This window comes from Coptis chinensis, chromosome 2 (genome assembly GCF_015680905.1).
Source record: "Coptis chinensis isolate HL-2020 chromosome 2, ASM1568090v1, whole genome shotgun sequence".
NCBI lineage: Eukaryota > Viridiplantae > Streptophyta > Magnoliopsida > Ranunculales > Ranunculaceae > Coptis > Coptis chinensis.
In genome coordinates, this window is record NC_141457.1 from 5,932,508 (window position 1) to 6,004,596 (window position 72,089).

The 72,089-nt window shown below is 35.8% G+C and overlaps 3 protein-coding genes, 1 long non-coding RNA gene and 1 pseudogene across 10 annotated transcripts; 2 read left to right on the forward strand and 3 right to left on the reverse strand.

Annotated features, from left to right (window-relative positions):
- Window positions 1–1,053: 1,053 nt before the first annotated feature.
- LOC147514549 (RING/U-box superfamily protein) lies at window positions 1,054–2,178 on the reverse strand. 2 transcript variants are annotated; one of them, XM_086583766.1, is made up of 2 exons: window positions 2,035–2,178; window positions 1,054–1,879 (listed from the first exon to the last, which is right to left on the reverse strand). In XM_086583766.1, the coding sequence occupies exon 2, from the start codon at window positions 1,858–1,860 to the stop codon at window positions 1,234–1,236; it is 627 nt and encodes a 208-aa protein (XP_086439892.1). In that variant the 5' UTR covers window positions 1,861–1,879; window positions 2,035–2,178; the 3' UTR covers window positions 1,054–1,233. The 2 variants fall into 2 exon arrangements, with proteins under 2 accessions (XP_086439892.1, XP_086439897.1); XM_086583771.1 differs by having other exon boundaries at window positions 1,977–2,119.
- Window positions 2,179–2,267: 89 nt separating this feature from the next.
- Window positions 2,268–2,771, forward strand: LOC147514550 (uncharacterized). The gene is made up of 2 exons (XR_015208583.1): window positions 2,268–2,396; window positions 2,508–2,771. It is a non-coding gene; the product is annotated as an uncharacterized LOC147514550 (long non-coding RNA).
- Window positions 2,772–4,816: 2,045 nt separating this feature from the next.
- Window positions 4,817–5,961, reverse strand: LOC147514551 (transcription termination factor MTEF1, chloroplastic pseudogene; annotated as a pseudogene). Its single transcript, XR_015208598.1, has one exon. The product of XR_015208598.1 is annotated as a transcription termination factor MTEF1, chloroplastic pseudogene (transcript).
- Window positions 5,962–7,688: 1,727 nt separating this feature from the next.
- Window positions 7,689–40,406, reverse strand: LOC147514552 (transducin family protein / WD-40 repeat family protein). 5 transcript variants are annotated; one of them, XM_086583800.1, is made up of 23 exons: window positions 40,249–40,406; window positions 39,830–40,164; window positions 37,633–37,736; window positions 34,762–34,830; window positions 34,025–34,085; window positions 31,608–31,747; window positions 30,670–30,859; window positions 30,485–30,546; window positions 25,152–25,240; window positions 19,616–19,688; window positions 19,462–19,521; window positions 18,598–18,744; window positions 18,466–18,504; window positions 18,212–18,249; window positions 16,099–16,185; window positions 15,739–15,898; window positions 14,515–14,592; window positions 13,348–13,484; window positions 10,246–10,319; window positions 9,828–9,897; window positions 8,658–8,723; window positions 8,251–8,393; window positions 7,689–8,133 (listed from the first exon to the last, which is right to left on the reverse strand). In XM_086583800.1, the coding sequence occupies exons 1-22, from the start codon at window positions 40,312–40,314 to the stop codon at window positions 8,265–8,267; spliced, it is 2,274 nt and encodes a 757-aa protein (XP_086439926.1). In that variant the 5' UTR covers window positions 40,315–40,406; the 3' UTR covers window positions 7,689–8,133; window positions 8,251–8,264. The 5 variants fall into 5 exon arrangements, with proteins under 5 accessions (XP_086439926.1, XP_086439923.1, XP_086439939.1 ...); XM_086583797.1 differs by having other exon boundaries at window positions 7,689–8,136; XM_086583813.1 differs by having other exon boundaries at window positions 8,244–8,393.
- Window positions 40,407–52,199: 11,793 nt separating this feature from the next.
- LOC147514553 (uncharacterized) lies at window positions 52,200–53,620 on the forward strand. Its single transcript, XM_086592619.1, has 3 exons — window positions 52,200–52,730; window positions 52,819–53,047; window positions 53,130–53,620. The coding sequence occupies exons 1-3, from the start codon at window positions 52,200–52,202 to the stop codon at window positions 53,618–53,620; spliced, it is 1,251 nt and encodes a 416-aa protein (XP_086448745.1).
- Window positions 53,621–72,089: the final 18,469 nt, after the last annotated feature.

Genomic DNA, 72,089 nt, shown 5'->3' on the forward strand with positions numbered 1-72,089 from the left:
TACTCACGCCCATGTTGCCATGTGCCACCATTGTTCAAGTGATGAGAGGCCTACATGTGGCTAGAAGGAACTTCTGTTGGGCAAAGCTTTTCAGTTAAACATAATGGCCATATATTAAAAAGATTTCAGCCACTATCTTGATTTAGTGCTGTACCAAGCTTTTCTCAGGACATAAACGAATGTAATAGCACTAAAATATACCCCTCACAAACCTCCCCCACCCCTGTTTCCCAAGACAGAGTAAGAGAAAGCTCCCAGCCCAGAAGAAAATTTGTATTACTCAAAAGCAAAGAACAGCTTTTAGAAGAAAAGAAAGCAGACCAAAAAAAACAAACATCTATTATAAGCTATAACACAATCAGTTCCAGACCAAAAGTTGCAACACATATGGTAAACTGCTGAAAGATCCTGGGAAGAATACTGATTTATTCTTACAATCAAGCACCGACTTTCTACAAATCGTCTCCTAACAGGATGCAGGCTAATCATGTAAGTTCAATCACAACATCCCTTTTGTTCCTAGTCTCCATTGTTCACAACGTAATCACCAATGTATAAGTCAAAGTGATGTAGAACATAGAGTCTATGGTTATGGCTTAATTGTTTTTACTTTTTAGTAAATCAAAATTCACTATAAACAAGTAAATCTCATTTTCATTATTTAAGCACAATTTAGAAGTGTCTAGAAATCTAATTTATGAGTTCTAGTAGTCTCAGAAGGTTGCTATTATCATATAGATATGTTAGGAAAGTGTTTTTTAGTGTTTCAGAAAGTTTCTAAGATGTTTTGAAGGTTGTATATAAAAAGCTTCTATGACGAAAATTGTTATCAATTCTCCAATATTATCAATTGTTTTCTTTAATGTTCTATTGAACTTTTACTATCGCTTCCACTATGTCACAAAGACTACTCAGGGCAGTCAGGCTACAACTTTAAATGAAAAAGATTCAAAGTTCCAATGGAATCCACACAACACGGTAAAGAAGAATTAAAAATTAAAGATAGATATACATGAGAAAATATAACAGAGCAGTGAGCAACTAAGAATAGTAGAGTCCTAAAATATGTTATTTTATAACAGAGCAGTGACAAAGTATTAAAGATACTACAAATTACAGTATGAACAATTTTGTCAATCATAACATACACAATTGACTTATGATCTCACAAACACATCAGAATAAGAAACCTGAAATTCCATTAGACGACTTTGAGATTTTCAAGTAATACATCTATAAATAACACATGGCAATTATGAAAATAATGCCAACCATCAAGAACAACAACTTATAATCTGTTTGTGGACCTTGATTAGCAGGCTGAGGAAAAAAGGGAGCATGAGCTCCATGAAATGAATTGGTAAATCCATAAGGATAACCAGCAGCTCCACCATACATAGTGTCGGGAAATCCATGGACTTGAAGATTAAATATAGAAGGAAACAGACCTCCGAATGCCGCAGAAAGAGTGAAATTCCCAATCCTTGCAGTTGCCATTGGTGCAAGTCCAAACCCGTGGTGAGGAAAATGATTCTGGTCTGGTGGTGGGGCAGTTTCAGGTCTCTGACCCGAAGGACGATTAGGAATATTGACACCGGGAATCGACTTGGACCTTGGATCCGTAGGTGTCTTTCCTCTACCATAAAGAGGTACCAATTTCTCTTCCTGTACAACGGCTTTACAAACAGGGCACTCCTGGGAATGGGAATGAATATGGAGCCACTTATACAAACATGGCCAGCAGAATAGGTGGCCACATAATGTCACGATTGGGTCTTGAGCTAATTCAAAGCATATGTTACACTCAAAACTAGCTGCATCTCCACTCCCTGAACATGACTCCTCAAACCCGCTTCCCATTTTCTACACACTGATCTGCCTGTAACAATAATTCCACACACAATTCAAACTTCAATTATCTAAATCAATCTAAATTAATTACTCCCCCAAGGACAAACCAGTCAAATCCAACCAACCTTGATGATATTTACGACTAGAAAATGAAAAAGAGAGAGAGAGTTGATATCAACTCACCCGAACAGATAAAATTTTGATTGGATACAAGGATCGTGAAATGTCCCGAACAACTAGGGGGGGCCTCGTTTGCGTCTTTTTTGGTTTCGTATAGACTCTTTTTATGATTCGGAGTTATTGTTTCAGTGGTCCCATGTTGGATTTATATTCTTATATAATAATTGGATCACGTAGTAGACATTTGTGTTTGCCTGTTTGGTAATAGTTGGTAAGTAATAAGTTGTGTCTTGTAATGGTTCTGACTTCTAAGTCAAGCAGCCCACAATTTTAAATCCAAGAACACTAGTGGGGAACAGGGGAAGGTCTTGCAAAAATTCTTCCAAAAAGTTGAACTTTCTGGGCGATGGTATTTTCTCATACAAGTAAGTAGAGCATAAGACTAAACTTACGATGCAAAGTAAGAGAAAATGAGCTTCTCAATAGAGTAATAATACAAGTTTGGGAGATTATATTGAGTTGCTCTAATCTTACAGGTTATGTGCAAGAGGTTTTGATCTGGAAGGTGGCAGACTGGTAGTGGATATAGAAATTGTAAATTTGTTGCGTGCTCTACTGTAACAGGTTACGATAATCCTGGCTGATCGAGTACATCATTCATCAATGTCATGCTCTTTAACCATTACTTCTGCAACTTTCACACAACTAGCTTTTTTTTTTTTTTTTTTTGTAAGTATAACTAGCGTTTATTGAGATGGATGTACATAAGCAAATTGAATAGTTATGATCTCTTTATGTTACTCTGTCATTCTTCTATTAAAATTGATAGTGTTGCACTATCTACAGTAGTAGTTTATTTGGAGTTGCGCAGTAAGCTCTATGCAACGGTAAATTGGCAATGCATCTCTTTACACCTTCAAAAAAGTTTGTGCACTAATTTTAATCTTAATTATTTTCAAAATAAAAGTTTAGAGGATGAACTGGTGCATAGTACAGGTTTGAAACTTTGAATACTAATTAAGGATACTCATTCGCACAACGATATAAAAAGTGCTATTGTGCATTGTAAAAAGTATATCCAGGTCAATTTTAAATTACAAGATGGACAGACTGAAATACTCGTAGTACACCTCAATCATACAAATGTTTGTGCGCAAGTATTCCTTTTGTAAACGAAAGGGAGTATCCGGCGTCCCTTATCAACAACATGCACAAGCAGCTGTTATGTTTCGGTGATGCCTTCTAAACCAAGACATAGACTATCAACCCAAAAAAATCCCACACATTCGTCATGATTCTTCTCTGTGCTGATCAATTCCATAAACATATGAAAAATATGATGAGACAAAAGCATAAGAAAAAAAATAATAAAAATTAAAGCGCTGAAGTATTGAATAGATTGAGCAGTTTAAATATGATAGAGGTCCAAACACTGCAACTTCTATCATAGAGTGAGGTAATATTCAGCAAAATCCAACTTTACTGGTGTTCGTTTATGGACTAAAACAACAGATGCAATCGATTGAAAGGGAGACAGTACAAAGACTTGTTAGAACAATGTTCCAAAAATATATATATATATGACTTGTGTAACTCAGCTCGATTCCATCAGCAATTCAGCACTCAGCAGCTTCAAGAAGCAACATCATCCTCATTGCACCTTCGCTTCATGCTTCCTTTAACTTCTTTAACCTCGTCGGGTCCCCCTAAGCGCCTTCGCTTTATGCTCTTCGGATACTGTTCTTTATAAAAGTCTGACCACTCTTGATGTTTTTTATTCAAGCCATTTAATATGACAGGTAATACTCTAGCTGCGTTTTCACTCAGTTCCTCAATCACATTTAACCCATAGGCATCATATAAAGTTTCAATGCATCTCAAATTCAAAGGTTTCAAGTGCTCCTCGATCTTAAGTTTAGTTTTATAGCCGTCTCGATCTATCCTTTTCAACAGTGTCTTTACACTCTCATAAGTCGTTTCTAATCTATTAAGTTCCAAGTCATATTTGAACATAGCATCTTCTTTAGGATCAATTTTTGGTGGCGCCTGCTTATTATTCCTCCCAAAATTTTGTGGAGGTAAGAAACGCCTGAATTCATTCAATAGTTCAGGCTGCTGCGATTCTAGAACTGCGGCAGCCTCTTCGTAGGTCTTCTTCACATTGGAATATTTATCTTTTCCATGCCTATTCAAAACAACATCTAAGAACGAAAGATATACCTCGTCATTAAGTTCCGCTTTTGCTTTTTGCATGAACTTGACAGCTTCCTCATACTCAACAGATTCCATCAACTCGATCTCAGCATCACGTTTCCTTATTTTGTCCAGGAAGCATATTTTGAACCTCCACATAAGGTCTTCATGACCTTTAAACAATACTTGTAACACTGCAATCATATCTCTTGGCCCTATCTCTCTAGATTTGAAAGATCGCATAACTTCAATGAACTCCGAGTATTTATTCATATCATGCTTGAAACGGTTCCTCACAGTCATGCAGTATTCGAACGCAGTCTTTCTGTGATCAGCAACTGGTATAGTCATTACGTACTGTTTTGATGAAGAAAGATTTAAGAGCGAGTAGGGGAGTTATATTTATAAGAGCGTGTAGGGGGAATTAAAGGTGGAGTCGGAGTCCTATATAGAGTCCGATATCAAGGTGGATTATTCTTTTATGTTTTTTATATTTCTATTTTCTAATACTTCAGCCGTTTCTTCCTTCTTCTTTTTTTTTTTTAAGATGTTTCTCAATTTTTGAGTGGTGTAATTATTTTCTCACAAAATTAGAACTGTAAACGTCGAGAAGAATTTGTTTATCCACCGATAAACTCTTTCGCCAACGATATAAAAAGTGCTATTGCATTGTAAAAAATATATCCAGGACAATTTTAAATTACAAGATAACCTATCTATCTCTTAGCTTCGGAAACATATCCCTTGACAAAACTAAAGGGAGTATCCGGTAGCATATCCGTTATCAACAACATGCACAAGCAGCTGTTATGCTGCGGTAATGCCTTCTGAACCAAGACAGAGAGACTCTGTCAACCAAAAAAATTCCACATATTCTTCATGATTCTTCTTTGTGCTGCTTTACCAATTCCATAAACTCCTCATCAGTGCTTTTTAACATCAATGACAAAGGGATCTTAAATCCACTCTGCACAACCTCAATGTGCCTAGGCTTTATTCTCTTCTCTAAACTAAAAGCAAAATACTGAGGGAATTCCCTCAAATCCTCCAGTTTCCCCTTCATTTCTTCCACTAAGTACTCAAACTTGGGCTTAAAGTTATTCTCAATACTAAATGTAAACAACCCTGGACATCTTAGTACCATTCCCACTGCATCTCCTCTTGAAAATCCCAAACTCATCAAGTAATCAAGCTTTGGTATTAAAGTCTCCTCTACACTAGAAACCAACAGTATAGAATCCTTGTAAGCTAAAGTCCCTAAGTCATGAAACCCAAGTCTTTTGAGATAAAGCAAAGCTGGTTTGAGTTGGTCTGGAACACTGCAAGCTAGTAATCTAGGACACTTGTTGATAACTTTTCTATAACTGTATGACGGGACAGAAAGCTCATTATAGAGGAATTTAAACACTGGGATAAGGTCTTGCTTAATGTTGGAAGTGAGGATTTGGGGACACATTCCAAAGATCCTACCCATGTCTTTTTGATGAATTCCCTTAGATTGGAGGTATAAGATTATAGAGTGAATGGAATCAAGTGATACATTTTGAAGTAATGGATTGAGTGAGAGTGCTTTACCTGAGTCTACACCCATTATTTCAAGGCAAAGGACTTTTTCTTTGAATTGGTCCGAGGGGGCAGGGATTTTTTGGAGTATGGTTTTGGATTTTGGGGCTGTGAGATTGTGCCTTGGTTGTGTTTTTTGGATTGGTAATGAAGAGTTGCGAGAGAAACACATTGACTGCATTGCTACTGCTGGTTTGTTGGTTGTGTCAGTTTGACATATCTATTTTATCCGTTTCATTGCTGCCTGCCAAGTGGATATTAACATATCAAAATTGATTGGTTATGAGTGGCTTTCATCGATATCCTCATTTGGTTGTTCCTGTTCTGTCAAATTTTCAACACAAGTCTGAGGAGCTCAACATGGAGATTGGTTCGGATTACGTAATTTAGACTTGGGTTCAGTATCTTGAAACTCAATAGACCTTTGTGAAATTTTTGCGGGGGTCCTCTTTTATTTTAATCAAAACTGTTTAAGGGGATTCAAACCTAATGTTTTCAAATAATAGTCTGTAATCGGTACATATCTGATCCAATTTATGTTCTTGAGTCCGTAAGCATCAACAATATAAAAGTAGTTGTTTGTTGCAAAAAGAGAAAATACCATTATGTATATGTAATGTGGCAAAAAGAGATATACCGTTATGTGTTGCAAAACATTTCTCAAAATGTGGAATATGCATGATTTAAAGGAACTAGCAGACACAAATGAATAACATCCACATGATGTTTCAAGGTTTTTCTTCTTTTTCCTTTTTTTAATGTAATGCAATGCAAATTTGTTGACATTTTTCTTAGGCCTTCGCGTATTTTGCATGATGGACAAAACAAGGCTTGCGAAAGGTATGTGGCCATGCAAAATAGGTGAAGAATAGACATGAAAGTGTGAAACCACTATCTCCTGTCGTTTGATGTTTAGGTGATCATCCATTATCTACTAATCAAAATGTCTCATGTGGTCGTTCGTGGATATCACATGTACGGTCATTCGTTCAAAGAACATTACGTGCAACTGAACAACAGTTTCACGTAGTACAAATGCAGTGCAACAGAAACTCTCGTAAGATTGTCAAGAGCCGAACAAAGTAAACTAATTAAGATGTGAGCCTTAGAGCTAATGAAGTATACGATGAGATACCATGAGATGGTGGAGAATATAACCAACGATTCCATGCTCCGCATCTCATCGTATACTTTATTAAGAGCATCCACACTAGTGTACTAAGAAAGAGTATGCAATATAGGATTATACGGATGTCATGCGTACCAAAAACATGCTCTCACGATTCAGATGACTAGTAAGTACTGACCGTGTGGTGAATAAAATCCAAAGTCTCTCGACGAGCAACAACACCCTGCAAACGGCTATTTCCCACACTGAGAAATTCTCACTGAAGTTCGCACAGCAGAATTTTCATTAAACTCTTCATTGTCTTCCACCCACAATTGTTGATCAGGAAATTTTAGCCTCCTCACGGACTGTCCTTTGATGTTGATGAAATTATAGCAGCTATCCTTATTGTTGCGCCAACAAGGGCTCGAAGCTGCAGCATAAAAGGAGTTTGAACAGGAACCACAAACTACTCAAGAGGGTTCTATACCTTGACGAAACTATGCACTCCATGACTAGTGGCACATAGTTAAAAATTATTATTTTTGCCAGAGTGTAACAGGACATGGTCGACGCAACTGGTTAAGAAGTTGTCCCTCACGGATTCATGTCTCAACTTAGAAACCCAAGCGGCAGGTGGTTTGAACAAGTTGGTAAAAATGGGGTTTAAAACCTAAGTTCTTGGCAGAGTTACCACTCTGGAGAATACCAATTAATAGAAAAGGATTCAAACCGAAGTTCTTGGCAGAGTTCCCACTCTGGAGAAAAGGATTAAAGGAAAGATGTAGGACTGGGAACGTTGATGAGAAAAACTACTACACAAAAGTGACAATAACAATTTTGATTTTCAGGCTTTTTCAGATAACAAATTTCAAATCTCCGGGTTAAAATTTCAAACGTTTCATATACATACATATTGGATAAGTGTTTAGAGATTGAAGTTTGCGAAACCTAAAACTGTCTCACTAACCCAACCCCGTGAGATTACAACGGGAATCGTACACCTTCCTGCTTTTTACAAGTGCTTTATGAGTTCTGGTCAGGAAAGGCAGCTTCTGAACACAGCAATCCGTTTCCAGAATTTTAAATGAAACCATTACAGCATTTTGCTTTTGTTCGAGTACATCTGGTTCGTAAAAGATCATGTGATTCGCGTCCATATTGTCCACCAGAGTTAGTTTCACCGAAACAGTCATCTCTTTAATTTGTAAAAATTGTTTTTCAGGGGACACCCAACAAACGGATCACCATCTGCAGCACGACCCAACCATTTTTCTACTCTTTCTGCTGTCTTCTCACTACTGGGCAGACGAAGATGATGGAAATGACAGTAAATAAGAAAACTCAACACTTCAGATGCCATTAATATACATCTGACAGTAAAAAGAAAACAAACAGTTATCATCACCACAAACCATAGTAGCGACTCCTATCTGGTAAGAAGTTCAATATCAGCTCCAACTTCAGCAATTTTCGCGTCCTTTGATGTCTTTGCAACTCTGGCCACGCTCTGAACATCAAAGTCCATAGCTATTTTTTTCATGAGGCCATCAAGCATCTGCATTCACGAAGAAAGGTATTCCTCAGCTAAACAAATTGTGTAGTGATCTATGGTGTAGTGTGAACTTAGGTGGAAGGAAAGGCTTTTGCTTTGCCTTTCTTTTTCATTTGCCTTTTCACTATTAACAGATGCTAACATTAACCGGAAATACGTCCTTGCATTACCAACATTTTGTTTTCATAGCATGATCAGCATAGAATCACATTTGAAATGTATGAGGGGAAATAATTGGAATATATATATATAGTTTCGGAAGGATACCAATGATCCCACGGCAACAAGAGCCCGAAATTTTGCATCGGCACCCTGACTCTCCTCTTCGGCAATCTGCAATTCGAAGACAAAGTTCAGTGGTCAAAGATGGACTTGTTTTTCTGTTATTGACAGTTGGAACTTTCATTCCTTACACCCTTAAATTTTCCCAGTGATGGTGGCAATCAAACCCAAGACCTGGGGGCCCAACCTACCAACGGTTCACCAGTAGGCAACTGAACACCTTCAAAGATGGATAGGTTCACAGTTTCTGAAATACTTTATATTTATATAGACATGCAGCAATCCATTTCTATATTACAAATGCAAACATGGACCTGTCCTGACGGAAGTGATGCTATGCCAGAAACATGACACTTCACAGGCTTTTCTATCCTTTACAGGGATTTTCCTCGAAGACGATATTACGTTTTCATGGTTGTTGGTAGTCAAATTTATTTAATTATGGAGCAATTATGGTACTCTTGTAATTTTATATGAAATCAAGTGATGATTCATGAGGAATTCCACGATCATCTGGTTCACATGTGAGAGTTTAAATGAAAATTCAGAAATTTTCAGAACCAAAGAGCAGTCCCAGTTTAGTTTACGTAAGTCCAAGAAATTTAATTGAGTTCAGTAGCTATTCAGAGAGAAAAAGATATAATTATAAAGTGTCAAGCTCGACGGCAAAAACCTGACCTGAAGGCATAAAAGAAGTATAAGAACTATGAAGAAGTTGAAGTAAAAATCTCAAGCTCAAACTCAGTCCTTTACTATACAATATAAGTAATGTTTCTTTAGGTTACTAACACTTGATGCCTATTTCCATGAATCATAAGTTCTTTATTTTGTTGAAATGAGCTCCTATAGTCATACACGTGTGCGTGCAACTCAAGTGAGGATAAGATAAATTCGTTTTTATTCATGTTTTATTAAGCTGGGAAAAATACAAATGTAACTGAATCACAAAAATATTCAGCTAAAAAAGAATTATTCTTTCACTCTTTTTTGGAATAAGTTATGGGCTCAAGGCAGACCCCTACCCGTGTCATCAACCAAAGAATAAAGCTAAATAAGACAGTTGATTAAGAACTTAAATGGGAAAATATATATATATACAAGTATAGCTCATAAATACTTCTCTTTGGCAAACAAATAACAAAAAAAAACACATACTTCAAGGGCGGCTGACAGAACTTGTGATTGACCTTCTTCATCCCCATTTTCAATCAACAGCACCGCAAAACTGCAGTACAAATGGCTAACTAATTAACGAATGAGATATACGACTATAATAAACATCAGCTCCCATCTGTTATCGCAACATCAGAAAACAATAATTCATCTCCTTGTCATGAATTAAGAAAAGCATGCCTAAGTAGTAACTTTTGCAGCCATTACAAAGTCCACAAATCCGCAACCAGGAGTCCTCAGTCACAATGAGATGCACATCTCGGCATTTACACAAATTTAAAACACATCCTATAATAAAGCTAGCTACGTAGTAATGAATTGTTAATTTTGTAATCAAGGATAATTTTGCAAATTGCCTTCTCCCAAATTGAAAACAGAAAGACAATATCAAGAGACTTACTTGAGTACCAAAGTAGAATAAGACACCTGTACGTTTTTGTTGGAGGTCGAACAACTTGAGAATGCATCGAGTATCTGCACAATAATAAAAAAAACTGGTAGGTACATATGGAACCATCCAACCAAATATAAACAGATCCAACAATCTCACAAATGCACAAAAACGGAGATTACATTCTCTATTGAAGGATTGCCAGATGTTTGGTTGTGAATTGATCATAATAATAAATCTACACACCCATGCATGGAAACAGATGTAAACGACACATGATCAGACATAAAGGGGCATATATGAGTAAAACGCACTAACAAAAAAGTGAGAATACCTTGAGATAATAGGGATCTAGATAGGAACACCTACCCCCTCCCCCGCCCTATATATATATGTGAAATTTTAGGAGCATTCCAATAATGTGCAGGCACCACTCAAGTAAACCACCTGCAGTCTCTTATAAAATATATGAAGTGAAAACCGTCACTGCATCTGTTACAGGGTTACCGAGAATTTTTTTTTGGGAGGATAAGTTTCCAAAGCGGTGCAGCACAAGGGCTTTTCAAGAGGATACCCATAGTCATGAGTTAGCGTTGTTTTTACGAAGCACTTCTTCAACGGTTCCATTTAAGGCACTAAAATTTACATCATTCCCCATACTCCAAATTGTCCACCAAGTTGCGTGTAAATCCTGTTAGAGCTCTATGTAGATCATTAGATAGGTGAGACACTTAATTGCAATTAGGGTAGGGGAACGAACGAGAATGACTGGATTACTGGGTATCCATTGCTTGGAATTCTAATTTGATCTCCTTCCATACAAAGCAAGCAGCCGCTAGTTCGGGGCACCTCATTCTCAATGCCACAAGCTAGCACTTATCTGACTTGTGGTTAGTGAGGAGGCGCTACACAACAATATAGAGGTGAATAAGGCTTTCGCGCCAATCCAATTCAGTCCTCGTAATCAACGACTTCGATAAAAGGGCCGAAACCTGGCCTAGGGCAAACACAGCAATAACATCGGTTAGAGCAAAGCCTAAAATAGTATTATCTGCCCTATGATTCGGTGGAGGAGAGAGAGTTCAGTTAAAGAAGCAAACAACACCTGAAAATAAACGCGTTGAAAATCTAGACCCTTTTCCTTTACATATACCTCATTAACAAATTATCACCATTCTCCTCCGAATTGCAAAAATATCATCAATTACTTCAAACTCTCTGAAGTGTCCTCAGCTTATGGTACACATGTCCACCAAAGAAGAGAGGAACTTTGAACACCCTGAAAAAAAATTCCCAGAGTCTGACTCCCCACCGCGTGTTTCACCAGATCCAAAGTCCGGCTTGCTTGCTATTAGGAGTATTAGGTCAAGCAATTCGGCCAAGCGCTTCAGATAAGTGAAAGACACCTCACTGTGCTTCCCTATCTTCTAGAGACGATATAATCTTCTTCAAAACTCTTACACTAGACCAACAAAAGAAAGATACAAACTCAAAGATAGTCTTCTTCACTACCCTGGTTAGCAGGGCAGTAGTGGTTCTCAAAGTTAGGGGGAGGGGGACCTAAGCTTCTACCTAAGTAAAGCAAAAGAAACGAGTGTTTCCAACTGAGTAGCCGAGTAGTAGTGCCAGATCTGTTGTACTATCACTACATGTTTCACCTAGACAGAAAGCTGACACTTTTATTGATTAAGTAAACAAAAAAAACTAAAATTCATTAAGAAGAAACCTTGCTGTCCACTCCCTGCTTCTTTTTATTTCGTTAGGAAGGAAAGAGCTTCGGTTCAACTCCTTTGTCTTTGACCACTGTAGGGCCTCTCACATCCAAAATAAACGCTTTGCAAAAAACTTAAACTTAGCAATCTAAAGCGTCAAGTCTCTCAATCCGCAAATTAACGCTTCCAACAAAAAGTCACTTGAAATCCACGCTCTCCAACATTGTGGTCAAAAAGTTAATCTATTATGAATTCGTACGTGCAAATAATTGTCTTATAAACACATGGCAGCTAAAGGTCTCCTTGCACTGCTTTGTGATGAATTGTATTATCAATATATAGCTCCTTATCCAAGAGTCCGAGACAATCATGGTATCTTGCTGTCATGACTTAACAGTTATCAACTATCATATGCTCTCAAGTATGACACACCTAAAAAGTGAATTTTGACTACTTACATTTCAGTGATACCATTCAAAATCTTAAATCTAAATAAATTTCAAATTTTCACAAAATGGGTTTATCATTATCATTTTTAATGTTTTATGATAATACACATTTAAGTACGTATACGTATACGTATATTTTGTAAACAATATTTGTCAAATTTTTGGTGAGTAACGCCTAAATTAGGATTGTTTTCAGATATATATGCGCTCTCAAGGTGTTTTAAAAAATAGGATTTTTAAGATTAGGCGCTCTAGCAATTGCACCATTGCTCTACGCTTTGGTTGCTAAGATAATAACTAGATGATGATGTCCATTTCATTATCCTTGCACAAACGGATTACTCACATATCTTTAAGTAAGTTTATGTATAGGAAAAATAGCAAGGTGTTGTTTCGGCGATATTGTCGATGGCAAGATTGTGACCAAACAGATTGAAAATATTTGAACAGTTTGGAGGGTTCAGAGGAATACCACAAACTTGAATAGTGATCCAAACATATTCAAAGTAAGCATAAAAGTACAAAGGTGTAAAATAGGCACCTTAGCCAAACCATGTCTGATATAGGATGTGAGCTCGCAAGTCGCAAAGCCCACATCCCCATAAACTGCTCTTTTCAAAGTGTTCAAATCATAGAGTTAACGCTTCCTCTAAATGAATAGAAATGCATCCATCACCATACAGCAATATGGCAAAAACAAAAAGTGGCTATAGTATTCATAACAACACAAACTATGGTTGCAATCTCAAGGTTGAGCTTTCAGTCAAAACTCACCTGCATCGCTTAAGAGCAATCTGGACAGAAATTACTAGCAAGTAGCAACTCAAGATCTTCAACGTACCAAAAAAAATTAAGATTCTAGTATTCTACAAAAGAATGGTTCCAACAGTGTACTAAGATACTAAGTGGAAGTAGAGTTCAAAATACATACAGAGGAAGGACATACTAACCTCAATACGATGCCTTCGTAACCATTCATGGAAGAATGAATGCTTGAAAAGATTTGTCACAGCACGGATAGTGGTCAGTAAGTTTGCCACCCCAGCAGGAGCTGTTGTAACTTTTTTGATAGTCTCCATAACTATATCTGGATAGAATACATAAACCAGATAGTAATCAATAAACCTTATCAATCTAGAATTGCGCGTAAAGTCAAAATTATGAGAAATCCACAACTTCTAATCTAGCTTCTAGCTTAGGTTGTTGTGATTTAATAACACGCAATATGTTAACAACCATTTCACTCCAAAAGCTTGGAACGGTGGAAAGGGGCACACCGGTATCTGTCAAAGTGACTTGATGTAGGACAAGAAGCATGGTTTTGGCAAGTAGTATTATTCTATTTCAATAATTCTTAGAGTTTACATTTTAGTAGAATTAGGAAGTTGATTCACTTAGTAGTTTCTATTTGAGTTTAATTGGAGTTAGGAATCCATGTTTCTTGCTTATCAAGTTTGGCTCATCTATATTAGGAGGCCAACATGAGTTGTTTGAAATTCATCCAATTGTTCAATTAATCAATCAATTCAATTATCAAATTATCTTCTACAAACCCAGTTTCCCTTTCTCCAATAATCTTTCATCATCTTCAATCTCAAATCCTTATTCATATAATTCTTAAGCTCCTCTCGTATATTCATCTCTTATTGAGATCTTGGAATCTTGTTCTTCTAGTTCTACACCCTTGTTCCCCATTAGGACTGAATCTATAATGGGGCATGCACAAGCCTAACCAAAACCGGGGATCAACACACACTTCCCAACACCACCCTTAGCTGGTGCTCGAGTGGAGACTAATCATGGTTAGACTTTAGAACCCGTTCCTTCCAAAAGGCTGAGATAATGGAGAGAGGCACAGCAATTCCAACATGGAACAGACACCTAACAACACCCAAGGAGGCGGGGACACACATACTTTGCAATAATAAACTGTGCTACGCCTAAAATGAGTCTTCACACTTCAGAAAAAGTGTAGAGCTTTGCACAGGCAAAAGCAATTAAAATAGGAAACCATATAATCAACATAACTTGGGACGCAGGCATGTCTAGATCAAATTAATATTACTCCGAAAATGAGCAAAACAATAAACAGGATCATGTCTATGCAAGATAAGTACCATTTCCGTCTTTCAAATGCTTGAAAAGTAAACTTGCTCCATTAGGGTGCAGAATAGTCATTCTCAAAACATCAATAACTGCACACATAATATATTATCACATGAGATCAATGGCAGATTGAAAGGAAAATATAATGCACATGAGAACATTAGACGAACAGGTTTCTATGATTAACTCTTGCTAATATTATCACAAAAATGAAACGCCTTAGGGGCCGTTTGGCAACCACTATGATAATCTAATTTATAATCAATAATTTGTTATGATCCTTTGGATACAAAAGATAATAATCTGTTATGATACTTTGGATACAAAAGAACTCATTTGTATCATTTCTTTCATAAAGGTTTATGTCAAAATTACTTTTAAAGACATAATTAGTTCAAACTAAAATGGTTGCCAAGCACCCCTTGGAAAAAATTCCAATCATGCTAGCCCAAGCAACTTACATGTGACCAGTACTTTGAGAAATTTTAAGATATCAACACAAAATGTCCCCACTAAGATAATTCAATTCTGTACTTATCGACTGACGGTTAGCATTTTATTCATGGTAATGAAAGCTTACTTGGCACAAACTAACAACCTCAAAATCTTTGCAAACAACATCCCAGGCCAACCCTAAACTTAAACGGCTCAGCAAAATGAATTTTTCTCAGCCACCGATCTCTAATGGGAGCTATAGTTTCTGTAACTTCACATGTATATAAAACCCTGAAGCGCTGATACCTCAGAAAGGCTCTTTACATCACATTCCTTCCGCCCTTCAGGTGAACTTCAAATAGTTCAAAACTTTTGATTTCCTTACAAGGCGCTAGCTGAGATTCTTACTACTATCGATATCAAAATTATCACGTTTCTTGTGCTCATTCCAAAAACATACAGGATGATGGCCCACAACACCATCCAAGTTAATAAAACCAAGTTGGTGAGGGTTTCAATGACTCTGTTAATCCCAAGATATAATGGAAAAGTGGAAGTGTCCTCCAGCAAAGAACAAGTAGATGTATAAAAATGACAAACTGAAGCTATTAATATAAGAAGCTTCCTTGAGAGAGAGTAATATACAGTATGATGGCCCACAAGAATAAGTAATTTCAGACGTACAATACACCTACAGCAATAGAAATACTGAAGCACAAAAGTACAACAGCAAAACAGGAATGGGCATTAGAAGGAAGGTATTCGAAAATGATTAGGGTCAGACATATAGGCACACAAACCTGGAAAGATCATAGCATCTGGCCAAGAAATTAATAGTTTTAGCAACAAAGCAATGTCAACATCTGCAAATGTACTGATATGATAGTGTGATGTGTCCTTCAATATCTTAACAACAGCTTCCAACCTTGACATTTCAGGCTCCGTCAATGCCGAATCCTTCTGCTTTTGCAATTGGTTTCGACATATTAATACAATTCTCAGGGAAAGTTAAATAAAACAAAAAAACAGATGCAAATAAAGTAACAGAACTGCTATAAGGAAGAAGATAGTACAAAGAAAATGAAACAATTAGCAGCATAATAGACTAAAACAAAGCAAAAAAGAGGATTCTTTAAACTAAAAATATACAAGAGATTTACCGCATCTGCAAGTAAAGCACTATTGAACTCTTTGATCTTTTTGAGAATCCCATCAAACTGAGCCACATCAAATAAAAGCATTCCTTTCTGGAAAAAATGAAACAGAATAAAATGAATAAATAAATAAATAAAAGTAATGTCTAACAAATGGCGGAAGAAACAATTTAATTAAGTCCACACTGTAATTAAAATAATCAAGAACCCCAGCTATTCATAAAACCTAAAAATCACACCTTTATTTCTAATCTCTCAAATAACTCAATAACATCAACTCCCTCCTAAACATAATTACAAGCCCTTATTTATAATAGGGTTTTACTTGGAGACAACAAAGCAAACCAATCAAACTATGCCACGTGCCTACTACTAAAAAAACAAACTAATTAAAAGAGAGGACGCCTACACGTTTGGCTGGATCACGACTTGATGTCCACGTCAGGTAGTTACTATCTGTCAAACGAGTACGTTAAAGAACGGGCACACAATTCCCAAGGCCGGGAAGTAAAACCTCATACAAGGAGAATCGGTACACTTTAAAGGAGAATAAGTCATACAAGGAGAATCATGTTTCCCTCTGCAAGCTCTATTCAAATTTTTGATATTACAGCAACGTTTCAGTTTTTGCCAATATTCTCAACAACTTTGCAGAATATCACCAGAAAATAGTGAACTGACTACCAAATTTCCAAAGATCAACTGAAGCCAGTGTCAATGGCTACAATTAAGTAACGTCCAACACTATTTTTTTTCTCTAATTTGAAGGTACAATTAAGTAATTGACTAAGGAAGTAAAAGCAAAAACGGGTAATATTACAGATAGTTTCACATAAAGTTTACAAGGAATGTGAACTCGGAATTCGATGCCCCCCTCCCAATTATCAGAAATTAGACATAACTCCCAAGCAAACTCCCAAGCATAGTTGTCAACTCGTGAATCATATCGGGTCGTAAATCGTAAGATTCAAAATTAAATAAAAAATTAAAAAATTAAATAAATAATATGCTTATATTTTATTAATTTATATACATAAAGCCCATTTAGAGTAGATTTTATATGTCCATAAGTAGAATTGGACCAGATGTTCTTAAAAACAATAACATGGTTCGTGTTTAAAAGAAGCCTCTTTGCCATATTTAGGTATAGATTTAAAACATAGCCCATTTAAAAGATGCCCAGTAACTTATGTCAATTAAGACTGGCCCAGTTTTTTATGACCCCACATCTCCACCCGTCAAGTTCAAAACTTCAAACCCTAGATCGCGTCCTTTTCAACTTAAACTTAGCCACAACCACCCCAAATAGAAGGAAGCACGAGAGAAATGGCATCAAAGTTTCTCTACTATTTTCCTCTCTTTCTCTGCCTTCTTTCTCTACTGTTCTGTCTGCACTTGATCTTCTTGAACTCAGATTTTCGCATTTCTTTTGATTTTTGAGAATCGTAAAATCGTAATATTGTGCGATTCCACGATCAAAATCGCGATTTTGGAGCAATTTTGAGAAGTCCTGACTCTATGATGCGATTTAACTCTTAAGCCTTCGACTCGATCTGAATCATATGATTTGAGTCGGGAATCATACGATTTTGATAACACAGCTCCCAAGTGGATTTTTTTTTAAATGGGCCTACAATGATAATTAGGGACTGATTTTCGTAGATATTATCTACTCAATAGAGATCATTTTAAATGTAATCAGTCCATTCAAACATTTCTAACATCACCAAAAGTTGTGATCAAGACTGAATGGTCCACATCTTTTCAACTCCTTTGAAAAGGTAAGACATTTCAAATGAGCTGATATTTTTTAAAAGATGATCATGATGTCATGATGGTTGGAAGATCATATCCACCAAAAATCAGAACCAAATTTCTTGTGTAAGCCCATCTCAGATTTCCAATGAGTCTAATATCAAACTATTTCTGGCAGGGTCAATTTCTCAGTTAGTCGTAACCTCGTCGGGTAGCAAGCCTCACTAATTATTCTAGCCATGATACCAAATAGTGATTATAGCCTCAACCTCACACAGCCAGAAGTCCACTTAAATAAATTATAATTGCTAAGCTTATGAAATATGGAAACAGAAGGGGAATATGAGAAGATTTGGGAACATACCTTAGGAATATGCTTGAAAACAGGTTTCGTTGGACCACCTGGTTCAATAAAAACAAAAACAAAGCCTTATTCCCAAATTACTGGGGTACGATAAAACACTTAAATACATAAAACAGAAAACGGACTAAGCTTGGAGTGTATAGTGTTGAGGACACAGTCAAGCAGGATTGTCAGAGAAAGAGGATAGATCATAAATTGAATAACAAGTTCCAATATAGCTGAAAATATGAAAGCTAGTTTAAAAGCAAACATACCAGATGATCTGGAAGGTTCACCAGGTACATAAGCATTAGCTGAAATAACACAGGGACCGTGAACATTAGACAATGAGCATATCAATCTTATTATGCTGACTTTGGTAGGACCACCTAAATATAAATACTTACAGCCAGTGTAAGGATCACGGAAGGATGTATCCAGTGAAAAATTCTTTTGCCCTGAATTTTGTAATATGAACTCTACAACCTGTTCTCTGTATGAAAGAGGAAGATTCTCCTTAAGTAGCCACTTGTCAGCAACATTGTATGGGTTATCTGAAAACAAGGCAATGATTATACAATCAAGTTAAAGACTGAAAGATAAGAGCTTCACGAAGACGATTATACAAAGTTCTGCATGAATGACAGCAACATCTTAGATCAATAAACTATAAAAACCTCAACCAGTCAATGTCATGAATGTCCGCCATTGTACTTCTTAAAAAGTTTCAGTACATATTTGTAACAGCACTCAATGAATTATCTGTTTCTACAACTCTATTCAGAAACTCTTTTCAATTATCTCAATACCAAGACTTTCAATTCTACACTTTCATAGAATTTCCAAGTTCCAATATTGTTTAAATGAGATCTACTTTGAGCCTCATTTGGAGTTCATTATATATTACCTAAAAGTATTGCGGACTGTAGTGATAACTCCAGAATTTGATATTCCACCAGACATTAATACACACATACCATCTATACTACATGTAAGGGTGGTGTGCTGAGTGCTGGCCACTGTCCTTGACATCAACTGGTGCTGATGGGTGTTGAGCCATGTTATGTGCCTATGTGATAATAATTAAAATAATCTTTACCAACCCATACATCCACTAAATACATTTTCCTACGTAAAAAAAAAGTTAGAAAACACATATGGACTGACAAGTTATTGCATCCTCTGAGAGAGAGAGACATACAAAAAGTTTGTGCTTAAAATTAAAGTGTTGAGAAAACATAATGATGCACACTTATGAATAAAAAAGATACCTGATCGATTATAAGGCAACTTACGAACAGGCTCTCCATCTCCAATATCAACATCAAATACTAAAGGGCAAAGATAATAAAGATCAGGGAAATATCAAGAAAGAAGGTGATACAAATGAAGCCACCTAACGATAATGAAGTAAGAATAGGTTACCATAATCATATTGAACCCCATCCAAGACCGGACTTTTCATGTTATCTTCGGGTCCATCAACAACTTCACCAATCTAAAGAATTTAAAAATTATATTTAGACCCAAGTATCATCTTGAGAAATCCAAACAAACGTGCAATAAAAATAGATCACAAGAAAATCGATGAGGAATGAATAACCAAAAACAAGAAAGAAAAAGCTACCTAGAACCCTTCCATATTTGTTGATAGGTAGCCCAAAAACATTAACTAGATAACATAGGAAATATGAATCCATAACAAACCTTCAAAAAAATTAATAAAACAAGAAAATAGGGGAGGGAAGAGTAACCACACACACACACACACACACAAAATGTATGAGCAAAGGTTTCCCAAACTCAATAACTCAAACGAGCAAAAAGTCAATTGTAAGGACACATGCACACTATGATACCCCGTGGGATTTGGTTCCACATCTGCTAGGAAATCTACCAAGATCCTAGCGAAAATAATTGTGCATTTATATGATTGAAGCAAATAATTCTCGACCTTTTGGCGAAATTGAAACCTTATTGATGTAAATGATATGGTAGACCTGTCCAAGTTCAAGCCCAAGTCTTATTTTATTCTTATTATTATTTTGACTTATTTAAATTATGTTGGTCCATGTGTCATTATTATATTGGTTTGCTATGTTGTCAGGCAAACCCTAGGTTATAAATAAAGACTTGTAATAGATTAGAAGGCTGGTTGATTTTGGATTACTGAAAAAGTGTTAAAGCTCAGGCTTTTAGGGTTTATTCCCATTTCCCCTAATTGCTCTATCTATTCTAATGATGTTGGATCAATTAATTGAAGCTTCTGCTGATACCCCTTTGATGTGATCTAATTGGTGGAAGCTTTGATTAATTGATCAAACATCATTAGCATAGATAGAACCCTCAATTACAATTAGGGGAAACGGGAATAAACCTTAAAAGCCTCAGTTTTAACACTTTTTCATTAATCTAAAATCAACCCACCTTCTAAGCTATTACAAGCCCATATTTATAACCTAGGGTTTGCTTGACAACAAAGCAAACTAATAGACCAATGACGGACCAACATAATTAAAATAAGTTAAAATAATAACAACAATAAAATAAGACTTGGGCTTGAAATTGGACAGGTCCACCCATCATTTACATTACTAAATGTGGAGAATCTTATCGTAAAGATTAGAGTTTTCTACTCTCCTCCCAATAGGAGAAAAATGGGGTGCTAAGAGCAATTAAGGAGAGATAGAAATTTGCACCATTAACAATACAACACATTGTTTTGAAACACATCAAAGCTTTCAAAACTTTGACAATGGCCTAATATCAAAGCAAACCAATGAGGCCAAAAAAAATTCTCTTATTCCATACAACATAATTGCCAACTGATTTTGGAATTGTGCAATGTTGTTGGGCCACATGGGGTTCGACTAAAACCCAACAATCTTCCACTTGGCCCGAAAGTACCACACTAAATTTAAGAAATGACTTTCCGATTACTACCATTGAAAAATAGTACTTTTTTAACTTTTCGAAGAATCCTTTTTTCTTGTAGAAATTTAATGAGACTCAACATCTTTTTTATTTCGTAAATACCACCAATGGCTAATCAAAAATATACGTGTGCATATGATAACAGAAATGCAACTTCATTGATGACCTTTAGTACCACTACTGAGTCAAATGCTTGTTTTACAGTGGTGTTTCTGAACTCACTACGTACTTCCAATTAGTATCCTGCTTCACAGATTTAAGCAAATGTCTCCCAGCCCAATAGATTACAGCTAACCACCAAGCGAAAGCTATCCACCAAAATCTGGGAAGGACACTAACATAATTGTTTGTCATGCTCAGTCAAGGAATGAGAGTCTTGAGCATAATCTCAGGCTAAAAAATGACATACTATGGCTATCTACTTGTGATGCAAATCACCCATGTGTCCCTTATGCAGTTATGCATGGGCAAAAACAATCCTACTTAACAACTGAATCAAAGGTCTTAAACACATGGGTGTGAGTAACATGCTCCTTAAAGACACAAGGTGTCAAAGCTTCGGTCAATCTACAACCATGACCTTAGGTGGATATGAGATATTTCCCTGACTGCGTTCTTTATATTCTGCTAAACAAACAGGTGTTCGATCTGTAGATGCTTAATAATATGTCATCTGAGACGTATTCACAAACTAGACAGCCGCTTAATCATCACAAAAAATTTAATAGGGCAGTGGATGGAGTCAACAATCTGTACGTGATGAATTTTTTTAAGTTTCAACTTTAAAGTAAGTTAGCTTTACAACACGTGTATAAGCTGTATATAGTAAGCTTCAATGGTTGAACTACCTATCAAACCCTGATTGGAATTCCTCCAAGAAATAGCACCTCTTGCCATCAAGAAAACATATCCTGATGTAGAATTAGTTCATCACGACATCTTGCAAAATCGGAGCCTAAATAATCCATTACCTCGAGACTCTCGGATCTCTTGTATACCATGAAATCTTTATTCCAGTGCAGATACTTTAGGACTTGCATGACACCTGCATGCGCCTTTCCAAGATTTTGATCGTATCTTCTAGGCACCCCCAACTGCAAAATTGATATCTGATCTGATACAGGACACCGTGTACATACGTCGAGCAACAACTGAAGCATACTCCTTGGTGCCAATCCTTCAATTCTTAAAAGGATTAACAACAAAAATCACCTCTGAACTTGTCCCCGATTGTCACTTACACCCCCAAACTTTTTCTAAGTGAAACAAACCCTGAAGTTGCAACTACCAAACGCAACAGTTAGTTTCATGGATGGCGTTAGAAATATATAATGTCATTTTCATTTTTACATGACTTCATCGATCATTTTCTTTACCTTGTAATTTATTTTCCAATGTGGCAAGAAAGAAATGGATGATGTAGAAGTCAATTAGCGAGTCAACTCCAACGGTCATCTGTAATTGCATGAATTGATCATCTTCTTCTCCTATTCCAACGGTCATAGCCATAAGAAAGAAACCCTAACTACCAAATTGTTTGATTTCTCTTCAATTCTACGAATTCTATCATGAATTCAGGTATGTAATAGGTATTGTTATTAATTTTTGCTTCATTGTTTGCAAATTTTTATCAATTTTGTGACCTAAGGTTTTCAATTTGTGATGTAGGGATTTCCATTTGTGAACTAGGGTTTCAATTTGTGACCTAGGGTTTTCATTTTGGGGATTTAAGTCTTTGGCAATCGATTTCGATTTGGTTCAAGTGTAGAGGCGCGCAAGTTTAGTAAGGAAAATTATCTGAGTTGGCATTGACTTCCACCTCATCCATTAGGCACGTGCCAAAGTAAGGAAAATTATCGATGACGTCATAAGAAAATGAATATGATATCATTTATTGCTAACGCGGTAACGCCATCCATGAAACAAACAACTATGTTTAGTAGTTGCAACTTCAAGATTTTTTCACTTAGAAAAATGTTTTGGGTGTAAGTGACAATCGGGGACAGGTTCAGGGGTTTTTGTCGTTAACACATTCTTAAAATCCTTGAGGAAATTACATATACATAAGACTCTTATGGACCCAATGATCCCCTCCCTAACTAAAGTATCTAGCATAGACTAGTTGATCAACTTATCTAGCCAACCAACTCTATACCAGACATTTCTTCTGGGGTGAGTCGATTGCATGCTCCATGATCTACACATGGTTTGGCGATATCTCAAGTCTTCTCCTAGAATTAGTTTGTTTACCTCTCCACTGACTCGTGATTTAGTTAACTACTTTGATGTTGATTATGCAGGACCCCTTACTGATCTTCAATCCACTTCTGGAATTTGTACCTTCTAAGGTGGCCATCTTGTCTCGTGGAAAAGAAAGCCGCAAAGGTTGTCTCAATATCATCAGTGGAGCCGAATACTGAGCGATAGCAAACGGTGCATATAAGATACTATGGCTCAATTCACTATTGAGTTCTGACTGAATAGGCCTTTCCACATCCAACGGAGTCTAACCTCCATTGTGATGTGGGAACACTTCACTTTTATTTTATTTTTTGATAGTTCGAACTTCATTCCTTAACCCCTTGAATCCCATTCCCCAGGTGAAGGTGGAAACACTTCATATTCAGTTCTGCTTGAGAAAATTAAACATACTGAAGTTCATTTGCCCTTTGTTCATCAGAAAATTCCATCTAGAGTTATTGTGGTTCACATTGTTTATCCCTCATATTAGTTGGCTGACATATTCACCAAATCTTTAGACCTACTGTCCGCCGCTCCAATGTGTCCAAGCTGGGCTTGACAGACATCTTATCTCCATCTTGATGGAATATGAAGAGTATTACGCAATATGGAGCATATAGTAACATGTTATCTAACCTAAAGGCAAATATGTAAATTCAGACTTTCAACTTGATATAAAAAAGATAATAATATCTTATTTCTCTATCACAAGATCCTTTTAAGACTACAAAGGATATAACTACAAACTTTTTTGATCGGATATATAAAAAGTAAAAACTAGAAAGGAGTACATATGCTTAATGTATAAGCACTTCCAATAAGTACTTACAGATAAAAAGAACAATACTTCCAACACGTGGATAAACAATGCTAATAATAAAAAATAACAAAAAAATTGACTGAGATTGTGTGGTCAGGCAGGCATCAAAAACAAGAATGCCAACAGTCGGAAGGTTGAGGTTTACAAATGAGTGAGAGGTGGACAACGATGATAAGAACTGAAGTGGTGACTGATTAACAAAACAACCTATGGCTCTGGACTGAATATAGAGGGAAATGAAAACTCCAAAAACTAAGATCGTATGTGTTGATACACACTATATTTTGTGTTTAATGTAAATATAGAGGCAGTAAACTTCAGGGATAGGAGCACAGGTGTGGAACTAGATCCCAGTAGTAGCATATCGCATAGTGTGGAAATTTGGAAAAGAGAACTAGCGATATCGTCATATTCAAAAATCAGATAGGAGCTGTGGATTAGATATTATTAATCTTATAAGGTAAAGTTAGGGTCTGGTCATCCTCTTATCGAGTAGGAAAAGTTGGAGAAGTCATCAGTTTGAGGAGCATATGCTAATTGGGGGCAACTTGTTACGGAGTAGTCTATTGAGTTTTTCTTGTTGACTCCTTTTCTTGTTCTTCTGTGCACTTTCCTCCACCTTGGTGAATCTCTCCCTCACCACTAATACTTTTGTTATACTAACTGCTTTTGCATTAATATAAGTAATGATCCTAAGAGAAAAATGTAAATAAATTCACTTTGCCCATGCCTATAGCAGTCGCCACTGTGTTCACCATTTGTAAACAAAACTCGGTGGTTGTTCGTGCCTGTGGCCTGTGGGCGGCTGTGAGGGGCAAGCCCCGTGCCTCACGAGCTATTAGCATAAAAAATGTGTATACATTTTCTAAATAGGCATCCTCAAATACATATTACCAAGTGCTTGCAAAAAATTAGCAAAAACTAAATAAACTATTTCAAAAAAACTAATTTCATTTTTCAAGATACCTTATCCCACTTTTGCTCGCTAGAATTCCATGAGTAAGCAACCCCATTATCCCCTTCCCTCACAATTTTTGTCTGCCCGTCAGTGGTACCTGATCACCAAAAGAGTATTGCATTGGAAAATTTAGGACAGTCATTGGACATGTATGGCAATCAACAAACAATCTTTGTTGTAAGATATATGTTAAATTGACATCATAATTGCAATGGTTTGTCAATATTGTAATGACGTGTGAGTTTTGGCCACTTTCCATGTACACCAAAAATCAGTGTTAGTTACTTAGTTAAGCTCACTATTAGAAAATATAGTTTCATAAATGTAGAGATCCGTCCTAGGTTGCAAGAATACTGGTATAGTGTCTATGTCCGATAGAGCTTCAGAATTATGGAATTAACAAACCAACATTCCAAGAATATCAGGGTCATCATACCTCGAATGGTTAAAGAAAAGATCCTACATTAAACTATTTGGAGTATTTTCTACTTGAACTTATGTGTCGGATACATCTTATGACATGCATCAAGTAATTCAAGATTAGAGGACATGTATCTATTGTAAAAAAAAATCTATTTAGATGCCTCAAATTTATAACCAATTACAAAAGCTGCCTCAAATAATGTCGGTTAATCGTGTGCTTTTGTGGTGTCCTTTTTCTTGGATGGTTTGGTCTTTCTTTCATTGCGAGTTTGGGTTGGTTTGGGTCTGTCTTGGTTAGGGCTGGTCACCGAGTCGAGCTGCGCGCGAGTAACTCTAGCTCGGCTCGTCCAAAGCTCGACTCAAACTCGTCCGCACAAAAGTATGAGTCAAGCTTGAGCTTAATTTAGAGCTCGTTCTAAATGGCGAGTAACTCGAGTAGCTCGAGCTACTCGTGAGTTACTCAAGTCGAGCTCGAGTAGCTCATGAGCTACTCGTGTTACAAGCCCATAGTCCCATACCTACTACCTAGTATATAATTCATATCCCAGTATCCCACAACCCATGAAGCTACGGCCCATTAGCCCGTACCCAGTTGCCCACTTGCCCAATGTATTTAAACAACTGAACACTTTAAACCATAACACCCAACACTCCAACAGCCGGCTCCATCTTATTCTCTTTCATCTTCTCTTGAACTCTTATCTCTTTAACTCAAAACAACTTACAATTTAAGGTTAGCAATTTGATTTATTTCAATTTCTACTTGTTCATTTATTATTTTTTGCTCACATTTTCATTTATTATTTTTTGCTCACAATCATCTTAAATGATGGGGTTTTTTTTTCCAGGTTAAGTTTGGTTAAGTTTGTGAAGTGGTTTTGCACAGTTGCACCACCCATCTTATTTATTATTTGGTGCTCACATTCATCTTAACTTCAAGGTATTTCCTTTCCTACTTACTTTGTTATTTGGTTTAAGATCGGTTTGGTTTGCGAATGTTTTCTTCATTTCAGTGGTACTACTTATTGATTTTGCAAGATGGGGTTTTATTTTATTGTTTGGAACTTGTGTTTTCAGGTAAAATAACTATTTTTACTTTAATTTGAAATGGAAACTGTGTATTTTTTTTCTCTGTTGGGTGTTTTGGGTTTGTTATGAAATGTTTCTATATTGGTTTAGGAATTGTATTTTTTTTAGGTTTTGAACTTGGTGCGTTTTTACTGTGGATCTACTCATATATTATAATATAATGGTTATAGGCAGTGGCGATTGTTGAAATGCTAGTATGCTACTTATATAAGCTAATTTTCAGTGGTTGCATTTCACTTACATGTTAGATTTGTCCTTAATTCTATTTTACAGATATGTCACAACAAATGGCTTCCAACTCTACGCAACAACCCACCATAACTTCTTTAACTGATGGTAGTGCAGTTGTGCAAGCTGAAAATAGTGTTGTTCCACCTATAGGTGATCAGCCTCCTAACGAAGCCATGACGACACGAAAGAGGAAGGCACTCGCGAAGACGTCAAAAGCTTGGAAAGATTTTACTGAAGTAATAGTGGGTGGGAATAAGAAAGGGAAATGCAGCCACTGTTTTACAGAACTTGCGATTACTAGGGGGTCTACGAGTAGCCTTCTTAGGCACCGACTTACTTGTATACCTCAAAAGGCTAGCATCTCTGGTAAGGGCCAGCAACATCTATTGCACTGTGGTGCTGATAGTGGTAGTTCTTTAAGTGCTTACAAGTTTGATAAAGACATGATAAAAGAAGTAATTGCTAAGATGATTATGGTGCATGAGTACGCTTTTAGACTGGTTGAACATGAGTACTTTTTGTTGCTTTGTAAAATGCTTAACCCATGATTTGAGGTAGTGAAACGCAAGGCTATTAGGAAGGAATGCATAAGAGTTTATGGTTGTGAAAAAGCTAAGTTGAAGTTAAAGTTAGCTAGTGTTGATAGAGTTAGTCTAACTTCAGACTTGTGGACCTCAAATCAAAGTGGGGTACATGTGCCTCACTGGACACTACATGGACTCTGATTGGAAGTTACAAAAGCATATCTTGAACTTTTGCCGTTTGCCCCCTCCCCATACTAGTGTTGCCATTGCAGATGCAATTCATGAGTGTCTTATTGAGTGGGGACTCGAAACTAAGATTTCAACAATCACCCTAGACAATGCATCTTCAAATGACAAAGCTATAAGTAGTTTGAAAACTATTTTTGCCCAATGGGAACATGTTGTTTGGTGGAAAGATATTTCATGTTCGGTGTTGTGCTCATATTTTGAACTTCATGGTGCAAGATGGGTTGAAGGAGATTGCAGGAGTGATTGTAAACGCGGGAGAGTGTCAAGTATATCACTTTGACTCCTTCACAACTTAACAAGTTTAATGAAATTGTCAAGCAATTGCATCTGCCAATTGCAACCTCTAAAAGCTTGCCTTTGGATGTTTCTACTCGCTGGAATTCTATTTATGCTATGTTAGCAACTGTTATTGAGTTCAAAGATGTGTTTGTGAGGTACCAAGATAGAGAACCCAACTATGTTTGGTTACCATCTGATGAGGATTGGGAGCGAGCTGAAGAGGTGTGCAAGTTCTTACAGATTTTTTATGAAGCCACACTTATTTTTTCTGGAACTTCCTATCCTACTTCAAATCAGTTTCTCCTTGAAATTTGGAAAATAAAGGAATTGTTGAATGACATGATATTTGATGAGAGAGAGTATATTAGGAGCATGACTAAAGAGATGAAGGATAAGTTCGACAAATATTGAGGAGAGTGCAACCTATTAATGGCACTTGCAGCAGTTTTAGATCCTTGGTATAAGATGGTATTGATTAATTTCTGTTTTCCTAAGATTTATCCACCCGCTAAACTTCATATATGTAAGGATGAGGTTAAAGATGCTTTGTACGACTTGTTTAATGATTGTCTTTCAAAAGACGCAGAAAGAAATGCTAGTAGTGTAGCTAGTGGCAGTGGAGTCGGTACTTCAAAGGTGAAAACTAAAAAGTAGGAATGAGTTTGATACGTGGGCGAGGCAATTGGATATGGTTCAACCAAACAAATCTGAGTTGGATATATACCTAGAAGAAGCATTTACCTACCTGGAGAAAAGGATGATGATTTTGATGCTTTAAGTTGGTGGAAAGCAAATACTCTTAAGTTTCGACACTTTTCAAAACTAGCCTGGGACATACTCTCTATTCCGGTTACCACCGTTGCTTCGGAATCAGCTTTTAGTGCTGGTGGTAGGGTTCTTGACCAGTATCGTAGCTCATTAAAGGCTGATGCAGTTGAAGCTTTGCTTTGCAGCGGAGATTGGTTGTGGTGATAGTGGGATTGAAGAGTTGTTCAATGTAAATGCTTAATTGATTTTTCTGCTTAAATTGGTGTGTTATAATGCTTTTAAAATACTTATCTTGTGATATAAAATTGGGTGTTTAATTTACTTTGTAGGTTGAGGAAGAGAATAATGATGATTAACTCTTCCAAGAAGGTTTGGGAATGAATGTAAGTTTTGGGAATGATTGTAAGTGAGCCTCCCTTTGATTTTATAATCTACTCAAGGATGAAAATGGGAGGCTGTTTCTTTGTCAGTTTTACAGTAATATGGTATTGCCGCCACTTGCCATCTCTTTTTAGGCTATATATCATTTACACCTGAGCACCTAACACTTTGTGTACTATTGCAGGTTCTTTTTTGTGTTCAGGTGAGGGAACTTTGTGTACAAAGTACACTTACAGGGTTTTTTTGTGTTCAGGTGATGGAGCCTTGTGTACAGAGTACAATTACAGAATTTTTTTTGCGTTCTAGTGATTGGACTTTTGCTTGCATGCCCACACCTTAGAAGGCAAAGACAAAGATCAATGTGCACATATTCAAAGCAAGATGTTGCAGTTGTCAGACTCAAAGTTGCATCATAGATTGATATAGTCTGACTTTGTTTTTGGTATTAAAAGTCTTTGGATGATAGAGTGATAGATTGGCGTAGTCTGACTTGTTTTTGGTATTAAAAGTCTTTTGGATTTTGGAATGTAACAAGTACTGGATTGTGGATTATAGTATTATATTATACTAATTTGGCACTATAAACTTAAATTGAATTGCAATGGAATGGTGCAGGGTTTTTTTTTTTTTTGTTCCAGAGTAGACTCTTAATTAAATTTGATGTTGAGTCTTGTTTGATGTCTTGGTGACATTATTTTTTGAGTTTAAGCTCAAGTTTGAGTTTAGACCATATAAATGAGCTCGAACTCGAGCTCGTAGTGCAAAACGAGTCAAGGCGAGCTCGAGCTATTAGTACAACTGGACGAGTCAAGCTTGAGCTCCATATTAAGCTCGAAGTCGAGTTCGAGTTGCGCTTGAGCTTGAGCTTGCTTGCTAAAGGTGCGAGTCGAGCTTGAGCATGGCAATACTCGACTCGGGTAGCTTGATGACCAGCCCTAGTCCTGGTTGAGTGGTTGATCTCCTTACTCAGTGGCATACAAGGTCATTTTCATCTAGAGGGCAAAAGATATGGAACATGCTACCGTTTGCGATTATGTGGGATATTTGGTTGGAACGTAATAGTCGCATCTTTGAGGGTAAAGCTATGGTGATCCAAAAAGTCATACTAGTCATCAAAGGGATTCTTTGTTATTGGAGTAAAATTTATGTGAACCTAAGAAACATTCGCTTTGAACAACTTGTTGCTAGATGGAAAGATATTATGTATAGAGAGTCTCGAGTATGGCGGTTGTTTTCATTTTTATTCTATGTAATTGTAGGTTATCTTGACCTACATTTCTTTGATCTAATAAAATTTAACTTTTACCGATCAAAAAAAAAAGTAACTCACACGAGCAACCATTAACCACAAAATAATTGATATAACATTTTACTATAGGTTTTAAGTAATATCAAACCTGGAGTATGCAAAGTTTCCAACCCTGGTAAGTCCTCCAGCTTCAACCCACCGATTCTCTTCCTGTTATACAAACAAAGACCACAGAAATGTAAGTCTACCTTACAGTAATGCGTACATTGACAACATTGTGTTTTATTATTTTCATCAAGTTGAAGAAGAATGATCATCTGCAAACTAATTTACCTACTGCACTTGTACTCTGAAATTCGTGAAGCATAAGACTTTATCGCATCTGGATCAGCAATCCTATCTTTACACGGCGTCCAAATCCGTACAACTCCATCAGAACATGCAGTAACAATATCCCCATTGTCCAAAAATTTGGCATCCCAAACACATCCAGGGTGCTCAATGCTCTGCACACAGACTCCGTCTGCAATAGAAACAAATGTTACCAAGTTTATATAAGTTGACAAGAAAATAGAAGAAAAATGGGAAGTAGTACTGCTTGTACGTATCAAACCTATTACATTATCGTTCCAGAGAAAAAAATAATAATAAATGGATAAATCAAACTGCACTCCATTTCCAGAAACCCTCCTTTTTTATTTCATATCTGTAGCTTGGGACTTCGTAAGATATTCTGATATCAGATGTAATGCGTTCGGATTTCCATGTAAGTATTCCTGCATAGTTAGATATGTTGGATTCCAGAGGGTGTACTCCTATCAAAAGGATGTCATTGTTAGAAGCAGAAAACAACCACTTAATTTATTAACTTTCTATTTTATCATGGCTCTTTATAATATATCTTTGGAATTTTTTTCATTCTAAACTTGAGAAATACTAATAGAAATAAAAATTGGTCGTGAAAGCTCCATTACACTAATGCCCCGCCTAAAGTTTTTTTACTGTAAAAACCAAAAGAGTACAAACAGCTATCTCAGGTTGTTAAGCATAACGAAGGCCTCACTTATATGCCTCAGATTTAGGATCTCTGGTCAGTATGTGATACATATATTATTGCAAGGATCTGCGAGTAAACGTCTTAAAGTAATGGTGTGACAAACGATAAAATTGTTAGAACCAAATAAGAAACAGAGAACAAATCCAAAATGTGTCCTCTAAAAAACGCTAAAAATTTAAATCCACCAAGAATTTCAAAGGCCCAGATAGATAACCTTTCCATATCTTCGCCAAACGATCTTCACTGCCACTAACAATCAATCCAGAAACATGTGCATGCACAGAGTACACAATTGACGTATGACCAACCATCTCCATCAAGACCTGACCAGTTAATGCCCATAACCTGACAGAACTATCATTGCAAAACAGTTGACCAATCAGGAAATATAACCACCGGAATAATCTCACCATCACAGAGACCAAGAGAAAGTGGGCATGAATACAAGCAACACAAGAAAAAGACCACAAATCTGCTTAGGGGCATGCATTATCGTGTGAGGTACATATACAAACATATTTGTATGCAATACCAGACATATTCACTTTTAAGCCTGACCCAACAACTTTCAGGCATAACCAAATATTTATGATAACAATAACTCAAACTTACCTAATTGGTCTTTGTTATTGACATTCTTCCTTTTCTCTCTTTATCTATCTCACGAAGATCATTGTGTTATCTGTCATTCTCTTACCTCACATCATCTGACCCTTATTAAAGAGTATATATTGCAGAAGCATGTTGAGTTGCATTATTTTTCTTCTTTTTTTTTCTTTTGACCGGCAAAAATCAGGATTTATATAAATAATGAAAAAACAAATACACGGAGGATGAGATACCCTACAAATACAAGAAACAAAAAGGAAAAGTATAAAATACCAAGAGGGTTGCTGAATAAGGGCACGCCTCCAAATCCTACTATACACGACACAAATAGGAAATGATATACGGAAATAACATACGCAATCCTACAGCGGAGTTGCACATTGCACTTAGGGCTGATTTTTGGTAGGAGATGACCTCCCTACCATGGATAGCAACTCCACCAAAAATCAGCTCAATTGGATGTGTCTAGTCTTGTCAAAAGAGTGTTAAAATTCTAGACCGTTAGATAAATTTCGAACTTGAACTTAACTTTTGGTAGGGTTAGACATGTTCAAAGGAGCTGATTTTTTTTTTTTGAGGGAGATGATCTCCATGTTGTGGAGATCACATCCCCAGAAAAATCAGCTCTTAGTTCATTGTGTAGGTAGGTAGGATTGTGTATGTCATTTATGTATGTCGACGTAGCCTAAATAAATAAAATTTTTTTAAAATGAAAATGGGTCTGGCCAGAGTTCCAGGCCAAGAACAACAAGAGTATTGAGGTACTAAACCACCATCTTTGAAGAATTGCAAAAACTTATAGGTAAGTACACCATCCCTCACTCCTCATTGTGGCCATGATTTACCTCGTGGATGAGCATGTCTTGAATAAGAATGAAAATCCACTTTGAAGTAAATTGCGCTAATTCCAACCCAATTAGTTGTGAAATTGATTGTAGCTTTGGTTTTGCTTACTGACCAAAAAAAAACTTCGGTTTTGTTCATTAATGGCTTATAATGTATGTCCAAAGTCTGAACAATAGGAATTTAACTCTAAAACTGCTTGTGGGGAAGAGATTACTTTTGTAGTTCGGATGTGGGACGAAATTCCAATTTGGATCGTCAGACTGGTTGGAGAGCATGAAGGTGCTAAATTAAGTGGTTGGAGTGTATTGGATGCTGGAATTTTCTTTATGGGTCCTACACCAAATTACCAATACCTCTTCAACTTGAAAGATGGTGTTCATCAACAACAAAGATGCACTGATAACCCGTTCACTTCACTTGTTGTTCTAGAATCCCGAACAAAATACCAGCATCCAATAACAATGCCACCACTTAAATTCCTATATCCATCATTTTCATCACCATTTGACAATCCAGATTTTGAGTTTGTTCTCCTACCCCAACCACAAACTTAAACTTGTTCTCAGCACTCTAACGTGTGATTCCCAAATTTCTTTTTATTTTGTTTCCTAAATATCTAAACATGTATAAGTGAATACTAACAACACCATATTAACAATAAATTTAAGAACAAATGAGATTTAAACTTGAGGAAATTTGCTTCAAACCGAGCACGCACTAGCTTTCACGACAAACAAATTGTCTCTTAATAGATAACGAAGATTTCCCCGTTAATCGACTTTATATTTGGATTTTGCAATTAAAACATTATTATTCACCATAAATTCATTTACAAACCTAACAAGCATTCCCCATTCAAAATATATGCACACAACTTTCTCATGCATTGAAAAGGTGGACTAGTTCAAAGCTACTTTGGCCAATCAAAGTTACATGCACACTCTCTTAAGTCGTAACGAAGGTAGTATCTGTAGTTGATGACTTGATGTGCACGCTACCAATTTAAAGTCTAGACGCTAAGCATACTCTAATTACAGCATAAATGCATTCCAAGTACTATTATGAGCTGCAATTTATGATTGTTAACTACTAATTATATTCAGTGTTACATAAGTTGCTAAAAAAAGCAAAGATTTTAACCAGAAGAAGCATGCAACAGTGTAAAAGTAAACTCACCCGTCATGTGATGCAGAAAGAACTCCCAAACCAGGCATCGGTGCCAAACCTCGAACAGTATCTATACAAGCATCAAAAATCATGGGAGAAAACATGCTAATCAAATTCACTAATTCAGACACAAAAAAGACAGACCGAGTTGAGAACAGAAACGGACTCTAATACAAAACGGAAAAAAAAAAAACACAACAACAACAAAATACACACTCTATTTTCTAATCTGTTGCATAGCTGGTTATCTCTTTCCAATACCTAACTCTCACTCGGCCTGATATTACTTATTATGCAACCCCGAGTTGCTGAATTTATGAGCAAAATAAAAACACTGGTCATCTCACAGCAGGTAACCGTATCTTACGCTATTCAAAAGGTTGTCAGCCCATGCCTTTTCAAGACAATAAAACTACATTACAGTATTTTGCATGATCTTGGGTCCTAATCTGATCCCTTGGACCACCAAGAACACCCAACTGCATCTCGCTCTAGAGCTGTCACAGTATCACTCTTTTGCTCATGTGTGTGCCATCTAGATTTCTCACATTCTCTTACGGTCTTACCCATTTTAAGGCCCATTATCCTTTATTTTGATAGTTCGAGTACAACTTATTTGGCTCCCAATCCAGTATTTCATGGTTGCACCAAACATATTAAATTGCACCATAAAATCTTAAGGTTAAAAACCCAAATTACAAAATTCAGTTCAAACAGAAGAATGCAGGATTAAATAAAACACAAACCTGTATGCCCGACGAAAGTGTGCACGCAAGTTTTACCCTTCCAAAGCTTTAAAGTTGTATCACTTGAACCTGAATGTCATAATACAGTAAAGGGTGAAGGAATAAGTATCGCACATACCACAGAACATACCCAAAAATGATCTCAGATGGACTCCAAAGAACTCTATAGCACCTAGCAATTAAAAGTGTGGATCTACCCCACAAGGAAGATTTAAATTACACGTTTGGACAATTCATAGAATCAAACTAACTGTTTATAGCAGACCCTCATTAGTTGTTCTTACGATACAGGACACCCTTCGAGGTTGCACTTGTTTCGTCTAACATATATAATGGAAACGTTCCAAATCAGATAAAACTAATAATAAGAACTGCACAAAATATAGTCTAAATGGGAATCATTACAGATAACAAGCAAGATGAGATTTTTAAGTGTGATTCTATTAGGGAGTTAAAATAAGATATAGATCATGTGGAAACGAATGGTTTAGGATATAGAAGTAATCTGAGTAAAAAAGAAACAATTATGCGCGTCACTGTCTGACACGGGTATAAGGTTTCAAGTATGGCGGTATTTCACAAGGTCAGAATGTGGTAAGAGTTAGATATAGAAGAAAGAAAAATCTCTCAATAAAAGTAATCATACATCCAAGAGACCTGCACAACCCCGTAATAATTTTTTTGCTTTATGTCGTTGAATATATATATATATATATATATATATATATATATATATATATATATATATATATATATATACTTCACATTTAAAAATGAAGTCAGTATTTGGGTGATAAATATTCAACGACATATGGGTTATCGAAAATATATATATTTTCGATAACCCATATGTCGTTGAATATTTATCACCCAAATACTGACTTCATTTTTTAAATGTGAAGTAGGTTACGAGGATCCATGACCTGAATAACAACTTCCATACGGATCTATCAAATATTAGATTCCAGCACATGCATATGTATCCATGCATCTTACAAGCCCAACGACATAAGAGTGTCACTGTTCACATGAGAACCTACTAGTAAGGATGTAAGCTAATCAATGGTGAGAGAATAAAAAGACTCAAACCCTTTAATAAGGCTACGGATCAATCATGTTGCAAAAGAACACAGTTCTGCCGATACTTGTTTATGTAGTGTTGTGTCCTCAAGCGTTCACATGGTGTGCCGTCTGGTAGATGTCGACATATATTAAGCCTTCTGTTGTAACAAAGTCGACATCTATAGCCAACATCCAAGCATTTGAATAAGCTTTTTCTTGTTGTCTGTAACACAGTCGTCATTTAGTGGAGGAATGCCATACAAGCTTATCCCAAACCAGGTTGTGCCTTTTTCTTGTGCATTGGGGATTTTAAGAGTTCTGTAGGCAGTTTTAAATTGGCCATTGGAGTCCACACAACTCAATCTCTGCTCAAGTTCCTGCTTATATATCTACCAGGAATGATCCTCTTGAGTTCTTAGGTCTGTTGGTGGATGCATTTATTCTATTAGTTGTTGGTGATAAATTCTCCAGCAAGAGCATTTGATGGTAGTATATGTACTCATGCTTCTCGGGCACCCTGGCTTTAAATAAGAGGCTTGTCAGTGCAACAAGGATCGTGTCAAAATAGTATGTCATTTGCAATTAAGATATTGTATCTCATATGCTTAGCATCTTCAGCCGTCACTATTTAAACATTTCTCCACTTCAAAGGCCAGTCACCCTGGCTTTAAATAAGAGGCTTGTCTGGGCAACAAGGATTGTGTCAAAGTAGTATGTCATTTGCAATTAAGATATTGTATCTCATATGCTTAACATCTTCAGCCGTCACTATTTAAACATTTCTCCACTTCAAAGGCCAGTCTTTGGGTATCGTATCTCCATAGTCCACTGACTTGTGTTCTTAATATGCTGATCCCAGTCCCATCTTTCCCACATTTTGTCCTCTTTAGCAGCAACTTTGAACGCAAGAAAACAACAGGCAGCTCTATTCACCTACATATTCCTTTGAATCTGTGATACCAAGATCACCTTCCTTACTGGACAAGCTTGCTTGATGCATCTCTATACTTTTATTCATTTAAGGACCATTCCACAAGAACTTGGCAGTTGGCATGTATCCTAGCCACTGGTTTGAGCACTGCCTTGGGGGTGTTTCAACAATTCAGCAGTACACATAGAAGGTCACCACGAAACAAGATCCTAGTTATATCTCTATGGGAGGGACATGATAATCCAGAACCATTTTTGGCTCTTTATGGTTGCAGTGTGACTGCATCACACGGATATGCATCACTTGCATTTTTTGTTCAATACAAAAAGGGGAAGACCTTCAGATGGTCTCGCACTGCGAACAATGCACATCCTTCCCTTCATTGGGTCTTTTGGAGAGTCGTTTGCTCTCTTAGAATGACAGCTAACCAGAATTTAAAAAACAACCTCCCAGATCAAAACCTACGCTCAGATATCATAAGATATAAACGATAACTTAGAAAGTGTTGAGCTCCTTCCAGAGTTACAGCACGAACAAGATAACTAGCCCAACAATTGCAAGAGTTGGCTATATTTGAAGATCGCTAACAATCTTAAACAAGCCTTGAACTCAAGATAAGCCAAGCCAAAATAAATTGGATTCCTTTTAGACAAATAAGGCAGAAAACTTAGATCAGCATACTTAGACTAAGTATCAAATAAATGTCGAACCATCTTTTTTGTTGTTTTATGTGTCGAGCATTCACAATTCACCGTAATAATGACATATCATAGTTCCAGACAAACAATGATAACTTTATCAAGAAGATTTGAACCTTTTGAGATATATAACAAGACAATACATTTCAAAGGAAATAACAATCATAATCAAAACAATACCTGTAATAATCTCGTTTGAGGGTAGCTCTAAAACTGCTTGTATTGCCGCCTTATGAGCCTCCCATAAATCAACCTGTTGGCCATTTCTCCACCGCCGTATCGTACTACAAAAGATAGCCCTCAATAATGCATATTAGAAAGTACAAAGGACAAATAAAAAGGCAAAAGTAAAAATGATTTGTACAAGAAACCCCAAATTGACCAAAAATTGACAGTGAATAAGGATGTGTTTACTGACTCCCCGGATCAATAACAAAAAGAAATAAAAATTTTATACAATATTTTCTCTCATGTATGTTGGTAGTAGCCAATGTTTCACCTAAAACCAAACACATGAAAAGAAAACTACTCTTAAAGAGCCATAACACCCAAACTGTATTCAAGGAATCAAGGCTGGTTGAGGTGAGAGAGATCAGGAGGTTGGCTAGGATAAGATCTAACGACGTAGCATACCAAAATCTAAACGTTCAATGGCCGCTGGCCTCATTTTTTATGGTCCCAAACATATTACTCCTGGTGATTGAGCGAAGATGGTAGCTAGGGCAAGGTGCTAGGCTTCCTAACTGATGCCTTGGGAGTGTCATGGAAACGTGTTTGACAACAAGGTATAAAGTTGACCCCTTGAGTACCTGGGCGACACTATTGACAGCATAGGCTGAGACACCTAACCTTTGCAAACAAGGGGGCTAAATCTTCAATCTCTCAACCAGTGAAAGTTTGTCTAAGGTCAACATTCTACCAAACAATTCTGCTTTCCTGCAATAAATATTTTTTCAGAAAAGTTCCTCCTCTCTGAGACTCTTACATGGAATAAAAATATTGTCAAAGTCACACAAGGCTCTCCTCCCACGCCACTCTATTCCTTTCCCAACCATATACGAAATATTCTTTATAGTCCTCAACCTACCTCATGATCACCTTATAAGCACCATTGCCCACACGGAATGAACAAATTGCAACTCCCCAAGTTCAAAAACTCGACCTGTGCCTACAGACAATAATTACGTCCAAAGCCTCTCTCTTTCAGAAGAACATGATGCATAAGATGGGTCTTCTTCATCCCAAGACCCCCCCCCCCCTCTGGATCCTGAAGCATACAAACTCCCAGTAACGAGTTGGTAATGTCTTTCCACCTCCAAATAACCAAAAGATAAAGTCTGCCATTATCTTATCCCATCATTTAGCTATACCAACAGGACGCCAAAACAAGAACACGGAGTAGATAGGAATACTGATTAGTGTATAATTTAATAAGAACCAAGTTGGTAGCTTCTGCTAAAATCTCTCAATCAACATATCCATAAAGCAGTAACCTGTACTCGGCTCCCAAAGGCAAATCAAGGTAGGACGCCAGAAGGTAGGTAGTTGAATACTCCAAAATGCTATCTTATTCAACCAAATTGTGGACAGCGCTTACACCATACACCTTGCACATGGAAAGGTTAATCGTGAGCCGAGATACTGCCTCTAACGCAACCAAAAAACCTTCTAATGTGTCTAGAGTCTAAACTCATTCACATCCACATTCAAATTGTCTTGTGCCATCCTAAACCACATACGACCCCAAACCCATTAGCTCTCTAAACGATCCTACCCAGCACTACCACTACATTGATGGAACTGCAAGGCAGGCAATGGGTCACCATGCCTAGACATCTAGACCAACCTATATAGACTTATTCACCTCAACAAAAATAAAATCGAAGTTCCACCGATCCAACTTCTCCACGCCTTCCTAAAAGCCACACGTACTACACTTATAGGCTTTAGATACGTCCACCAAATTAACACGCTTAAAATCTCATAACTCCATTGCCCCTTGAACTTTACAAACCAGGGCGAGAGAAGTGTTAATTATTTAATGGAAATCTCTCACCATTTCTATATAAAAGAATTTCAAAACTTGCTCAAACAGAATTGCGACATTTATGAGAAATCTCTCGTGTTAATTATTTAATGCTACAGATAACAGTTCAGTTGGAAATCTCTCGCCATCTCTTTATTCAAAACTTCCCCAAAGAATCTAGTAAAACGCAACCAGATTTGTGACAAACATAATTATGTAACGTCTATTATATGAATGTCAATGCAGTGTGGCAATTGTCCAACTAAAATAACACTATACACATCAATAATTCAACAAATAACACATAGTTAGGCATTTAAAAAGTGAACTAATAAAGAATGTAGAAATTACCAGTCAACAGAAGTTGAAATGACATCAGCATTATCCTCAACAACCAAACCAGTAACCTGCAATTTATGTCCTTCCAATTTGTTAACACTCTCACCACTCCTCAAATCCCAAATCAAAACAAGTGTGTCCATTCCACCAGACACAATCCCACCTTCTAGAAACTCATCATTAGGTTTAATCCAACTTAATGGTCCAACAAAACTAGTGTGACCTAATAATATCTTTGACAACTTATAATTATTATTATTATTATTGTCAATTGACCAGAATCTAACTGTTTTGTCTCTTGATGACGTGGCGAATCCGGTGTCGCCACATATACAGATTCCACGGACCTGTGAACAAAAAAAAATTAGGGTTTTAGTCAAATGAGTCAACGAGTTGCGGAGTGAATGAATAGAAAGAAGAATAAAGCTTACGTCATCCTCGTGGCCGTGGAGTTCGGAACTGAGTTGGTATTCTTGGAAGTCGATTTCCATTTCCATTTTTTTTTTTTTGGTTTTTGGAGTTGAGAAGAATGTTGATCGAGGATCCCTTTTATAGGTTTCACTTGCCTTGCTAATCAAGCCCACTGATTCCTTTTTTTAACAATTAAGATAGCTCAGTGTACGTGGCGCATTGGGAGTGGTTTGTTACAGTGACACACTAGGCTGTGTTTGTTTAGTGGCAAACCGGCTGGCAAATCCTATTTTCCCACTTAAATAGTGATTGTTTGCCAAAATAGGAGCTGGCAAACAGAATCTTTATTTGCCCGGAAAAATGTGATTTTCCCGTGAGAAGCCGATAAAATTGGATCCACTCCCCCCCCCCCAAATCTTTGGGAAAATATGGATTATTTTCTCGCTAGGGCAAAAAAATTTGCCAACCCTATTTCCCAAATTATCAACCTCTTCTCTCAGTCTCTCATAGCCGCCACTCATCTCTCTCGAGCTCTTTCTCTCGCAAGTACTCCTTCTCAATCTCTCGATCTTTCTCTCAATCTTTTGGTCTCTCGATCAATCTGTCAGTGTCTCTATCTTTTGGTCTCTCTCTCGATCTATCTCTCTCTCTCTAGCCTATAACATCTAATTTTTTTTTTCTTTTTGTTTATTTGTTCCAGTCAGAAATTGAAGAAGGTTGCTAGTTCTTTGCATCAGGTACAAATTCGGTTTTGGACTATTTTTTGTAATTAATTATGGTATTGTTGCTATATTTGTTTAAAACTCTTTCTATGGTTTGTTTAGAACTATTGGATGATAATTTATAATCATGTTATACATTTGGACTATTAGAGCATTCCCAATGCAAGTCAATATTTTTCCCCTCTTATCACCTCTACGTAGATAGTATTTCCCCCTCTTATCACCATTTTGGTGAAAAACAAGGTGAAGTTGCCCAATGCAAATGTGAAAAATAATCTCGGATGGGATGTTGGATTAGTGGAACGCTATAGTTGAAAAATTAATCTTGGATTAGTGGAACGCTATGTTGGATTAATCTCGGATGGGATGTTGAAAAATAATCCTAATGCAACTGTAACGCCCGTATTTAAAATACATATTTATTTTATTTATTTATTAATTAATTAAATTATCTATTTAAAAATCAGTTGTATTGGATTTGGATATGTGGGCCTGGTTTCTGGGCCCGAGTCTGTGTTGGGCTTGGGTTTCAGACCCAAGTATATAAACACATTGTTCTAGATAATAAGGTTCTTGGAGAATAAAAAATGATAAAAATGGAGGCGGAGATGAAAGCTCGTTGGCTAGAGCATCGGAGTGCGACGGCTTGGACTAGGAGGGATTCGTCGGGTTTTAATACAGATGAGTAAATAGTTTTTTTCTATTTCACGGAATCTAGAATTTTACTGGTATACAGACAAAATTCTACTGTCAACTGTTTCTATTCATTTTCAGTTTGTTAAGCCAGTAGTTATTCGGCGATATTGTCGAATTGATTAAACTAGATAATGTTAGGGTATCTTTTGTTTAAGTTATGGGACTGTTGCGTTTATTGGGCTGTCGAAGCTTCGAAAAACTGTTAATGGCGTAGTTGCGAGCCCAAGATAAGGGAATGGTCCTGTACTGCCTTATTGTTTTTTTTACTTTTTATGTTGCGGTGGGTTTGAATTGGTGGTCGGACTGTTGGGATGGGTTGTAGGTGATGGCGTGCTGGAGAATGGATGCTGGCGAAGCTCGGAGAGGAGGTTAATGGCGGCTAGAGAATCGCCAGTAAAAGTAGGGGAACTGTGATTGTTGTGTTTTTGGTGTTGATTGGAGATTGGGGATGATGTTTGGTGGTTTTGATTGAGGGGATGAGGGTTGTGATTGAAATTCGAGGGAGCTTGGAATAAGCCAATGGCGGTCGGGGGTTGAGTTTCGATATGATTATGGAAGGAATCGGGTTATGATGGTATGGGTATATGGGGGTTTTTATGGGGGTTCAAAACCGAACCGTTTTGGGTTAGGTTGGAGTGCCGGTGGGTGGTAGCGATGGCGGGGACGCGAAGTGCGAAATGAGAGAGAAGCGGGGAAGACGACCTGATCTTTCTCTTGGGCTTGGGCCTAATTGGTTGGGCAAAATGTTATTTTTAGGTTGGGCCGGATTCTATTTTAGTTGGGTTGGGCCATTTTTCTTTTAAGTCTTTGGGGCCAAATTTTCTTTTAAGTCTTTGGGTCGGAACTTAGATTGTTTTGTTGGGCCGGATTAATCCTTCGTTTCAGACCAGTTTAGTTCAAGTTGTGGACCAGTTTTAGTTTAAGTGTTGGGCCGATTTCAGTTAAATTCTCCGGGCCGAACCCATTGGTGTTTTGAGCCAGCTTCAAGTTAGTTTTGGGGCCGGTCCATATAACTTAAGATAAATCTAATTTGGTCTTTAAATGTTTAAATTTTTGGGGCCGGGTTCTAAGATTTGGGTTTGGCTAGTGGGTCCGAACCATGACCTTAGCCATGAGCTCATGAACCATGCATCTTTGACCTTAGCCATGAACCATGACTATGACCCTAAACCAGTCGAACATGGAAATGACAGTTTGACTTCGACCATGATGTGTTGACTTTGACCATGACGTGTTGACTTTGACTTTGACTGTGATCTTTGACCTTTGACCATTGGCTTTGACTTTTGACCATTGACTTTGAATGTGGACCATTGACCGTTGACTTTGACCTTTGACCGTTTAATGTGGAATGTTTTTTTTTTTTTTCAGTTTTTCACATATTTAAGAATATGAACAAATATAATAATAAAATATTGTCGAAAATTATATAACGTTGTTGGTCATTATCTAATTAAGATTTGACGTGAGTAGTGTGTAAAGTATATATATATTGGGCTTTGATCGTGGACTGTTGACTGTTTAATTGTGTTACGTTTTTATATATTAAATTGTATGGACAAATCAAATGCTAAAATGTTGTGGAAGCTTGTATAAATTTGGTTGTCAGTATCTAGGAAAGATTTGACATTGATATTGTGACATTATATAATATGTTGAGTTATATATATTAAATGCAATAGTTTTGGATAAATAAATGTATAAACACTTCATTATTTTATCTGTGAGATGCTAGTAGAGTATTTGTGGATATTTTCCACGGTATTGTGGCTTAGTGCAATAATATATTGGCACGTGATAGAATGAAATAGTTAGGAGATATATTGAGATATTTCTAAATATTTTGGCTTAGTACAATAATATATTTGACCTGCACGTGATCTAGTGGAATTATTATGAGTCATAAATGTATGACACCTGAATAAATTACGTAACGAAAATCCTAGAACCTGACTACCACAACTCATGTGATTTGCCCTGTGTGGGCGTATGTGATGTGATTGGCCCTTATGGCGTTTCAGTGAATCTGAATGGCCTTCGGGCGTAAGTAATGTGATTGGCCCTTCTGGCGTTTCAGTGAATCTGAATGGCCTTCGGGCGTAAATAATGTGATTGGCCCTTCTGGCATTTCAGTGAATCTAAATGGCCCTTCTGGCGTAACCGAATAGTGGCTTGATTATTCCGTTCGCAAATATTGGAATGAGACGCGCGATATTTTATGCCGAATAGTGACAGTACTTACATAATGGCTTTCGTGTGAGGGTTACCTGGTGTGCGGCATCCCGCTCAGGGTAGTTACGCACGGAGTGGTACATTATGTAAGGGAGGCATGTGGATGTACATGTTCGGCGTTAGGTAGCGATTGTGGTAGCCAGGGAAACTAGATAAGACATAGATACGACGTGATTTTAGGGACACGCAAAGAAAACCTTAATTAATATAATTATGGTAATATGTTGGTTATTTCTTTAGTTAGAACCTAAGGCGCCTCGATGGAGGAACTACATGCCTTATTTATTATGCGTATAGTTTGTTGTGTGGTTAGTGGAAAGTTAAGGCGCCTCAGTGGAGGAATTACCTGCCTTAGTTATTGAACTTAAGGATGTTGTATTAGTCGTGGAAAGTTAAGGCGCCTCGGTGGAGGAACTAACTGCCTTATGGATTGTGTATGTACATGTATAAATATATGTTGTATTTTAAAGCTACTCACACCAGCATTTTTATAATGCTGACCCGATTTGCATGTTTGCTTATCGGGTGTGTTCATTAAATGAACATAGTTGATAAGTATTGACAGGTGTAGTGTTGAAGAAGATTGGTTGCTGCTTGTGGTTTGCGTTAGCGTCGTATTTCAAGATAGGCCTTGTTTTCCTTTGAGGTGATATAGATTTTCAGTTGAGATAAGGTTATTTGCATTTTCATTTATAAATTTTTGTAATGGAGATGACTTTTGTTTAAGTTGAAATTTTTATTGGTTTTTAATTATCCGCATTATTTAAACTGTTTATGAGTTTTTGGGAGTTGATAGTGCGTCACACCTCGGAGATCGAAGAGTCGGAAACAAATAATGTTTTTCCGAATTTTGTCGAAATTCGGGGTGTGACAGCAACGCTATAGTTGAATCAGTGGAGGTGGCCATTGATCAGAATTGGTGCTCTCTATAGATTGAATCGGACCCAATGCCTGCGGTGAAGGCCTTTGCCTCGAGCAACATTCCATGGAACTTTATTGCCAGATGGCAACAATGCAAAACTAGACTGAATTATTGCTTGATCTCTCACACTTGGAGAGAAGGGAATTTTGCAGCTAACTTGGCGACAAAATTTGGTGCGAGTCTTGACAAGGATTTTTATATGGTGTATGAAGGGAGACCCCCGTGGTTATATAAATGTGAGGTTCCTGGAATGAAGAACTATAGATTTGAATGATCTAAGGATGGTGTGTATTGCATACAACCATCCCAATCTCCTTGTAACTGTCTTTTCTAGTTTCATTAATACAATTCTTTCTTATCCAGCAAAAAAAAAAAAGGATGTTGGATTTCGTCTGGAGGCTTTTTGATCGAGACGGAATGTAACATCTCGTCTGGTATTTTGTCTGAAGTTAAAAAAAAAACCGAAAAAATCGAAAAAACATGCGAGACGGAATGAAACATTCCGTCCGAAAAAAAAACCGATTTTTTTTTAAGAAAACACACGAGATGGAATCCAACATCCCGTCTGAAGTTCACAAGTCAGCCACTATCTCGGTTGAAGGTTTCACCATGGGAATGACTTAGGAAAATAGTCACCATTTTTTCATCTCTGCATTGGGCACTGGTTTTGAACCAAAAAGAGGTGAAAATTTTCACATCCCCCTTTTTTTCACCTGCATTGGGAATGCTCTTAGTAGGATTATTAAAAATAATAATAATAATAATAATCAGTATTGTAGACAAGCACGTACAACACATGAAACTTTGGATAGTTCACCGCATAAATGCCTCGAATATTAGGTTGTTTTAAGCATGCTATAGAAACTACAATCAAAGGTTAGAGAATTACTTCAAATAAGGGATGGTTAGATTTCTCAGGACTGTTGGATTTCGAGTAACGAAGTCTCTCCATTCCTCCAAGTCAATTTTCCTATCAACTTTTGAATATGCTTCCTCAAATGTCTTCACAAATATGAAGTACTATAATTAAGAATAGTGTGACAAAGAGGTGTATAAAGAATTTAAGATGGTTAAAAGAGAACAATACATACCTTATCAATGATAGCTTGAATTGATTCATTTGAAAGTACCAACTTAAGGAATTTTTTTATGTCCTACTTGAACTTCTATCACCACTTTTCATTTGAGGAGTTGGTAGGGAAATATACCATTAACATGTCACAAGTAATCACCTTAAGTGAAGTTTACATACCCTAGAACAATGTTTACAAAAAAGGCCTTCTGGAAGAGAACCCTTGATTTTCTTTCTAGATTTATTTGGCAACCTCAAGCCACATCCTTCACAAGTATGTGATTTATTCAGAGATATCTCATGTGAGAAAACCTAAATGAAGTATGTTATTTTGTTTATTATTTGTTTCAAACTAGGTATGGCAAGTGGTAGTATTAATCCAATGAATGGTAATTCCCGAGTTAGATGGAATGCCAATATAAAAGCGATCTTGATTAAGGTGTTGTTGGAGGAGGCTTCTAGTGGGGGAAGGAACACTTATATTGCCATTAATGGGTGGAAGGCAGAGAGCTTGAAGCAAATTGCAAATGAAATAAATTGACAACTAAATATGACTCTTGTATCTGACAATGTCCGATCAAAGTTAAAAATAATGAAGAAAGAAGGGAAACTTGACCAAGAAGGGCTGTGAGGCTTTGGTCTATATTGGGGTGGTCATGTTTTGAAAATCAAACTTGTTTGTATTTGGGAGTGCTAATTTATTTTGGATATTACTATGTTGATATTCACTACACCATAACAACATTTTTGTGACGCCGGGTTTTTTTCATTTGTGACAGCAAAATGGCGTCAGTAATGTTGTGACGCCTGTTTGGCGTCACTCATGAGGAAAAACAGTCACCAATAATCAGAAAATTATCGGAAATAATTTGTTTAAATTATATAAAACAAAGTGACGGCTGTCCGGCATCAGGAATTATGCTAAAAGTATTGAAGAACCCAACTCTCTCAGTTAGTGCTCGAACTATCTCTCTCTCTTCTCTACCACCGAAAAGAATCTTTCCCTCAAACTGAACTCTCTCCCCTCTTCTTACTTTATCTGACCTTCTCTCTCCTCTTTCACACTCCTTTAATAGACAAGATAACCTGATGACAAGAATTAGACCAGGTTAGTTGATTTTCTTCTTTTGATTCTTGATTTTTTTTTTCAAATATCATTTTTTTGTGCTTTCGGTTTGATTTCTCTCGTACATCAAATTCATTTTCAATTTGAACTACGGGAGAAAATCAACTAAATTTCTTTTCTAGTCGTAATTATTGATAAATTTTGGTGAACTTGAGGAAGTTTAACTATTCGTTTGGTGACCTAAACTTACATATTTAATGATTGCACAGATGGATGTTTCTGGAATTGGGATTAATTAGATTTCCATTTGAAGTAGTTCTAGGGTTCTTCCCAACTTTATGGAACTTAAGTTACTCAAAGATTCACAATGTTATGTTCAAACAATGAAAGCTTCAATCCTAGATGGGCTAACTAAATTTAATTCAAGACACGTGAATGTATTTGTTTCCTTGACAAGTTGTCATCAAGCTGTATTTTTTAAACACTACCGTGTAAGCTGTGTGACTCTTCACTTGCTAAAGCCTTGGCTTAACTAGTGAAATTTATTTCTTTTAAATTCCAAAGTTTAATATGGAAAGTCCCATCTTTAATCATACACAAGGCAACAAGTTGACCTCTACTCGTCTCTCTTGCAGTTACATAAAATTTTAAATTCATTATATTTATAAGCCTCTCTTTTGTGCAGCTCTTCCCTAAGCTTGAATTTCTTATCGGTTAGTGGGGATTACATAGAGGGTGAGAAATTGACCGCTCCATATGGATATATAGGAGTCATGAATGAAATTGCCTTTACAATTGGTATATTCATAAGGTAATTTACTTATTAACATTTATTTTAATGGATAAAACTTAGGGCTATCATCATGCATATTTGTATGAGGGCGATCGTGCTTCTTGTGTATATATTATGTACATAGAATATCATTATGTTGCATATATATATATATATATATATATATATATATATATATATATATATATATATATATATATATATATAGTGGTGAGGGGGGTTTGTCTAAGGATTGGTACTATGTATAAGAGTTTGCTCCCTTGTTCATATAGTGTTCCTGCTTCCTAGTCTGCTATATGTGAAGGTGAAGGTGATAGGCCCATCAAATTAAGCATCTATCTCATGGTCATTTGTGTAATGAGATTAAGAGTGTTGGTTTGTTGGTGTTTATCATGGATGCAAGGTTTTAGCATTGTGTTGTAATTGGTTTCAAATTTGTGTGAAGTAGTTTGAGAATGATTAAGTTTCTTTAGTTTGCATTATTTATGTTGTGTTAAGCAGTTTGAAATTTGTTCATGGGTTGTTATGCCATAGATTACGAAAGGGCTGATTGTATACTTTAGCCAATGTGGGCTTATTAAGTTCAAATTGCATAAACCTTGTAGAGCACGTGTTTGTGTTGATTTGATCAATTTGAATAGAAGGTATTGATTGGCAAAACTTTTAGACAGTGAGAAATGAAGTGGGGTTTCTTCATATACTTTCTAGTGTTCCCCCTTTTTGTTTCTTCGTGTTGCCATAAATTAGATTTATTAGAATTTCAATTGTGTGATGGGCTCAAAAACACTTTTGCTAGATGCCAAGAAAAACATGATTCCTTATCACTTTGAGTCAGTTCACACTTTCACATTTTCTCTCTCCATTTGACCCATCTCTTTTTTAACACAACCCTACCCAAATGGGATACCACCCATTACCAGCACCACCATTCCCTTACTACCAGTAGTACTTTGCTCTTTTTTATTTTTCCATTTTTGGGTTATTAAGGCTAAAAAATAATACCTATTACTTTTTCCATATAAATCAGATATATATGCCATATAAAGAAGAAAAATGCAATTCCACTTATTATCTCAACAAATCCGAAAGAAAACTATGATACAAGAAAAAGGATGAGATCAAGTTACACTCAATTAGTTTTTTTTTTTTGGCTTCTAGCAGAGTGTTTCCGAGCCTATTACATAGGTGATTGGCTCGCTAGCTAGCATTCCTCGAGAATAAGCACCCTACTTTTTGCCCTTGGTTTAATTAGCATTCCTCGAGAATAAGCACCCTACTACCGTGTAACTGTGTGCCTCTTCACTTACTAAAGCCTTGGCTTAATTAGGGATTTGTTTCATGCACAAGCAGCTTCCATTTCTTTTTATTAGGAGTGTAGATCATCATTTATTGATATGAAAAATGAATTATAAAGGGAACAAGAAAATAAGAATCATAGAACTCAATAAATGAAACTAGTGAAATTTATTACTTTTGAATTCCAAAGCTTAATATGGAAAGTTCGCGTCTTTAATCATACACAAGGCAACAAGTTGACCTCTACAAGTTGTTAGAAAGTCTACATTTTGTAAATGATTTTCTTGGAAGTCAACAGTAATGTTTTGATGAGAACTCTACTACATATTTCCTTTGGATATCTTGTTGGTTTCATATGGATATACGATATTAGAGGCATGTGGTCTCCATTATTATATTTTTGGCATCCATGAGGAGCGAGCATAAAATAAGTTATCTCATTCCATCGAAGTTACAAAACTAACATCCTTTTCTAGCCGCCGGTGACATTCATAATATCTTCCATTAGTAGACATTATTATTTCTTGTGATTAATTAGTGTAGGAACCTAATCTTCAATCGATGTTATAGGCAATATTAATGTTCAAGAGTCAAGTTTATATTTACTAGTTTTTAAGTGTTAGGACGCCCACGATTGAGATATCTTCCCCGTTTATGGGGACGTCGAGAATAAGTACCCTACTTTTTGCCCTTGGTTTCTATTGTCTTTCTAATTATTTATTTATTTATTTTTTAGAATTTAGACACTCTTTTGCGAGTCTTTCAGATAGATCAAGGCAGATACATGTGGCGGCCATAGCTAGTGTTCACACCTCCAGGTGAGTATATAATTATGATATGGAGAATAAGGGGTGATGGTAAAGGTTTTGCTATGGCTAAGAAGGGGGGATAGTCAATTACAGGAGGAAGATTATTATTCATTGATTTCCATTTAGTGGGTGTGGTTTGTAGCTTTCAATTTATTGTCTCATATTGTTATTGAATAGCTAATGTGGTTTAGTGCCTTGACAACACTTGCGTAATGATGACTTGCATAGGACAGGAACCATTCATAGCTATGGTGCATAATATTGGCTCTGGACAAGCAACAATATATATTAACATTAAACAAGGAACTGGTTGCTATGGTAAAGAGCATTGTTATCCACATTATTGGATTTCTAGTAATTTCAGTTCTTATTGCTGAAACTTTGTGAGTATACCGTTCCTTTTTTATATTTATTATGATCATATTCATTGTTTAAGTCAAGAATTTTAGATTAGTAATGAACTGTTTGTACTTGTGTCTTGTAATTATTATGCTTCTTGCTATGATATTCACACTTGTTAGCACAGTTTAGCTATGGTTCTACACTTGTTAGCTACACAGTTTAGCTATGGTTTTACCTACACCTGTTAGCATTAGTTAGTAGAAGGACAGATAAAGATTAAAGGATGCTAAATTTTAGGTCATTAGTTAGCATTAAAGCTAACTTATCTCCTCGCACACTAAGGGATTTACCTTGCCCTCTTGGCTACAAATTACAAGGTATATGATTGATCACCTTAATTGTTAATAACAAAGTCTATTGTTAGGCCTGTTTTGTGTCCATAGCATGTGTTTTCTATGTTAGGCATTTGTTTTGTGTTCATAGCTAATTTAGTCCATCTATGTATGTTAGGTCATGGGTGTTGGGAACTATGTTGGTAGTCATCATGAACATAATGGTCTAGGGTAGTACCAAAGTAGTACGCACCAATCTCGGTAGGTGTAGACATATTCTTGTTATAATAGTACTGAAGGGTTCTGCTTAACCCCTAACTTTCAATATGCATAAAAAATATATATATTCAGTTTTGTGGTGCTTTGCTTATCTAGTTTCCCTCCAATAATAATGTGGTTTCAGTAAAAAGTAAGTTAATTAAAGAAAAAGTAATCTATTTGTTTACATTAGTGATTCTTGGAGGATTTGTTGAGTTGAAAAGGCAGGTGGAACTCCTATTGTTTGAGGGAATGCCTTACGCTATACAAAGTGGGTTTGTCGAGCGGGTCTTCAAGGTATTTTATATGCTGCACCTTTACATTAATTCATCTTTTATTTTTTGGACCACAATTTAAATTGTGTGAACATCTTAATTGTATCCTAGATTTTTTATAATAAGAAATGTACTTTCGTTTAGACTTCTAGTCCACTATGTACACATATTTCCAGTGTTAGAGGACTTAACAAAACGTATATATCACGTGTTTACAGCCTTGTTTGTTAAGTGCCAAAGACAAGACATGGATCACTAATTATTTTGGATTAGGACAACCTATAAAGGATGGTACAACTAGCATGTGGAGTCTTGAAGCACTCCTGTACAACTTTTTTTGTCTATATAACTTCTACATTCTCACTATTTGCCTTTATTCACTAGTTTGCAGAATACAAAACAAATGTATGATGAATTTTTTTCCATTACTTTTTGCTCATAGATGAACTTGAATACTTAATATGTGATCTTGAGTTGTAGTCGAGTGATTACATTATATTGGTAGATTTTTTTATATATTTTTGTGTTAATCATTTTGTGATATATGCTTTGTCAAATTTTGGCGTTTGGGGTTTTTATGGTTGTATTTATGCAAGTGATTTAAGGGGGAGAAAAAAGAAAAACAGGATGGCAATCAAAAACGAAAGTTACTTTTTTTCAATTAAATGATATTTTGTGACGCCTGTTAGGCGTCACTAATTGCAAAGGGCTGTCATAAATAACTGACGCCAACAAGCCGTCACAAATATTTGTGACACCAGAATGCCGTCACAAAAAAAAAAGTGACACCAAAGTGCCGTCACAAATTACTGACGCCAAAATGGCGTCACAAATATTTAATGACGCCATCTCGTCGTCAACAAAAAAAGTGACACAAATTGAGACGCCAAATTTTTGACGCCAAAATGGCGTCACAAAAAATAATTGTGACGCCAAATAGCCGTCACAAATTTGCTGTTTTGGTGTAGTGATTGTGGATATTATTACTATGTTGGTGTTTTAGCTATTATTACTATGTTGATTGTCTCGACTTTCTTGTACTTTTTTTGTTAATGTTAATAACCATTGAGTGAATTTAAATGTTTGTTGATTTGTTATCTCTAGTTGATGAACTTTCTGTTAAATATATGGTTTATTCTATTTGAGTTTTTGTAAAATGAGAACAGAACGTGAGCGTAGACTAGTTGCGACTCTTTTTATTATTATGATGGGTCATATTATGATGACATGGTGGTATAGGAGAAGGTATATAAGGAGTATAGGCCTAGGCGTAGGGCCTCCCCCCCCTGCTCTTATTAGAGCTCCTTGTAAAAATTGGGATTTTGTACGGGCAATTGTGTTGGGTAGGATGTATACTACCACTGACAGATTTTTTCATGAGCAACTAAGGATGAGACGAGGAATGTTTCGTCAATTGTGCACTCGTTTGCGTGGTCATGGTCCATTTGATAGTAGACATGTCACCGTCGAAGAGCAAGTGGCTTTGTTTCTTCACACTATTGGGCATGACATCTGTAATCGAAATGAAGGATTTCAATTCTTGCGCTTAGAAGAAACAATCCACCGTTACTTCCATGTTGTGTTGGCTGCATTACTTCGATTATTTAGGGAGTTAGTAACAAATGTTACTGCTGAGAACTCTCCTTGCGAGTGCTCCAATACACATCATTGGCATTGCTATTTTAAGGTTAGACAACTTTTTCTTACACAGGTCAGGATGAGTGTTATTTCAAGGTTAGAGAGTTTATTCAATCTTAATGAGTTTTCTTTGTTAGGATGCGGTGGGTGCAGTTGACGGTACACACTTTCCAATCAATTTACCATTGGAGCAACATGCTAGGTATCGTAATAGGAAGGGTAACAACACCCAAAATGTGTTGGTGGCTTGCACATTTGACATGAAGTTCGCATACGTACTCGTAGGGTGGGAGGGATTTGCCCACGATGGACGATTGTTGAGAAGTATCGTGTCTCGTCCAGGGCATAAGCTTACTCTACCCATTGGTATACTTTACAACTTAAACACCCTTTGTTCAGTGTTGAATGACTAGTTACTTATCAACCTACTTTGTGTCTTCAATTTAAGGTGGCAAGTACTATCTAGCGGATGATGGTTTTGTTTTAGTCCCAGGGTTCCTCACACCTTATCGCGGTGTGCTGTACCATCTCAAAGAGATAGGTGAGGTTCAACCTCAAAATCACAAAGAACAGTTTAATTTCCGTCATTCGTCTTTGCGTACTGTTGTGCAAAGAACAATTGGCATTTTGAAAAAAAGATTTGCGTATCTAAGGCACCCCCAATTTCTAAGGCACCCCCAATTCCATGATGTCAAGATACACACAAAAGTGATCCTTGCATGTTGTGGTTTGCATAACTACTTGCGAGAAGAAGATCCTGATAGTACGTTGAGCGATGAGGAGCTTAGCGGGGATGAGGCAGAGGCTGACCCTATTTTGAATGCTCAAAACAATCAAATGAATGAAAATTTTCATATTGATATGCAACCTAGCCGGGAGTGGACTAATTTTAGGGATGAATTGTCAATTGCAATGTGGCAAGATAACAATGATATGTAAACATTGCTATTAGGTGGATTGTTATAGTAACTTTTTTGTAATAAAGAAAAGTTTTTGTCAATTGCAATGTGGCAATGTGGCAAGATAACTATTTATAACTTTTTGCTATTGTTTCAAGACTAGTTATAATGTTTCTTGTAATACCATGTTTTATTATTTAAGTACTATGTTTTATTGAGTGTTGAATAAGTATGGAGTTTTCTTTATTATTTGTTTCAAACTAGGTATGGCAAGTGGTGGTGTGAATCCAATGGATAATGGCAATGGAAAACGTAAAGATTGGGAAATAACAAATAAGACCCAAGTAAGATAGTATCCAAACATGGAAGCGATCTTGGTTGAGGTGTTATTGGAGGAAGCTGCTAGTGGGGGAAAGAAGGCTGATAATGGTTGGAGGACATAGAGTCTTAAGCGAACTGCTGATGAAATAAATCGACAACTAAATATGACTCTTGTTTTTTGACAATGTCCGATCGAGATTAAAAACTATGAAGAAAAATTGGAAAGTTGCCAAACATGTACTTGACGCGAGTGGTTTTGGTCTCTCTTTTAACCAAGACAACAAGAAAATTGAAGCAGATGATGATGCATGGGCGAGCTACGTGAAGGCACATCCTGAAGCCAAAACCCTTAGACAGAAAATGTTTCCTCATTATGATCAATGTTGTATCATATTTGGGAAAGACTTTGCAACTGGAGAAGGGGGCAATAGTGGGTTTGATGACGATATTACGGTTTCGTATGTCGATTTAGGAGGTTCACCAGGTTTGAAATAAAGAGAGTTGATTTTTTTATTTTTCTAACTTGCATTGAAACTAACTATGGATCATATTTAGATGTTGGAGAGCAATCCAATGGAGGGGGTGATGGTTCTCAAGCTGGTGAAAGCTCACCTGCTGTAGGTGATGGTTCTCAAGATGATAGTGGAGTTAAAAGCACTACCCCAACTGCCAAAAAGGGTAAGAAGTCTTGGTTCTTTGAGGATATACCTGAACCCTCTTCTTTCAAGGTGTTTACTGAAGCCATGGTTGAAATAGCCAAGTCCTTCAAAGCCCCAGTGAAGCCAATAGAAATGCTGAAGGAAGCTTTGAAAGCTCTTCCTGACATGGAGCCAGAACTTTATTTGAGGTCACTAGACTTGATGGGAGAGAATGATAAACTGATGGAGATCTTCTTGGGGCAAGATGAGGAAATGAAGGCACCTTGGCTGTTTAGGAAGCTTCACCAGGCAGGACTGTGAGGGTCAATGTTAATTATGGTGGTCACGTTATGAACTTGTTAGTTGTTTGTTTTTCAAACTCTGTATGTGCAACTCTCTTGTGTTTTGGGAGTGTGTTCGTTGTTTGTGTTTGTCTCTTATGTTCAACTTTCTTGTGTTTTGGGAGTGTGTTCATTGTTTGTGTTTGTCTCTTATGAGCAACTCTCTTATGCTTTGGGAATGCTCATTTCTTTTGAAGTTGTTATGAACTTATTATTATGTTATGAACTGCTTTATTATGAACTTGTGTGTGTGTGCTAGTGGAGGTATGGTGGAGGTTCTGTGTGTGTGTAGAGTGCTGGTGTGGTGTGGTGTGTTGCAGGTGGTGTTCCTACTGTGTGTGTGGTGTGTTGTAGGTGGTGTTGTTGCTGTGTGTGTTGCAGTGGTGTGGTGTGAGTGGTGCGGGTGATGCAGTGGTGTGGGTACTGCTGTTGCTGCTGTGTGTGTAGGTGGAACTAAGTGAGAGTGTGAGTGTGTGAGTTGTGTGATGTGGGTGGGTCTTGCAGTGGTGTGAGTGGTGCGGGTGATGCAGTGGTGTGGGTGTTGCTGCTACTGCGTGTGCAGGTGGAACTAAGTGAGAGTGTGAGTGTGCTGAGTGTGTGAGTTGTGTGATGTGGGTGGGTGTTGCATTGGTGTGAGTGGTGCGGGTAATGCAGTGGTGTGGGTGATGCAGTGGTGTGCCAACCTTTAGTTGGTGGGTTAGAATTAGGGTGATGCAGTGGTGTGGGTGCAATAACTAAAGCAATCTAACTGGATTGTAGTATTTAGTAGATGTAGTGGTGTGGGCTTAATTCTATTATATATCTTATATAATATATGAATGGTTCGTAATTAGTAGATTGTAGTATTTTTCTGATTTTGAATTGCTAATACAGTACAAAGATTTATATATGATCTAAACCTTGAAAAAGTGAACAAATAGCCCAATACCCATCACTACTCTCTAGGCGTCCCTTGGATTCCCTTGGATTCCAGACACAATCCAAACCTCAAAAAGATGAAAGAAAACATTGGCTGATAGATAGAGCACAAATAAAAGTCATTAATACACTTGAACTTAAGTGTGTAGATATATAATTGTTGTTGCCTATGCATGTGGCCTGCATTATTTTATATATATAATTATTTTCTATGACCATTTTGTATGTTGTAAAATTAATTGTATATTTTATGGCCATTTTGTATGTTGTAAAAATAATTGTATGTTCTATGGTCATTTTCTAATATGATCACATGAATGGGAAAGCATGTGTGTTACGTAGTGCTCGAGGGAAATAATCGCGAAGTGTACACAAATTGGGATGACTGGAAAGCCCAAGTGAATGGTTATAGTAACGTGAATTACTACGAATGTAAGTCCATATAAGAAGCTGAACATAGATTGGCCGCCACTCACCTTCAGCGTAAGATGTCTTCGGAATCCATTATTCGTAGGTGCACATGACCCATCGAAGAGACCAAATTGACAAATTCACAACATTCCTAAGTGCTAGCTTCTCACGTTCCACATGCACCTCACATAGAAGTTCCATATGCACCTCACATAGAAATATATGAGAGGTCATGTAGCTGAGCAACGCGACGATTGGGTCTACGTCCACTACTTGGTCATGGTGTTCCTAGTTATTTTAATTGTTGTAATGGTCAAATTACTATTTGTCTTGTAGTTGTACTAGTCCAATATGTTTGTGGAGTCTTCTAATTAAATTTATGTTTATGTGGTTGTAACGACATATGGACCAAGTTTGTTTTACTAATTATCCTAATGCACTTTCTTAACTTATCATTTTTTTAAGTATATCAACTTAATTTGTATGTTTATTATTTAGATATGGCAATGCGATGGACAATGTCCTTATCGATACATTCCATAACGAGGTACTTCTAGGTTATAAGAATGAGAACAGATTTCTTCCAATATCAAAAGAGCGTGCAAGAGAAACACTCCAATATCAAGTTTGGTATCGACTTGACTATTAGTCATGTAACTCAGCGAGTGAAGACCTTACGATGATTAGCACGCGATATTGCTAGTGTAACTATGCAACAGTGGTTTGAATGGAGTTATGAAGAACATAATATCATAGCTAGCAACGAGGTTTGGGATCAAGCCATAGCACGTGATCCGAGTATGGGAAAGTACAGAAATAGAATTTATCTAAGGTACAATGACATTTTATATGTGTTTGGATAACAATTGTTGTTAAGGTCTATTGCACTTTGACTTTATTTTATGGTTGTTTCAAAAGACATACTATTATTATTAATGTTGAGTTGTATTGTCTTTAATTTTATTTATTTTGTATTTTATTTTTAGCTTTTTTTAGACTTCATTGAGTTTGGAAACAAAAAATATATATTTGCAAAAAGTTGAAATTTCATTTGCCACGGGAAAAAAATGATGTAAACAAACACTAGCAAAACTGGCAAATCTCATATTTTCCCACTAGAAATTTGTGCAAACAAATACTGGCAAACAGAAATTTTCCCACTAGATATTTGCCTAACAAATCTCTAGTAGAAAAATATGAGATTTACTGGCAAATCTCTAGTGAGAAAACACTGGCAAATCTCATATTTTCCTACTAAAGATTTGCCAGTAAACAAACACAACCTTAGGTATCTTCCGTGATGTAAAAGAAATACTTTATTATGATAATTTTTATATTTAAAAAATTTATGGTCTAATTCAAGTACAAAATGTGTGGTTCTTTTGCGTAAGACTCCTAAGAGTATAAACAACTAAGCCAACCAATGAGGCAGTGACCCACTACTAATTTTACTATCATCACTTGAAGTTTCCAAGTTGAAGTAGAGTTTAAAAAAAAAAAAAAAACTTTCAAAACCATTATGTTTATTTCTGTGACTTGCATTACTTGGAAAAAATAGTCTGCAACCAGATATGTCATCCTTCCAAACCCTAAAAACACTGGACGTATATACTGTTCCAATTGCAGTTTTTTAGTACTGCCAACTTGTTTCATATATTTGAATTGAGACTATTGAGAGTCATACCGGATTCGACTTACATATAAACTGACTTTAATAGCTGATACTTTAATGGGCTTTGGGCTTGGCTATTGTAATTAGTCCAAACTTAGTTGTTATTAGAGTGAAGAGTATGTGTCTATTGAGTTAGAGCATGTGTCCTGGTGTCTCCTATTTCAACCTTTTTTTGTGAAACCTGTGTCCAATTTTTTAGTTGAAACTTGAAACTGAGAATGAAATTATTACTTCATTTCTCTTTGGATTAATTTGAAGTTATTATATTTTTTTTGGATTTTTAAATTTTTTTTATGTTCTTCATCAGTTACATTTGTCTCCTTTAACAGTTCTTCTTCGTTCTTGACAGTGTTATTGTAGGTATATATTTGATATATTTGTTTTTAAATAAATTTTTTAGTGCAATGAGTAAATCCATTATAGAGAATTGGTAATTTATTAAATATGTAGTAATGTATAGTATATTGTTGCATTGTTTATTGTTTCCTTGGAAATATAATATTTCGTTGACCATCCCACCTCAGCACCTCTTTAACTTGTCCAGTATTTTAGTTCACAGTAATGTGATATAGGTAACAGTTCGGTTGTTGAATTGTTTAAGTAACACTGATGCTATGGGATATTCCGAGAAGCTCATTCTTTTTTTGTTGAGATTTTTAAACTAATAGGCTAGATAAGTTGTTTATGTTCCTGTGTGGGCCTATTATATTAGAGAAAGAAAATTTTGTTCTACAATCTTTATTGTACTTGGTCATGTGTAATTGTGTATAATTGTATTAGTGTATATCATTGTATATTTGCATGTATGTTGCTTTGAGTAATCAGTATACATGCTCTAGTTTCTACATCCAAAATAAGGTCAAATCATTAATGAGGTCTTATTCTCACATTTTAATGATTCAACTACATTATCCAGATAATTTAGATATATATCTCAATCCTTGTCTAGATGTTGTTCTTAAAACCGCCACATATAATTTCCCATGTGTGAAAACTGTAATAGATTCACATGAATTTCCAACCTGAATTTCTTGGTACCTTGGAAAGCAGTGGAGGGTCTTTATGATTTTGGCAAGTCTCGTGTTATTTGTATTAGAATTTTTTTGTCAAAAAAGTTAGGAGAGCTTTTGGAAGTTTCAAGTGTCCTTGCTGCTGTCAATCAGGTGGAATGCCACCCAGCTTAGCAATAGTCTCAGTCGCGCGCCTTTTGCCAATTGAACGGAGTACACCTATCTGTGAGTTATAACTTTTAAAGAACTTAAACTTATAACTTTAATATTATACCCCTCTTTACATAGCTTTTTTCCATATCTGGCCTTCACTTTGCAAGGATATCCTACCTATATTAATATCCGTTTCTCCCAAGATGCTCATAGTGAGCCACATCAGCAAAGTTTTTAAAATAGTCCATATTTGAAAAATAATTATTTGCCTTCTTACCAAACTAACCCTGAATTTGGCCTGCTCTCTAATTTAATATAAATTAAAATTGTCCTTTCATGTGTTATGCTAAAACAAAAAACAAAGCTACGCATTATTTCATTATTTCAAATATGCATGGGATAAAAAAAACAAATTCTAAAAAACAATGGATTAGTTAATTGATATGTATTAGTTATTGGATATGGATATGGATATGTATTAGTTAATAGATATGGATATGTATTAGTTAATAGATATGGATATGGATTACTTATTGGATATGGATATGTTAAACTTCCAAGTGCTTCCCTTAAATATAGGCCCAGACATGATGGGTTTAAGAATAATAGGCCCGGCCACAGGTCGGGCTGCATGGCTAGTTAACCATTAGGTTCCCCTGGTTTAGCATGGCTAAAGATTGTGCGTAAGCATCTAAGATTAAGTATGGTGTCAGAGAAATTGTTGAAGACTCCTGCACAAATTGCTCTTAGTTGGGGACTCCAAATGGGTAACAGTGTGCTGCCTAAAAAGCATAGATGATGGAGAATCTTTATTGCTTTGATTGATCGATTCCTGAAGACTTTTTTGTGAAGTTCTCTGAAATTGAACAGACAATAACTTATCTTTTGTAATACTTTTTTGGAATTGTAGGTAGATTTTGTTATTTGTGTGCTCTGACTACACTTAATCAATCATTGCATGTTGTCCACTTGTGCTTCTGAAGCCATTTATTATTTTTTATTATTCAGAAAATAGGATCGGGGGTTGAACTGGATTTGATATGTATCATCCGGATGCTATCTAGTCATATTTTCTGTGTGTTTGGTATTATTGAGAATAGTATGTTGGTAACCAACATGTTAGTTATTCACTTGTCCTTATTGACTCGTCTTCTACTTGTCCAGTTGTGCTTTTGGTGGTGTTGTTCATAAAATTAATTTATAATTTCTAGACATCAAAATTATGTATGTCATAGTAGGTAGTACTATTTATGTCTTGATGTGGTGGTCAGACACTATATATTAACTTTGTTTTTTGTTTCGAATTAATTGTAAACTTACCAAATAGTTGCATGACAATATTTTGACGCATTGAGTGAGAAGGTGTTGCAAAAGATTGGTTTGGGAATTGATAAGGTGTTGCAAAAGATTGGTTTGGGAATTGATAAGGTGTTGCAAAAGATTGGTTTGGGAATTGATACACAAGGTAATGTCCATAAGGAGTCCAATTCAACAACTGACTTTATAACTTAGTTATCATTAAAAATGATTAAAAATTTGGCTTTTCGTGAATGACTACCACAATCCTCGGTTGACTCTTCTTCAGTTTCCAGTTTTTCAAAATCATCAACCAATTTGTATGACTACCGAGTCGAGTTCTTCTCCTACCCGTATCGAATAGAACATGCTGAGCAAAATCTTCTTCATGTAAAACCCGATCGATTTAGATCAAGAAAATCGTACGGATTTAATAAAACCGTGTGGATTTTATGAAATTGTGTGTTATGGGCTCGAATCCTTAGTCATCTGTCTCCCTTATTTGATTTTTTTTTTATATTTTATTGTATTTCATATATTAGAGGACCTATATTTGAATTTAGTCCAATAAAAAATGATTATATCATTGATGTACCACAATTCAATATGGATGGATATATACCACATATATATTCCTCTCTTATTACTCTCATTTTTCCCTATAATTTTTTATTACTTGAACGATCGATTTTTTTTTCTCCGCCTCATCTCTAAGGCTAATAAAATTTAAACTTCCTCTATAGATCGAGCGTTTCCTAATAGGAAATGCTTCATTTTTATAGATTTTACATTTAAATTTTTTACGATCTAGTTCAAGCACAAAATGTGATGCTTTAGTTAAACCCTTCAATATACAAAAGGTTTTAACTATGCATTTGGTAGCAACTCCTGACACCACATGTGAACACCCCAACTAATACATCAAAATTAATCTATGTAGGTACAAACTGTAGCAAGCACTTATAGTAGTAAGAACTTATAACTTATAAGTACAAAATATTCAAGTTCTTTTATCTCCCCCCGTCCCTTTAATATTAAACTTGATAGCTTAATTCGAAAACTTTTGGCTATCTCAACAATTAAGAGTCTCCTTGTGTATTTGCTCTACTCAATTTATCTTATTCTTTATTTTCTTCTTATAGATTTTGAATAAATTATGGTCTGTTTCCAAGTTACAGTTGGTCGATCTCAGCCCTAGCGGTATTCTGGCCACCTGTCAATATTTCAAAATAGGTATTTATTTGGACCAAGTGTGTTCTATGCTCCAATGCACCTATCATCAATCTATTCTATATGTCCCATTCTCCAATCCCCTTTGAAGGCCAAGCAAAAGCCCCATTTCCAGCCAAGGTTTTTATGATGTTATGTCAAATGGATTCTATATTAAGATGGAACCTAAACATGTATATAACATAGTTTATAGACTTTTTTTCATGATTTTTTAACAAACACACAATTCTCTAATTAAGTCCCGTTTTGTGTTTTCTTAACTGGCAATAAGGTTACTTGGCCAACAATAATGATATTCTTTTCTTTAATTCTAACATGAAAGATCAAAATCTATTTACAGGGGCGGATGGAGATGCCTTGGTGTCAAGTCTTGCTTAATTCAATGCAATGGTCATTCTTTTACAACTTTTAATTTAATGAGTGTGTTTCATTTCAAGTTCCATTATGCATATTTATTTTGATGGTGTCAATGCCTACAATTTTATGACGACATCCTCTAACTCAAATTTTATGCTTTTACCCATAGCTAAATTGTTAATACCATTAGAGGTAAGATAATGCGTATATGATATGTCTGTATACACACGGTTTATGGTGCAAATAGATAGTCTTAGAATAATAATATGAAGTCCATTTATGTTGTTGAGAATGGAAATCAAGGAATATTTAACATTGTTCTTTCCATAATCACCTTGTTATGCTAGTTTCTGGTTAATTTGTATTCTTTTCTACTGTGCTTTTATGGCTTCATGGCTTCATTATCTATTCTCTTCAAAACTTCCAATTATTTTTAAGATTTTTAGGAGAGAGCTTCAGATTTATGTATTTTTTAGGAAATAATTGCTAGTTAAACATAATTATTTTTGTGGAACTTGTGGGGTAAAAATAATTGCTAATTAAACATAATTATTTTTGTGGAATTTGTGGGGTAATTTCTTTCCTATTTTTTATGAATTAATAGTTAGTTAAAAATAATTATGTTTTAGGAAATAATTGTACATACTAATTTGAATTGCACTTAAGTTGGGAGAGTTGTACTAAAAGAGTATGTATTGTTAAATGGCTTATATTGATATTTAATTCCAACATTGAAGAAAAATCTATACTACATAATTTGTGAGGGTAATAAGATTATATTTCCTATTTTTTAGAAAATAATTGATATATTCTTTATACGTGCGGAATTTGTGTGGTAATTTCTTTTCTATTTTTGAGGAAATAATTACTAATTAAACATAATTATGTTTGGGCGGAATTTGTGGGGACTAATTTGAATTGCACTTAAGTTGGGAGAGTTGTACTAAAATTAGAAACCATGTGGTAGAGTTATATTAATTGTAAGTAGGCATTCTTTTGGAAAGTGGAAATTGAATCAAACTCTCTAAAGAGTCCACGTGGCATGGTAGAAAGCATTGTAGAAAGCTATATAGGAGAGAAAAAAGTCTCCCTCTCATATTAGAGTGCCACCTAGGAGAGAGAAAAATCTCTTTCAGAGGTCACTGCTTTAGTATATAGATAATAGATTAGTGTAGGCAAAGCAACTATAGAGAACACATTTTTTTTAGTAACAAAACTTTATACGAAGGGAGTATGATCAGGGGGAGAAGTAACTCCTATAACCATTATTTTTTTTAATCACTCACAAATAATTGGGTAGATCAAAGTTCAAATATACCCTTGACGCGAAATTAAAAACGGCTCGGTTAGATAAAAAATCAAGTATACCCCTATTGCGAAATAATAAATGGCCTGACCCAACCAAAACGACCTGGTGTATATAGTATGAACAATCACTGTTCATATATCAACTTAAGCTATGAACAACCATTGTTCATATTTATTTAGGGTACGAATAATTATTGTTCATACCTCAACATAATGTATATATAATCAATAAGAACACCTATTGGAGTATGAACAATTACTGTTCATACCTCAACAAAAGCTATGAACAATCAATGTTCATACCTCAACATAATGTATGATCAGTAAAAAAACCTATTGTTTATATGAACAATCATTGTTCATACGTTCATACCTATTTGGGGTATGAACAATCAATGTTCATGTTCATACTTTAACTTAATGTATGATCAGTAAGAACACCTATTAGAGTATGAACAATCATTGTTCATACATTAATATATTGTATGAGGTATGTTCACCAATTTGGATATGAACAATCATTGTTCATATATCAACATAAGATATGAACACTCATTGTTCATAGTAAAACAACAAAGAGGGTAAAATTGGAAAATATTTATTTTAAATCTGGGCTATTTGTCTTTATGGATTATTTTTACTCGAAAATTGGGTTTCAAGGTTATTTTCACCCGAAAATTGTCCTTGAGAGTGATTAAAAAAAAGCGTTGGTTGTGAGAGCTATTTTCACTCGCTCGAAAATAGGCATTGGGACCAATTTCTTTGAGTTCTCTAAGGGTGTCCACATCAATTTCTTTACTCACGAGAAATCAGGAAAGAAAATCGTCTCTTGCTGGCCAAAAGTACTTCTCTATTATTACTAACGAAAACTCGATCAAGAAAGAAAAAATGAAGATTACGTCTCTTACTAACGAAAATTCCCTACTTCTCGGAAAAGTTTGTATCAATCTCCATTAAGAACTTACTAATAACAAACTTACTAAATAAAATATTATAGTCCATATAATTTAGGAATCCCCTTTAGAGTCCATATAATTTACTAAATAAAGAGTATTATTAAAGTTATTCTATGTTAAATCAAATAAACACAAGTCAAGTTCAATCAATCTTCTTAGTCAACTACCTCGAAGATATTCAATACGCTAAGGACCTCCATCTTATGTATCTTTACTAGTATAGAAAGGTAGTGCCCTCTTCACTAGTGAAGTAGAAGAAATAGTATTAGTAGTGAAGGGTGGTGTTGGATTATTTCTTGCAATCTAGGAAAGGTAATAATAATAATAATAATAATAATATATATATAGTTTTGCTCTTATACGGACTGGTAAATTACGGACTGTGCGGACTCAAACTAAAAACAAAAGAATATCACGTGTGTTTATTATTTATGTTTCTCTCGCACAAAATAACTCAGGGCCTTAAAAACAGTTTTCTTAACTTTTTCATTTTATATCATTCTCTCTCCTGCGTCATGTTCTCTTCCTCTTCTTAATAGTATAAATTATAGAGAATTTTCCTCTACTGCACATTATCGCCATTCACCCAGTCTTTTTGCTGATGTCTTCAATTGTACATCATTAATTAAATATCTTCATTGCTTCGATGATTTGTTGATCGGACACATGCACAATCGAAATTGATGATGAAGAGTGAAAATTACTGGTCAATCGACCAATTAAGGTAGCTGAGCTTAGGGGTTCCAAGTTATACTAAGTTGAATTTGTTTGAAACAAGCAGATTGCTTGAAAGTTGAAACCCCATCCTCAGGAGTTTGGTCGGCAAGGTAGCCAAAACCATGATTGAGATATTGTTTTAAATCTGTAAATGGCCTGTGAAGAAGAAAGCAACCACTACTTTGATTTTGACCGACCTCTCGATGAAATTTGGAATCAATTTTGTTTTGCTTTCCCTTCAAAGCCTACTTCTCCAATTGGTCTTTTGGATGGCCACTATTTATTCCATTGGTTCACTGAGGAAGAATTTCTTTTAATGTATTCTCCACACATTCTTGATGGAGATAATGTATACTATTCGGGGGAATTCAGGACACAATTTTACGCTTCCAAAGTGCATGGATTATTCCTTGTTATCTGAGTGTGAATTCATTCATCCCATAAAGAATACTCACTCTCTAAAACCATTCGCGGCATCCAATCCAGATCAAGTCAGATGTATGAACAGGTCGATCAGAGCAAGTCAAGTGAGTCTCTAGGTTTGGCTAGGTAGATAGGCAAAAATAAAACAACCATCGAAAAGCCGAAACACAACCGTTAGATCATCTAAATCCATCCAAACATTAAATTTCATAATCTAACAGAAATTTCAAAATAGAAACAAACTTGCGAAATATTTTGCTACTCCTATTCAAACCAACAATTCAACCGAAATCAAACAACCAAAATCAAAATCAAAATCGCTTCCAACAATTCAATCGAAAAATTCATACAAATCGTCCAAAATTTGGGAAAACTGGAACAAACAGGTGTTTCTCACCAAAAATAAACCAAATTCAAACCCCCATTCAAATTTCTCACCAATTTCAAACCCCCATTTTCAATTTTCTCACCAAAAACATGATTGAGCTTTTTGATTAACTTTCTTAGTGGTTGTCATTATTTAAGGTATGCTTTCTTCATTATTTAAAAGTATATTGTTTAATTTATGCTAGGTTGAAATTTGAAGAACCAAAACCAAATTTTATTCATTATATTCAAAAGTATATTGTTTTATTAACTGCTTCTATGGTAATTTTTTTTTTGGTAACTAGGTTGTGTTTATTGGATGTTAATTTTTAGATTTTAATTTTCCTGTAGCCGATTTACTGCTAGCTAGGGGTATAATTTTTCTTTCACATCATATCAACATTTCTATTTTTTCTTAATGTTATTGTTTTAAGGTTCCATATTTATTACATGTCAACTTAAATTATTTGAACTTGTCGTAATCAAGTGAGCGATAGCGAATGTTCTTGAGTTGGCTTTTTGAGCCCAAAATCAAGTACAACCTAGTTTTGTGAAGAATTGATTTTACTATTCAGGTGATTTTACATTTGCATATTTTGATATTTTTTAATTTTTTTCCTTATACAGTGAAATTCGATCTATAAATGAGGTGCCCTATATGTAGAAGTTCAGTACTGAATTGAATCTTTATAACCAAAAGGAATCCTAGACGACCTTTCTGTGTTTGCGATTTTTTTTTTTTGAACATTTGCCTGATGATAAGAAATGTAGTTATTTTAAGTGGGCGGATGAAGGAAATAATTATGGAAGCTCGTCGTCGTCGAATATCACTGATGAATTGAAATATAAAAAATTCTTCTGTTCTAGCTCCAACATTTTCCCTAACTGAAAGTCGAGCTTCTATTTGCACAAGGAGGATAACGACTGATTCAGAAATTCACTCAATCAAAATGTTAATATTTAAGTTGTTGCTGGTCTGTCTTCTCTTAGCGGTTTTGTGTATTATCAAGTGGCTGGTTAAGGTGTTATTGTCTTAGACTAAACATTGGATTTGAATGTGTCAGATGTGTTATTACTTGATGGTAGATGTAATGAAACTATGTAATGATTATGGTGTATTGGGTGTGAAAGGGAGGAGATTTTCACTATGTCATGTGGCGTTGTCGATGATGAGTTATCCTAAGTTGGGGTTTTTGGTGGAAATTGTGGAGGAGTGCTCGACTTCAGTTGCTTTGGATGTAGCTTCTGCTTTGAATGATGTTGCTCTAGAGGTAACCATCAGTTAGACTCGGGGCTTTGGAACTGTATCTTTGGGAAATTCAGGTGTCTATGACATCTTTGACTAAGTTCTCAATTTGTATTTGTATGGGATGTTAAGTGGTGGGTATTTGGTTAGTAGTTTGAATTTAGTATGTGTAAATCTTGGAAGAAGTATTATTTTGAGTAAAAGTTAGTATAATCTCTGTTTTATTTGGTATTTCATTTGTGTTATGTTCTATGATTACTTCTGTTTATTTTTATTTGTATGTGTTTGTTGCGTTTCGTCGCACTTTTGAATGGATGTAGCTTTTTAGAGCTTCGTCAAAGCTTCTTTAAGCAGGTTGCAATTTAGAGGGCCTTTTAAGCAGGTTGAATCGTGTCTGTATCATTCCTCTCAAGTTTTGAAGGCCTTTTATATATAGCAGCCACTTGTTAACGAAAAGGTTTATACGACAGGTTTGGTTTCACAGTTAAGAAAATCGCTCCATCTCATGTTGAAATTACTGAAAAAGTGACTGATGCTATTTATGTTGGTATATTTTTTTTTTCTTGAAAGGGAGTAGATGTGGAGTACTTAGAAGAGATTTTGCATTTAAAGGACTAGTTGCTGCTGGCGTTTAGGTTCTTGATCCTGCAGCTAGTGCTGATCCACTAATGCATTTAAAGGACTTCCATTGGTAATTCCTTTTGCTTCAAAACTAATATATGTCAGAACTAAAATATATGTCAGAACTACTCTATTGTTCTGATATATAAACAGCTGTTGTTTGATTGTTTCATTATTCTCTCTTTTTGAGAGAGAAAGTAGTTGACTACGATATAATACATGGACCCCCCCCTTTTGCACCCTTTATTAGACAAGTGAAAACATATTGGTAGGGTGGCCATGAAAACCATAAACCTTTAAGAGTGGCTCATTGTATCAAGGTTGCCTCTCAAGTGGCTTACGATGCATAAGATGACTTACCACCATTTTTATACCATACCCCGGCCCACAACTTTATGTACAACGTTAATTGTAGCCTAATTTTTTGTGGATGTGTTCAACTAACCATGAAGATTATCTCTACAAAATTTCAACTAATTCAGTCTCCTATAAACTATGAAATACTTAAACTAAATCTCATATTATGATCACGTCATATATATATATATATATATACCTCGCAATTGTCCGAAGTATTCGAAATGTGAGCCTACATTTGCAAAATTGTGAGGTTAAACTTGTCATTTAAGGAAATAAATACAAGTAATATGCTATCTGTATCATGATTATCGTCGTGATTTGATATAGATGGCGGTTAATTAATTAGATTATTGAAGGCAGTTCTTGTAAAAGATGAGAAAACGTATATCCATGCTTCCACCAGCCCATCCACGGTGTGATGAAACCAAACAGATAGATTGATTGATCAATAACGTTAAATACATGAATAAACCAGTGTGATTCGTTCAGTCATTCACAATTGTTTCCGCAATAATCAGCTTCAACACAATGAGAGTAATTTTATGTAATATACACTAAGAAACCTATGAGAATTGATGGTGGGGAGAGATGAAACTGAACCAAGATAATGGTTGCCTACGTACCCAATATCTGTTATCTAGAGATCAAGTTCCAACGTAGTTCCTTGTTGTGAGAGAGAATGTTTTTTATGAATTAGTAGAGAAAGTAGAATACATGAAGGACTTATCCTTTTGAATGATTCAAGATTTGATTTCTTATAGATTTGTCTTTCTCTGATTGAATAATAAATCTGAACATATTAAAGAATAAACCAATTATTGGATGGGCTAAGATTAAAGTCGTGGACTTAACTGTTGGACTAGGCCTAGTATTGGGCTGGATTCGTGGGCTTAGTAAGCCCCAAAGTGGGGGTCTATATATCTCCCCCTCTCTGGTGGATGGGTAAAGCCCATGTAGCAAAGAAGTGAATATAGACAAAATAATGGAAGAACATCTAAAGAAAAAAAAATGAATTGACAACAAGTATTGGCGTGCGTAATCTATTGTCAAAGGCGACAGTAGGTGGTGACAAGAGGCGAATATTATTGGCGAAATAAGACAAAAATAATTAGTGAAAATTATTGGCGACAAGAGACAAAAATAATTAGAAAAAATTATTGGCGAAAGGAGACGGAAATAATTGGCGAAAGGAGATGGAAATTATTGGCGACAGGAGATGGGAATAATTGGTGAAAATTATTGGCGGAATTTATTGGCGAAAGGGGACAGAAATTATTGATGACAAGAGAAAGAAATAATTGGCGAAAATTATTGACGGAAGTTATTAGAGAAAGGATTTGGAAATAATTTGCGAAAATTATTGGTGACAAAAGATGGAAATAATTGGCGACAAGATATGGAAATAATTGGCGAAAATTATTGGTGGAAGTTATTGGCGACAGGAGATGGAAATAATTAGCGAAAGTTATTGACGGAAATTATTGGCGAAATGAGGCAGAAATTATTGGCGACAAGAGAAGAAAATAATTTGTGAAAATTATTGACGAAAGTTATTGGCGAAATGAGATGGAAATAATTGGCGACATGAGATGGAAATAATTAGCGGAAATTACTAGCGACAAGAGATGGAAATAATTGGCAAAAATTATTGGCATAAGTTATTGGCGAAAAAAGGCGGAAATTATTTGCAACAGGGGAAGAAAATAATTGGCGAAAATTATTGGCGGAAGTTATTGGCGAAAGAAGATGGAAATAATTGACGAAAATTATTGGCGACAGGAGATGGAAATAATTGGCGAAAATGATGGTTGCAGTGAGAGTGAAATAAATGTATACTTTAAAAGATTACGTTTGGGAAATCTAATTTTGTTTTGCAAAGTAGGACCTATTACCTTTTTATGCAGAGACGTTGTCCTACTCTTACACGTAAGCGGTTATAAGTAAGATTTTAATTAAATTAATTTACAAGATATTGGGATTGAAATTTTACTTGGGAATAAACTATATGCCGTTTTGGAAAATGGAACTATCTTGTCTTCCAAATTAAAATAGTTGGTAATCTAATATGTATTTATTAGAAGATTGAATGTAGTATTGTATATTTTATTTTAGTCTTACTCATACTAGTAAATTTAATTTGTTGACCCATGTTTGCTTTGTTTTGCAACGTGGATGTGTTCATAGAAACATAGATGGTAGAATGCAGTGGATGGCGACGCTTGATTTGGATTCGCTTTTGGAGCCTTACTGGTTTAAGTTTTATGAAGTAGAAAGTTTTGATTTGAAACAGATGTAATAGAGTTGGTTAGTAATTTTTTTTTTTATTTGTAAATGAAGAGTTGTTCTTTCGGTTTTAATTTTATATCATTTTTCTATATCGTGTTTGGTTATAGGTTATTAGGGTTTTATTTTATCCTGGGTTTTCAGAAGATGGAATAGGGTGACGATTGAGATAATTATATTTTAGATAATTCTATATTTTAAATTTTCTGAAAATTTGGGGTGTGACACAATACCTCTACCATAAGTGAACTAAATCAACTTGGTCCAAAGCGTAGCAGAGAATTTGTTGAAGATTGCATTATACCTCCACTTCCACTTGAGAGATTGAATGATTGAGAATCTTAACTTGTTTACAGCAAATGCATGCATGTAAGTTCAAGGATTGTACTTATATAGTCATATTTATTTGAAAATGTATTTTAACTTTATTACTCAACCCTTTTTCAAACAATTTAGAAGCAAACCAATTTTTTTTTTTAAAATTAATAAGTATTAATCATTTGCAAGTCCACTAGCTGTTTACATTACAACATATTCCCAAAGCTAATCATTATTTGTTTTGTCCTCGCAGGATCAGTTATGTTGGTCTTTTTTGGTTCTAAGTCTTTATGTTTCTTGGAAAAATTTGAGTTGAAAGAGGTATGTCTTCATTCGAATTTGTTAATGATGTAAACCTTTTGATAACTATGGAACTCGAAAGTATATATTTAATTTGTGTTTTTGGTAATTGCTTTGTACGAGGTGCTTGGATGATCTGGCATAGTCGAGACATTCAAGTTCTTTGTTATACTAAGTCCTAGTGTTGCTGGCATTTGTCGAGACGGTTAAGTAGCTGAGTTAATCAATGAAAACAATAAGTATATTGTTTTAAATTTTCAGGTTATAATAGGTTTTATATCTATGAAATGTCGAAAATACAGAGGAGACCCTGTCCAAAATTTTCAGAAAAGTCACATATTTTAGGTATATAATTGTTCGAGTTTTTGGGCTTTACAAGGTAACCATTATTTATTACCTTCCTTGCAGGATCAATTCTGTTGGTATGTTTTGTTTCTAAGTCTTTATGTTTCTTGGAAAAATTTGAGCCGAAAGAGGTATGTCTTCATTCAAATTTGGTTTGCTCCTTGTTCAAATTTGTACGAATGATTGGGATTATTATTTACTTAGCCTCTAACTAACGTGATTGTTAGATGGGTGTCATATAACTCATGCATTTTTCATATAATTCATGCGCTAAAAATTCTTAACTCCTTTTTATACATTAGTTAGTATTAATGCATTTATACATCATGTAACAATAGTACAAAGTTCACTGCTTTTTTTAGATATCACAAAGTAAGTTATCATATTTATATATCATATGTTGCAATTTTTTAACATTTTTGACCCACCGTGGTTGGGCTTGATAGGTTATATAATAGGAGTAGAGACAACATTTTCTTTGTTTAGTTAGGTTACATGAAAATCAATACTACTTGGCATTTTGCAACTATACCATATTGAGGTCATGTTATTATAATCCGTTTACTAAACTTTTCCCTTAGTTAACTTCCCATCAGATAAAAGGAATAAAAATTATAAGCAAAACATAAAACTTTTTAATGGTCCAATTTGCCAAATATGTAGGTATTACAATTAAACGGACGGAAGAAGGGTTGCCACTCGTCCCTCCTTTTCTCGTTTCGGTGTTTGAATACCCAATGTAAGTGGTGGAAGGAGGTTTACCAGTACAAGTACACCAAGCAGATAGGTTTTTTGGTCGATTCTATAGTCGTCGTAGTCGGCACCGAGTTGATAGGTTTTTTGGTCGATTTTATAGTCGTCAGAATCTACGTACTCCACTACCAACTACTCGGCCGCGTCTTCATAATTATCGACCATG

What these genes read in the sequence shown, in the direction of transcription:
- LOC147514552 (XM_086583800.1), bottom strand. Translation starts at nt 40,314, where the DNA reads ATGGAAATGGAAATCGACTTCCAAGAATACCAACTCAGTTCCGAACTC. An exon ending in GGAAACTTTGCATACTCCAG is followed by an intron (nt 25,241 to 30,484) that starts GTTTGATATTAC and finishes TTTGGTGATCAG; the next exon opens with GTACCACTGACGGGCAGACA. An exon ending in GCATTTGAAAGACGGAAATG is followed by an intron (nt 13,485 to 14,514) that starts GTACTTATCTTG and finishes TATTCTATCCAG; the next exon opens with ATATAGTTATGGAGACTATC.
- LOC147514553 (XM_086592619.1), top strand. Translation starts at nt 52,200, where the DNA reads ATGAGAACAGAACGTGAGCGTAGACTAGTTGCGACTCTTTTTATTATT. An exon ending in ATTGGCATTGCTATTTTAAG is followed by an intron (nt 52,731 to 52,818) that starts GTTAGACAACTT and finishes TTTCTTTGTTAG; the next exon opens with GATGCGGTGGGTGCAGTTGA. An exon ending in TAAGCTTACTCTACCCATTG is followed by an intron (nt 53,048 to 53,129) that starts GTATACTTTACA and finishes CTTCAATTTAAG; the next exon opens with GTGGCAAGTACTATCTAGCG.
- LOC147514549 (XM_086583766.1), bottom strand. Translation starts at nt 1,860, where the DNA reads ATGGGAAGCGGGTTTGAGGAGTCATGTTCAGGGAGTGGAGATGCAGCT.